Source organism: Saccopteryx leptura, chromosome 5, assembly GCF_036850995.1.
Source record: "Saccopteryx leptura isolate mSacLep1 chromosome 5, mSacLep1_pri_phased_curated, whole genome shotgun sequence".
Lineage (NCBI taxonomy): Eukaryota > Metazoa > Chordata > Mammalia > Chiroptera > Emballonuridae > Saccopteryx > Saccopteryx leptura.
Genome location: NC_089507.1, coordinates 215,768,772 through 215,838,568, shown reverse-complemented (window position 1 = coordinate 215,838,568; position 69,797 = coordinate 215,768,772). Strand labels below are relative to the sequence as shown.

Below are 69,797 nucleotides of genomic sequence, written 5' to 3'. Positions count from 1 at the left end.
TCCCAGCACCCTTAGCCTGCTGCCCCCCACCCTGGCCTGGCCTCTCCGTCCTCCCCCCGCCCCCGCCCAGCCCTTCAAGCCCAGGGCCCAAGGGGTAGCTATGAGGATGCCGTTCATTTAAAGTGATCTCAGAAAGGAGACCGAGGCCCAGAGAGGACAAGGGTGTGCGGTTCCCTCTCCTCCAGCACACACTTCCCGCACCCTCACCCAGAAACAGATGCATGCATCCGTGTGCCCAGGTACCTGCCCCAGGATACTCTCTTGCCTGCACGGAATATGAAGAACGAGCCCACAGCAGCCCACGGGCCGTAAAGACAGCGGACAGAGTTAACAAGGCACGGCCGCTCCACACCAGTGTGACCTGATGCTAACAGCACGCCCTCTCTCCGCCTCACGCCCCCCTTTGCCACCCGCCGGTGTCAGAGCTGCTCAGGGGTCAGGGAGGACGGAACATTTGTCACGCCGTGGGACGCAAACTGTGTTAAACACATGGTCATCAAAATAGTTTTTAAAAGCACAACGGGGAGGTAGTACTCTACACGGCTCTTGGTTAACGCTCACGTAACAAGACCTCGTGGTGGCGGATCTCGTAAGTACCGTTATTTCAAATTAACGGTAAGTGTTAACATGTTGAGGTCCCCATAGCCCCTGACAGGCTAGGACAGCAGCTGTGTTTCAAACTGCTGATACCCCGTGTCCTGTGGTGGGTGGCTCGTGTCCTGTGTTCGTAATTAAAGGAACTGCTGAATTTAATCAATAGTCAGTAAAGATAAATTTCATCCACGGACCCCAACAAGATCCCAAGTTAAGAATCCTTGAATTAATACATACAATATGCTTAGCATAGGGCTTGGCACCTGGTGAGTGCTTGATAAATATTATGATTAATACAGGGGTCCCCAAACTACGGCCCCCGGGCCGCATACAGCCCCCTGAGGCCACTTATCCGCCCCCACCGCACTTCTGGAAGGGGCACCTCTTTCATTGGTGGTCAGTGAGAGGAGCACATTGACCATCTCATTAGCCAAAAGCAGGCGCATAGTTCCCATTGAAATACTGGTCAGTTTGTTGATTTAAATTTACTTGTTCTTTATTTTAAATATTGTATTTGTTCCCATTTTATTTTTTTACTTTAAAATAAAATATGTGCAGTGTGCATAGGGATTTGTTCATAGTTGTTTTGTTTTTTTTTGTTTCTGTTTTTTTTTTTTTTTATCATTTTTCTGAAGCTGGAAACAGGGAGAGACAGTCAGACAGACTCCCGCATGCGCCCGACCGGGATCCACCCGGCACGCCCACCAGGGGCGACGCTCTGCCCACCAAGGGGCGATGCTCTGCCCATCCTGGGCGTCGCCATGTTGCGACCAGAGCCACTCTAGCGCCTGAGGCAGAGGCCACAGAGCCATCCCCAGCGCCCGGGCCATCTTTGCTCCAATGGAGCCTTGGCTGCGGGAGGGGAAGAGAGAGACAGAGAGGAAAGCGCGGCGGAGGGGTGGAGAAGCAAATGGGCGCTTCTCCTATGTGCCCTGGCCGGGAATCGAACCCGGGTCCTCCGCACGCTAGGCCGACGCTCTACCACTGAGCCAACCGGCCAGGGCCATAGTTGTTTTTTTTATAGTCTGGCCCTCCAACAGTCTGAGGGACAGTGAAGTGGCCCCCTGTGTAAAAAGTTTGGGGACCCCTGGATTAATACATCTTATTAACAATAGAATCCACTTAGGTAAATTAAAACTATAACTACATGACCACAATATTTTTAAATGTAATATGTAAATAATAAAGGAAAACTTCTGGGAGAGAAAAAGTACCTAAAGACACCTGCCCAGTTTGAGCTGGACTGAGCGTGTCGCTCCAACCTTGAGTACAATCTGGAGATTTTTTAAAAGGGGGAGGGACCGTCCCAGATCTACTGATTTTGACTTAAGCTGAGGAAGAAAAGCAGCCCAGCCATTCAGGAGCTGGCCTGGACGGTGACCAGCGGCTAAGGCCTGGGTGTTGGTACGAAACCATCCGACACAGGTAAGAGCTGATGTCTTGTTGAACGCAAACTGTTTTACAGAACACCGACGTCGGACAGGGCACGCTGTGACTCACGAATGAAGACATAACAAACAAGACCACTCTGTAATGAGGTCTGAACTTAACGCCTGAGCATTTCCAGGCCACAGAACTCACCAAACATCCCGCCCTGCCCTGGCTCACACGGCGACGGCTGCTTCTTCACCACCTACCAGCTGAGCCAGGCGCTCCCCCTCCACAGAGAAGGATCATCGAGATCCCAACCGTGTGATTACTCCCCCTGCCCCGCAGCATCCACCCCAGAGGAAAACCCCGTTCCTGTGAACTCTGAGTCACCCAAGGCGAGCCCGAATCCTATAAAAAGCCCTTCCTAACACCCTCTTCCCGAGATAACCCGGGTTCCCTAGGCCGTGCATCCCACGGCATTGAGTGATATGGCCAACTCCCTTAACGACGGGTGTGCTCCTGGTGGTCACAGGCTGGGAGGCACGGGCAGAAAACAACTTATTTGTATACACTCGAAAAATGAGGTCTCGCCCTGGCCGGTTGACTCAGCAGTAGAGCGTCAGCCCAGCGTGTGGATGTCCTGAATTTGATTCCTGGTCAGGGCACACAGGAGAAGCCACCATCTGCTGTCCCACCCCTCCCCCTCTCCTTTCTCTCTGTCTCTCTCCCCCACTCCCACAGCCATGGCTCAAATAGTTTGAGCAAAGTTGGCCCCAGATGCTGAGGACGGCTCCATGGCCTCGCTGCGGGTGCTGAAATAGCTCTCTTGCCGAGCAACAGAGCAGCGGGCCCAGATGGGCAGAGCATCGCCCCAGCAGGGGCTTGCCAGATGGATCCTGGTTAGGATACATGCAGGAGTCTGTCTCTGCCTCCCTGCCTCTCACTTAATTACAAAAAAAAGCTTATAATTCCCAAACAACTAAAATCTGAAACAAAACGACAAATTAAATACTAACACACACTACAAGATATTATTATTATTATTACATTATTATTATTATACCCAGGTATTCTTTTTTTTTTTTTTTTTTTTTCATTTTTCTGAAGCTGGAAACAGGGAGAGACAATCAGACAGACTCCCGCATGCGCCCGACCAGGATCCACCCGGCACGCCCACCAGGGGTGACACTCTCCCCACCAGGGGGCGATGCTCTGCCCATCCTGGGTGTCGCCATGTTGCGACCAGAGCCACTCTAGCACCTGGGGCAGAGGCCACAGAGCCATCCCCAGCGCCCGGGCCATCTTTGCTCCAATGGAGCCTTGGCTGCGGGAGGGGAAGAGAGAGACAGAGAGGGAAAGCGCGGCGGAGGGGTGGAGAAGCAAATGGGCGCTTCTCCTGTGTGCCCTGGCCGGGAATCGAACCCGGGTCCTCTGCACGCTAGGCCGACGCTCTACCGCTGAGCCAACCGGCCAGGGCATACCCAAGTACTCTTACCGGTAATGTCCCTCCCTCACTTTCAATTCCCACAATCTCCTCGTGAAATAAATTTTTGTCCACTTAGGATTAAGTTTGATTCCATGGGACAGAGAACTCAAATAACAGGTCTGCAAAAAAAAAAAGAAGCAGCTGAGGTCGCAGTTAGCTTTTGCTACATAACAAACTACCGCACAACTTGATGGCTTCGACCCACCACTGATTTGCTCACGATTGTGGGCAGGGAGTCAGACCGGGCTCAGCGGAAAGGGCTTGTCTCTGGGCCGGTCACTGTCCACGGCCAGTTACGGTAAGGGCTCCCTCCCGCGCTCGGTCCGTCCGGCTTCCCGCCAGGCCAGTGGAGCGAGGTGGGCCACGCGCTCACATCCGTCACCTCCACTGGTGGGCCGACCTGCGCCGGCTCCGGTGGTGGTCTCAGGCTCCCGTGGTGGTCTCAGGCTCCCGTGGTGGTCTCAGGCTCCGGTGGTGGTCTCAGGCTCCGGTGGTGGTCTCAGGCTCCTGGGTGCAGCTGGCCCCACACGCCAGCCCTCCCGAGCTTTGGCCTTTCGCCACTGACGGAGGCCAGTCCAATTGCCCAACCTGGATTCCAGGGATGGAGAAGGAGATTCAGGCCTCGATGAGAGAAGCTGCAAAGTCACATTGCCAAGGGCTGAGCGAACAGGAACGGGAGGAATTCAAGGCCTTTGTTGCAAAATATCTACCTCGGGTTTTCCCTTGTGTGACCGAGGCTGCGGAGGAAACTGCAAGAGCTTCGGATGACCGAAGGTGGGACATGGTGGGGGGAAAGAAAAGGTTGTACTGGATTAACCCAAAGAATAAAATGAACATTCACGAGTCCATACGAATATAAATAAGTAAACAGACAATAAGCTAAATAGAAACGGTCCATCTCCTGTGCAGAAGAATCCCAAATAACTTATGTAGACACTCGACCCTTAAGGAGGGGAACCTGGAGTTCATCTGGGGGAAACAGGCCCTGCTACTAATTAGAGACAAGCTTCCTACTCCAAGAACTGCCCCCTCAGAGCTGGGATTTAGAGGACCCGGAGCTCTCCAGACTGTCCTGAACCTGCTGTGTGGCTTTAAGTAAAGCCCTTCCTCTTTGGTCCTCAGTTTCCCCATCTGAGTGGATCACACAGAGAGGCTCAGTCACTTGCTCAAGGTCACACAGCCGATAGGTCAGGGAGAACCAGGTGCGAGTCCAACGCTCTTTCTGTACAGAAGCACCCCACAGCCGCCTGCGCAGACCAGAGGGGTCACTGCTCCACCCCACAGTCTGCCCTCAACCCCCAACAACGCTCTGTCCTCCCAGTCATCACATCGACCAAGGGGAGCCGAGTGGCGGACTCCAGAAAGGTGCTAACCAAGCCCGTCAGGGGGTTTACGGGAAGTGGTTCCCGAGAAGGGAGGAGAGCAAACCCTCACTCAGCATGAGTATCCCTTGGGGGGGGGGGGTCTCTGGGGGCTCAGTGGCAGAGCCTGTGGCTGTCATCTCTAGGGTACTAGCCGGGGATGACACATCTCCAACCACCCTCTGCCTGGATGCCCTGCATTCAAGTTTCAAATTCCCAGGAGAGACTCTTGCCTGCCCGGCCTGCAGTCAGGTGCCTGTCACCAGCAGGAGATCAGCTGTGGTCAGAGGACAGCGTGCGTAAATCAGACAAGGCCAGCGGGGACACTGGTGATGCCCACCCAGCTCGTGCCTGACACATGTCGCCAACCTCCGGCCATTTGCACAAGCTGTTGCCATCCCTTTAGAGAAAAACGCGATGTCGTTCCCAGATCTGGGAGCAGAAATAAATGCACATTTTTTTTGCTTTCCAAACCCTGCCTGTGGTGTTACTGCTTACAAGCACAGTGGTGCTTGGGGGCAAGGGGTTTAGACGGGCGCAGGGTCAGAGAGTTGAGGGAAACGAATGAATTTTGTTTTCCCAGAAATGTACGCACGTACAAAAATGCTCCCGGCCTGCAAACACATGTCTCCGAGGAAACCAAACGTCCCTCACCCTGGGAGGCGCTGTCTTCCTGCCCTTTCCAGCTGGCATGGCCTAACTCACACACCCAGAAGGGTGATAATGATGATGATAAGGCCAGCTGACGTTTTCTGAGGCCCTGGGCTGGGCGTCTGGCCCGCGTCTCTCCTGCAATGGGAGGTATCATGAACAGCCCTCTGTTACAGGTAGGAGAACTGGGACTCGCAGAGCTCAAGTGATGTATCCGAGGTCATTCGATTAGCAGGAAATGCGACTAGAATTTTGAGCCCTAACATGGTCAAATTGTTAGGGTCCCCAAAACAGGGTACAAAAGCATTTCACAGATGGGGAAAATGAGGGCCGTAAAAAGGAAGAGGTTGGGGACATACATGCACCTGTGCACGGACGGGGCTTCTGTCTAGCTGCAGGTATCTTAGCGCACCCACCACCTGGAGGACAGCACCCGGGCTCCTGGTGCACAGATGTGGACCCCGCAGCTCAGCAGCGGGAAGTCCCTAGAGCACGTCCCACAGCTGGTGAGGGGCAGGGTGCCCCTGACCTAAGCCTGCGCTCTGTCCCTCTCCCCTGAGATCCCGGATGCGGGCTGGCCTGGCTCCTGCACCTCTGGGCCACGCTCTGCTGTGGGGGCGAGGGCTCTACCTCCTGGCCACCCGCGGAGCCAGGTGGGGAGCCTGCCCGGGCTTGCTCCCCAGGAGATGAGGGTATTCAGTGGGTGGCCGGAAACTGGCTCTCTGGGGGGATCAGTGCCCCCACAGAGGAGGGGTGAGCAGAGGGGCCGGTACTGCAGCCTCTGAGGAGAGGGAAGGCTGGGCCTGGCAGAGCCTCCGGGGCTGGGGCAGCTTCTGCCTGGCATCCCCTCCCTGCAGGAACCAGGGTTCAAGTCCCCTCTGCTCTCTCAGCTATAGTCTCCCCATCTGTATGTGAGGAGGTTGGACTCGGACTCCATGGTTGCTAAGGACCCCCTTAAGTCTGACATGGCAGGATTCGGAGATGCCTGTATCAGTCAGCTACTGCTGACTAAAGAATTATCATAAACTTGGTGGCTAAAAAACAACATCTTAGTTTCTATAAGTCAGATGTCTGGGCAGAGCATCGCTGCGTTCTCTTGCTCAGCTGTGGCCTGGGCTGTGTCCCTCTATGGAGGCTCACGGTCACTCGGGTGATCAGCAAACTTCAGCTCCTTGTGGCTGCCTGTTTGAGGTGCCATTTCCCTGCTGGTGGTTGGCTGGAGGTCACTTGCAACTCCCAGCAGCCACTCTGGTCTCTACTTCCCTCCCCCCCCCCCCCCATCCACACTTCCTCTGCAGGCTCCTCCTTCAGAGTGGACGGAGACGCTGAGGCTCCTCCCCTCCACTACCGGGCCACCTATCTGGCCAGGACCGGTGCAGTAGCCTCCCACGTGGCAGCCTGGAAGCGGGGGAAGGGGGGTGGGGAAGGGGCGCGGTATTAAAATACATACAGGTTTAACCCTCACTCAGCTCAGCTCAGACCCTCCCATGGGCTCTCAGAGTAAAAGCCAGTGTCCTCACCTTGCCCTACACTGTCCGACCATGTTCCGTACTGACCCCACCTCCGAGTCCCCGCCCCCTCACTCCATCTACTCCCAACCCACACACACAGATCTCGGTGCTGATCCTCTGAACACACAGGGCACAGCCCTCCTAGCCCCGCCTCGGTTCACCCTGTAGACAAAAGCCCCACGAGGCTCCCCTCGCCTCCTTCCAGCCTCTGCGGAAGGGTCACCCCGTCGGTGGAAGCTGTCCGAACTATCCCACTGGAGAATTCCCGCTTCTGGTTCAGTGAAACACACACGGACCACCAGGCCCGGCCCTTCCACTCCTAGACATTCACCCAGGAGGAATGGAAACACGTGCGCCTATGGGAATTGTACACGGATGTTCATTGTGGCTCTATGCGCAATAGCCAGAAAGCAGGAACAATGCGGACGCAAGTCAACAGGCTGATGAACAAACAGGAATGGGACATTCATGCCACACCGCACTACTCGGCAATAAAAGAGCGCGCGCGCGCGCACACACACACACACACACAACATGGCTGAATCATGAATGCATTGTGCTGAGAGAAAGAAGCCAGATTCTGTCGGCACCAACCTTAGAAAAAGGCAAATCCAACCGAAGGCAAAGGAAAGCCAGCCAGCAGTTTCTAGACCGGAAGTGGGTGGGAGGCGCCGACTGGCTGCATGGGGACTGGAGGGAGCTGGACAGGTTGATACAACAGTGTATAACGTGTCCGAGGTGGTGGAGGCACAGACGCAGACAGCTGTTCGGGCTCACTGAACGATACATCCAAAATGGGCCGACTTGACTGTTTTCCATTAGACCTCAATAAAAAGGGGGAAGAAACACCTATAGTCCCCCGGCCTTACTTCCTTGCTCTCTCTCTACTGTCCGGCAGATAGAGTCTGTCTCTCCACGGGAATATCAGTTCTGCAGGAGCAGGAGATCCTATTCGGTTTGTTATCTGCTTTATCGTCAGTGCCTAGAAGAGTTTTCAGCACAGAGCAGGTGATTAGAAGTCCAATGCGCTATCCATTGCGCTACGGAGCCACCTCAGAGCAGGTGATTAATAAATATTGGGTGGGTGGGTGGGGTGGATTGATGGATGGGTGGAAGGATGGGTGGGTGGAAGGATGGGTGGGTGGGTGGATGGATGGATGGATGGATGGATGGATGGATTCAGTCCCTGAAGATTCAGAGCTAGTGGATGGGATGGCTGTTTTGAAATGTCCAAACACCCACCTGGAGGTTGCAGGACAAACACCAGACCAGCAGGGCCTGTGAGACTGTGGGAAGTGTCACCCTCCGTCGGGGCTCTGTCATCACTCAGGCATTTAGACAACACTGATTCCTTGGGCTGTGTGTGTAATGCCCACCACCAACCCTGGCAGGAGGCCCAGCTAGAACCCGATGCCCATTGGCTGGGGTTTCCCCATGGGTACAGTGCCTGTGGAAACCACAATATTACCATAGAGGGTGGAGCCACCAAACCAAGCTGGGTGGAGCCCAGAACGTGGTCTGTGGTTGCCCCGGGTTGTCCCAGGGTGGGGGGAAGGGAGGGAGCTGCCTGGGCCCGCAAGCCTGGTGTCTGTCTGTCCGTCTGTTTCAGGTTTCTTGTTGCCTACTTTATTTTACTTTTTTCTTTTCTTTTCTTTTTTTGCTGCATAGATAATACACTCGCATGGTTCAAAATTCAAAAGGTACAAAAAGTAAGAAGTGGGACCCCGCCCGCCCCGGCTCCAGCCAGCCAGTTTCCCCAGGGGCAGACAGTGTGTGCAGCTCCCTGTGTGGTTCTCCAAGGAGACTTGATGCCAGTAAGAGCGGAGGGACACAGATTCCAGTTTCTGCCAGCACAGCACCCCACGCAGGCCACGCCAGCCTCGCTTCAGTCACCAGGTATCGCCCACTCCACAGAGGGCGCACGGGCAGGGCAGCTTTCTGACGGCTGCATGGAGTTCCAAGTGCTTGGCTGGGCCCGAGCTGACTTACCCACGTCTCTTTGGACTGACGTTTACATTTAGGGCTGTTTGCTATGACAAACAATGGTGTAATAAATAACATTTGAATGGGGGGTATTTTGCATTTAAACTGTTATTCTCCCACATTTAAACAGTGAAAGAATAACCTACTTAAAGTCATTTGAGACCTTGATTCTCATGAGAACTTGGAACTTTGGCCCCAGGGAGCCCACATTCCTGGAGGGTGGCAGTGGGCTGGGCCCTGGCCCCCGGCCCCTGGAGCCAGGCAGACCCTCTGCGCTTACCACTGCCCTACCGTGCCTTGCCAACAGGAATGCCTGGACCTGCCTGAATAAACGCCATGGGATCTCAAGGAGCCCAGAGGGGTGAGTGCTGGGGTCTCGGCCACCCCAAAACTCACCTCCCTCCCAGCCTCTACCCTCCTCCCTGGTGATGTGACCTGGGGCATGTGGCTTCACTTTTCTGAGACTCTGTTAGTACCCACTTCACAACGGCGCCCGCTTTCAGGAATGAACTCCTCTGGGGGCATTTTGCTCTCTGCTGGGCACACAGTAGGCACTAATTAAAAATTTTAAACGTGGGCCATGCTAAAGTTAGTCCTGCTCATGCCCAGGATTGAGGGACTCATCTTACCGGCAGACATGGAGGTAGGGGGACGCTGAGGACCGAACAGGCCCAGTTAGGAAGTAGCAAAGGTGGGCTCTGAAACCAGGAAGAATGGCTGTCGGTGCAATGGACCGCCACATCCTATCAGGGACCAGACATCCAGGGGGCCAGTGGCGAAGGGAGGGCATTGCTAGTGAGGCTCAACTGCGGTCGTGCCACCCTGCACACACACACTGGTGGGGCGGGGCGGGGCGGGGCCAGACCCGGGGACCCACAGTAACTGTTACATACGTCCCAGCTATATAACCTCCATGAGGCAGCTGTCTCTGAGCCTCAGTGTCCCCGCCGGTAAAGCAGCTACCGAGCGGGGTGAAATTAGACACGGACTGTGAGAAACGGCTTTGCAAGCGGTGAAGGCTGCAGGCATGCAGATGAAGGGATTTATACCTCCCGTGGACACTGAAGGAGAAGGGAGAGGTGGGGACGGAGGTCAGGGACCTCCAAGAGGCCACATTTGCCCTTAGAAACCTCCCAGGACTGCAGGGCCCAGCTGTCAGGCAGCCTCGATCCCAGCCCAGCGCCAGGCTGGCAGGCTCCAGACAGAGCCCCCTGGCTCCAGCCGGATGCCACAGTGAGGGCAGGGAGTTATCCTAAGGCCTGGGCTTGGCTATTTCCATCCTCAGGAGGGCCACGGACGGGGCCCCAGCTCCCTTCCTCCCCCACAGGTCTCATCCCACTGGCTATAGAGAGTTCCCTTCCAAAACCGGCACCTACCTAGAGACCACTGACGGCTCATAGCACAGCTGCGGAAACCAAGGAACAGAAGGGCAAACAATTCATCTAGGTCACCCAGGGGCTTGAAGCCAGACCTCCTCACGTCCAGGGGCCAGTTCCTTCCAGTGTGGCAGACGCTGCTCACTTGTTTCCACTCATTCCTTCATCCAACAGATGTTGTGGAACACTTAACTGTTCCCCAGGAAATGGGGACACAGCCTACAGCAGAAAGGAAGTCCCTGCCGCCAGGAGCAGCATTTCTGGTAAGAGATACAGATAGGACACAGATAATGGGGCCTCTGCTAATGGTAAGTTAGGGGGTGATATGTATTTTTCCAGCAAAAAATAAGTAAAATACACCAGCGTAGGGAGCTAGTGACCGCTGGATGCTGATGGTTTAGATGGGGAGGGCCGTGAGTGGGCGTGTCAGAGGAGATTGCTCTAAGGAAGTTACGTGTGGGCAGAGAGCTGAAAGAAGTGAGAATGAGTCATGTGGCTGTGCAGGGCAGGATAGATACTGGCAATGAAGACAGCACATGCAAAGGGCCTGAGGTAGGAATGTGTCTGGTACATTCCTGGAACTGTCAAGGAGGCGGCGTAGCTGACCAGTGTAGGTAAAAGGAAGGTAGGAGGAGTAACAGGAATCCGGGTTATGAGGGCCTCATAAAGCACTTAGCCCTCTGGGTTTTATTTCAGACAACCTGGCAAGATAGATCTTCACATTATTCAGGGACTCTTATAACATCACAGGGTCTGGCTCTTATGCTCCAGGTCTGGCCCCGCCTCTCTCTCTCTCTCTGTTCTTACAATCAACTCCTCTCACCACAGGGACTTTGCACGTGCTCTTCCTTCAATCTGGTATCTTTTCCTTCTCCTATCCCTTCTCCTCCTGGTTAACTCCTACCTATCCTTTACATCTTAGCTCAAATTTCCTACCTATCCTTTATATCTTAGCTCAAATATCTCAGGCTTTCAGACCTCCCTGGCCAGGTCAGTAACCCCTCCTTCCTGCCGCGATCCAATCTTAATGACTACAAAATTATTGGGATGATCAATTAATATCTGTCCGAAACCTACACTGAGCTTCCCAAGGACAAATGTTTTGGTTCATTTTGTTCACCACCGTATCTTGGCACGTGGTAGGCTCTAGTAAACATGTGTTGCATTAATGAACGATATCACAGGCACTTTATAAAGATCTCACTTCATTCAGTGTCATCCAGTATACAAAACGCAGAGCAGTGAGGCAGCCTGACTAAAGTCAGACAGCAAGTAAGTGGTAGCACCAGGAAATCCAGGCTTTTCCGACTCCCAGGCTAGGAATCTCCCCAAGACTTTTACTGGCACAGCTAGACTGCTGTCAGTTGGAAACTGGCTGCAGTGGTTCCTCTGTGCCTGTCCTCCTGCCCTTTTGCAGTATGACTAAGAGATGGAGACTATTTCTCCACGCCTTGAATGTGAACTGGCCGTGTCGTGTTGTCTGGGTCATTTGTCAACACCACCACCACCAGAGGCACTGGAACTTGTCCTCTCTTGCTAAACACGGAACTCAGAAATGAGCACATGAATGAGCCCCAGCCAGCCTCCTGGAGGCAAACTGAGCCACCTGAGCCAACAGCCTGCCAACTGCAAGACATGTGAGGGAGCCCCCCACTGACTGTAACTACATGAGTGAGCCTAAGGCAGACCAGAAGAACCGCCCCGCTGAGCCCCGACTGCCAATTCATAGAATAATAAGCCAGGGTGGTTTGTGAAGCAGCAAAGACTAACTGATACACATGCCTTGTGAATACACACTGTGCAGACAACACCTGTACTCATATGCGTATGCCCATAAATGGATACAGTGGCCTTCCATTGAAAATCTGTCAGGGGGGCCCTGGCCGGTTGGCTCAGTGGTAGAGCGTCGGCCTGGCGTGCGGGGGACCTGGGTTCGATTCCCGGCCAGGGCACATAGGAGAGCGCCCATTTGCTTCTCCACCTTCCCCCTCCTTCCTCTCTGTCTCTCTCTTCCCCTCCCGCAGCCAAGGCTCCATTGGAACAAAGATGGCCCGGGCGCTGGGGATGGCTCCTTGGCCTCTGCCTCAGGCGCTAGAGTGGCTCTGGTTGCTGCAAAGCGATGCCCCGGAGTGGCAGAGCCTTGCCCCTGGTGGGCGTGCCAGGTGGATCCTGGTCGGGTGCATGCGGGAGTCTGTCTGACTGTCTCTCCCCATTTCCAGCTTCAGAAAAATAAAAAAAATTAAAAAAAAAAAAAAAGAAAAGAAAATCTGTCAGGACCCACACAAACATTCACGTGCCCAGGTCACATACACACACGCCAGCCAGCACCCAACCCCATAGACATCTCTATTCCATTTCCCTGGCTCCTCATGTGTCAGTGTAAAGACTAACCTGGAACTGGGAGGGTCACCACTGCCCAAGCTCTAAGTCCCTGGCACTGGGCAGCACAGTGCAGAGTGTGGACAAGGACCCAGCAAACTTCTGCTGAATGAACGGATGAATAAAGCAAAGGGCAGAGGAGGGGCCATAGAAGGGCACCAGTGGGCAGACGGTGCTGAGGGCTGCCCGTGGGTAGAGGCTGCGGCCTGGCAGCAGGGGCCACAGCTTCCGCTTTTACCCCTCTTAGCGACCCACGTGGGCAGGGACACAGTGTGCTCACAAACACTTCTCTTACAAATTGTCCTGGTGCTGGAGGTTCCATTTTTAAAACTGGTTCCACTATTTTTTATTAAAAAGCGAAGGTTGTTTAAAAGTATAAATACTTGAAGGGTTACAGGAAACCATCTGGCACGAATACTTTATCTCCTATGTGCAATGGTGGCGAGAGTAAGGATGTTTGAGAATTACGGATGGGTTAACAGGAAAACTAAGGGAATGAGAAGCAAAGCAGGTAATAACTTCAGGGAAGAAAGAAGAGTTTCACAAGAAAGGAAATGTAACCGTAATACGTGATTTGGCTTGGCAGGGAACAATTCTTACGTCGTTATCATATCAATAACACTAGATATTCATTTCATGGAAATTGTGACCCAGTGTGGATTAAAAGCAGAGGAAGGTGAGACCAGTTAAATCCTCCCTGATCATAATAATTATAAAAAGAAACCATTTTCCACCACTCACTGGGTTAATGGGCATTATTCTAGACACTTGACATGCAGAATCCTCACAACCCAGCCGCTTAAATATTTATATTACTCACATTTCACCAGTGATGAGCCGAAGGCACAAGAAGGTTAAGTCACTTGCCCAAAGTCTATGTATGACCAGTCGGGGGGAGAGGCGGGGGAGGCTGGAGGACTCAAACCCCGGCAGGCGGGCAGGCGGGCTGCAGAAGCCATAGATGAACACCTCAGGCCAGAAAGTAGGTCAGTATTTGCCTAAAATTAATCATAAACAAACAAACAAACAAAAACAGCCGGAGAAAAACATGTTACTTAGAAATATAGAGAAAACTACCAGAAGGAACTATTAAAAGAATTGACTTGGTTGCTTGGAGGAAGTTGGGCTGGGGTGAGAGGGCTAGGCCAGGAGGAGGCTTTCGGTTGGAACTATTTAATTTACAGGTATACGGGGATAGCTTGCTATACCCACGAGGCGGGGACAGGAACCGACAGGGAAGGGACACGAGGGAACTTTCCACGTTGGTCGTGCGGCTCTGCATCCTGATTGGGGGGTTCGGGGTACAGTATACTCTTATCTGAACTCAGCAAAGGGGTACCTTGAAGATCTATGCATTTCACTGTATATAAATTTTACCTTCCCATCCTCCCCCCAAAAAGATAAAAGAACTGTAAACAAACACTACTGAACTACAGCTAATGACGCCGTTAAGAGGAAGGGTGCTAATGTTTGTTACTTACTTTGAAAAGCTTCAGGAAGACACGCTGTCTTAATAGATGGGTCGACGAGCCTCAAAAAGAATCTGTCTTAATAGATGGGTAGACTAGATGCCTGATCTAGCAAATCTAGCAACATCTTAAGATGTGTGCAAATGTGTTTACTGTGTAATTCTTTCAAATTTTCTTTACGTTTGAAATTTTCCTTAATAAAGAGTTGGAGAAGATATGTGACTATCTTATCTGAAAAATAATATTAAAAATTTAAAAACCTGAATGGGGTTTGAGCCTGGGTGGACCCGCACGACTCTAAGCCCTCCCCCTGTGCACGTCTATGTGGCAGGGACAGCTGTCACCGTGATCACACCCATATCCCCACCTTAGCCTGAATCCTAGAGTCAGGGACCTATAGCCTAATTCTTCGGTCCCTCCATGCTCCTCTGTCTGTCAGGCAGGGTGGGGGGTCTTCTTCCCCACCCCACCCCACCCGTCTTCTTGAAAGCCTCAGGAGCAGAACCAGAACCATCTCACCTGGAGCAGTAAGGTGGCCCTCTAGCTCCACCCCATCCTCTGCCAAGAGGGTAAACTGAGGTCTGGTGGCAGCTGGGGTCAGGTGCCTTTCCCAGGGGCCCATGACACCTTCACGACAAGTGAGCAGCCGGGCTGCCGGTCTCCCAAGCCTCCCAAGCCCACGTGTATATAATTAGCCGGTGGGAAATAGATCAGGGGGCAGATCTCATCTCTGTCTAATTAGGGGCTCGGCAGCTGGGGCCAGTCTGGCCTGGGGGGGAGCTGCGCTGGGGGCCAGGGTGGCAGCTGCGGGCCCTCCGAGGGGCTCAAAGGCAGTGGCTGCTGCTCACTGCCCCCCGCGCTCCAACTGGAGGTGGAACAATAGAGGGGCTATCTCCACAGATCCCTGAGGCTGGAGAGGCCGGGGAGGCTGGCAAGGCTGAGGGCCGGTTGGGGGCAGTGGTGGGAGCCCCAGCCGCTCCCCACACAGACCCCCACACGGGAGGGGGCAGGCTCCACAGATCCCTGAGGCTGGAGAGGCAGGGGAGGCTGGCAAGGCTGAGGGCCGGTCGGGGGCAGTGGTGGGAGCCCCAGCCGCTCCCCACACAGACCCCCACATGGGAGGGGGCAGGCTCCAAACTCCTGGCAGAGGGGAAGCCAGCCCTCCAGAACCGGGGAATGAATGTCTGCTGGAGAAGTCAAGGCTCAGACTGGCACCCTGCACATTTTTAAGAATCCCTTCCTGCTGTCTTCCTCACAGACCTTCCCAATGCCCTTCTCGGCGACCCCAGGCCCAGCTCCTGGGAACAGCTCTGGTCTTCAGGCAGACGTCCCTAAACAATACCAGCCCCGTGTTGTATTACTATGTGCGTACTGCTAGCTGTTGGCCCCACCAAGGCTAGAGCAGGGCCCCTATCTGTCTCACCCACTGCTGAGCACCCAGTAGGTGCTCAATAAAACTGACCAGGCCTGACCAGGTGGTGGCGCAGTGGATAGTGTCGGACTGGGATGTGGAGGACCCAGGTTTGAGACCCCAAGGTCGCCAGCTTGAGCGTGGGCTCATCTGGTTTGAGCAAAGCTCACCAGCTTGGACCCAAGATCGCTGGCTTGAGCAAGGGGTTCTTCAGTCTGCTGTGGCCCCACAGTCAAGGCACATATGAGAAAGCAATCAATGAACAACTAAGGTCTCGCAACGAAAAACTGATGATTGATGCTTCTCATCTCTCTCCATTCTTGTCTGTCTGTTCCTATCTATCCCTCTCTCTGCTCTCTCTCTCTAAAAAAAAAAAAAAAAAAAAAGTGACCAGCAGGACAAGCTGCCAGGATGGCAAAGATGTAAGGCAAGGGTCAAAAGGGTCAGGGAGCCACAGCCTGGCATGTCCGCAGGCCAGAACGCAGACCTGCGCTGGGACAGCCCACAAGCCACCGCCCTTCCTGCTCGAAGACAAGGGATGACCTTCTCAGGTATTCCTCGAAAGGTCATCTTGAGGATTCGGTGACCGGACACGTGTGAAGGGTCTGCGCCCAGCACTTATGCCTCCTCCGGGAACAAGGGGTCTCCGAGCCTCAATTTCTTCACATGTAACTGCAGCCAACATACCCACCCTCTTGTGTTTTGGGGTGCTGCTGGCAGGTCGCAGCAAGGGGCAATGCACAGCGCAAAATTCTGGCCAGGTTGCCCGGAGGGCCAGTCTTTGACCCCCTCGAAGGATCCCACCTCTGCGGAACCTGCCCAGATTATCCACCTGCCCCCATCACCCCTTTAACAAAGGGACCAGGAAGCCCAGCTCGTATATTACCAACCCCGTGGGGCACGAATGGGCAGGTCGCCACCCTCCCTGTGCCCATCTCTTCACCTGTGTCATGGGGGGAAGGGGTGGACTCCATTCTCATGGGCTCTCACAGAATCCTCCTCTATAACCCAATTTCCCTCTTGTCTCCTTTAATTGCCGGGCCTAGCCCAATCCCCCTGCGGCTGGTTGTAGACTGTCAAGACAGACAGACAGACAGACAGACAGCTGGGCTGACCTGGATGTTTGTCAACAGCCCAACGGAAATCTCCTCTTTATGCTTTAAATAAAAGCTACATCAAACCTGTCACCAGGGCCCCCATAGAGCTTCCTGTTTCTGAGCGCTGCGGCCAGGGCAGCCCGCATGGAAGGAAGCACCACCCAACCCCTCCCCGCTCCCACCCAAGGGCGGGCAGAGGCCACCCAGCCTCTCATCCTTTGTGTCCCGGGCTGGCCCGTCCACTGACTGCTCCACCAGCCGAGGTGCAGGCTCCTAACAGGTAACTGACCTGGAGGGAGACAGGAAGGCGCCGAGACCTCGAAGCCCAGTGCTCTGGGGCTCTGTCCGCCTTCCCCCCGCTCCCAGCCTGTGCGGTCTAGCCCTTCCACGGAGGCCCAGAGGGGGAGGTGGGCTTGATCAGGGGCACCCAGAGCTGGAAGCCAGTGCACTCATTTTGTGCTGTCCACCCCAAGTCCCTCTTCCTCCAAGACTGCCACTTCCAACCCCCACGTCTGTGGCCCGTGTGACCACAAGCTCAGGTTTCGCCCTCACTGGGCTCCCCCTGGGGAACTGGGAAGTCAGAGCACTAACGGTCAGGGTCGGTGTCGGGGTCGGGAGGGTCCCGACCCTGTCAGCCTCTCCCCTGCAGGGCACTTCCCCTTCCTGGTCCGTCCCAGCTCACTCAGTGGCCAGACCCAGCTTCTTCTTTCATGAAGGAAGCGCCACAGCTTTCCTGAGGATCCCTGAAGCCAGGCCAGCCACTGACCTCCTGCCCCCCCAGACCCTGGGGTAAACAACTCCTAGGTTTAGGAGGCCCCACCCCAAGACTTCTCCCACCCCTTCCCCTTGTGGACACAGAAGAGTCTGATGACCCAGTCCGTGAAAAACAAGCATGTGCATTTTATTAACCAAAAGGGAAGGAAGCCCGAGCAGTGCAGACTCCTTCCAGTCCCTCCTACAATCTACCCACCCAGGCCAGGCTGCAAGGCCTGGGAACAGGGGCTAGACCCCTCTTCCCTGACCCCACCCCAGGGTGAGTTCCCAGGGAGCCAGGGCCCATTGGGTAAGGAAGAGGGAGTCAGCAAAGGACAGATGCCAGGGAAGAACGAAAGAGCCACTGCGTAGACCAACAGGGTAGAGATCCCCGGCCCCTCACTCTCTGTGGGAGGGCTAAGTGCCCCAAAACCGGGCAGAGGAACCAAGCAGAGGTACACTCATGTCAAAACCCCTACATGTAACAAATCCAGAGTGGTCCTACTCTCCCCGCGCTCAGTCCTTGCCGGATGGATGCTGGCCCAGCCTTTGAGCCTTTACCTCTGTGCCAAGTTCACAAAAGGCAGCAGTCTCTGGTCTGCCGCAAACCAGGGAAAGGGTGCAGGAGAGATCAAGGGGCCAACCGCCTCTCTAAGATCAGCCCTGCGCAGAATGCAGAGTCCAGTGGAGGCCTATCCCTCCGCCGCTGGCGTCTCCCGCGCTTTCCGCAGCCCGTACAGCCATTTGATGACACGGGCATTGCGTTCAACCACTGACACGCCATAGGGGACGCGCTCCCGGGCCCGCTCCTCAACGGTGGCAGAGCTGCGGTGGGAGCAACCCCCCTCGGAGCTGCCTGGACCAGCACTGGGCCCAGCCAGAGACACTATGTCTGAGCTGGCCCGCGCCAGGTGGGCCACACCCAACCCACGTGCCTCCTCCGGGTCCAAGCCACAGAAGTTAAAAAATCGCTCCAGGTCGGCGGCTGCCCGCGAGAAGCGCTCACTCAGGTCCGACTTTGAGCGTTGCAAACCTGAGGGTCGGGCTGGGCTGGAGGTGGAGGTGGCAGTGCTTGGTGATGGACAGGGCTGGGCAGGTGAGGCCGGCAGGGGACGGACATCCACTCGGCGGACCGCAGTCGTACTGGGCGGTGGGCGTGGGGGGGTGGCTGGGGGGTCCTGGTGGGCTCCCTCTGCCTGTCCAGGGGTACGGCTAGCCTCGGCAGGGGACACAGGGCTATCACACAAGTCGATGAGGTTGCTAAGGATGTCCATGTCCAGCTGGGGCCGGCGGCCAGGGCCAGGCAGGGCTCGGCGGCTAGAAGGGAGCACAGTGTGGCGAGTCCCTGGGCTGAAGAGCGGCTGCTTGGACAGCAGGGGCTGCACAGGCTCCTGGCGGGTGTTGGCCACATGCAGGCTCTTGACGTACTTGGCCTTGTCAGCCTCCAGGCGCTCCACAGCACTAGGTTTCCGGGCTCCGCTGTCCGCAGGCCGCCGGAGCAGGTAGCTGGGGACCTTGGTCCGCAGGCGGAAAGGTAGGGCGGGGGTGTCCCGGGCTCCGGGAGACAGCATGTCCACGGGCATGGCTGTTACATACCCCAAGGCTTTCTGTACGAAGAGACTGGCGAAATGAGACAGCGATCCAGGCAGAAAGTTGGCAGCTGGACGCCGGCAACGACTGCAGGGGAGGAAAGAGAAGGGGCTGAGCACACTCAGACAAAGGCTCAGCAAACACTGGGAGAAGCAGCAGACGCCTTCCCCATTAAAAGTGAAGGCCACGCCCCTGACTCGCAGGGAGCCAATCAGAAGGCAGGACCAGCGCCAGCTGAAGGGCTTGTGACTCCGCCCACACCCCTCCCCACTCGGGAGGACCGGACTCAGCCGGGGCAGAGAGAAAAAAGGTGCCACAGAGAAAAACCGTGCACAGCCTGAGCAGAAAAGACAGCGCAAGGCACACTTTAAAGAAAGCAAAGCAGGCTCCTAGCCGTGTGCCGGGCACCAGCCGGCTCAACCTCCGTGGGTCTTCTTAACAGCTCCATTTTTTCAAATGGGGAAACTGAAGCCCAGGGAGGCAACCAATATGATGAAGCTAAGTCAGAGAGTCGGATGGTGGCTCTACTCCTTGACTCCAAGCAAGGAGGTGCTGGCATAGGAGTCTTGGGGTTGGGTAATCAAGAGAAAGGGCTCCAACCCAATCTGGGCTGGCCGCAGGAAGGCTGGTACCACCTCCACCCCTCACCCACCCAAGCAGGAAGCTGCCCTGTGCTACCCACCAGCCTAGACATGCCAGGCTCCAGGCACAGCAGCAGAGCTCATGGGGGAGGAGTGTAGAAAATCGCCACCCCCGCCACAGTGGAGCACAGACAGTATCAGCTTCCAGTATGGGACTCCAATGCCAGGCTCTTGAACGCCTGTCACAGGGAAACGTCAGCCCTAAGCTATGCCACTCCGCTCGGAGAGTGCCTGAAGATCATGGAGCCCTGCTTGGGGGCATCCAGCAGACTCTTGATGTGCCAGCAGCAGAGCATGAGTGCCCACAGGCAGGAATGCCCACACCTGGGTGCACAAGTACCCATATAATCACCTAGGCATCAGAGCCTGGTGTCCCAGGGATCAGGCCATCCCTGTCCCTTTTGCAAAGGAAGGCCTGGGACCACAAAGTGTCCCTGCAGTCTCCCTAGAGATGGGCCACAAGAAAACCTGCAGACCAGGTCCTGAACCTTCTCATCTGTTAACTGGGGGAGGAAGGCTCTGTCTAGGTGATATAACCAAAAGGACTTGTAGTTCCGGCCATCTAGAGCTGTGCTTTCTAATTCACCAGACACTAGCCACAACCTTAGCTTTAAATTTAAATTAAATAAAAGCTTACAGCTAGGTTCCTGAACCACCCTAGCCACATTTCAAGTGCTCTGCAGCCAGAGGTGCCTAGTGGTCACAAAAACGGACCACACAGATTGGAGCATTTCCATTCTTAGCAGAAAGCTAAGTCTAGATCGGGGTGAGATGCAGGGATCTCTGCTGTATGCTGGACGTTGACACCATCCTCTCTGGCAATCCTCCACCAAGCCAGCGAGCTGGGTCACTGTCACCTCACTTTACAGACGCAGAAACTGAGACTCAGAGAAGGTACCAACCTAGGTCCTAGAGCAGATCAATAACACCCAATTCATATATGAAGCTGACTTCACTTATCTACTACGTCTATGGTAGTGTTCCTCTTTGTTGTCCCATTCCTCTAAAATATCAGCTCCGTGAAGGTGAGAGCAGGGGGAGATCATCTGTGTTGCTCACTGTATCTAAGTTTCAAGAGATTGCTCTTGACACATAACAGGTGTTCAATACAGTTTTATTGACTTGAAATGCCTACTGGGGCCAGATGTGAATGGGCAGACCAGGGAAAAACTATAGAAGGGCACACCCAATCTGCTGCAGGACATGGGTCCCGGGTGGTAAGTGTGGGATATTCTAGGAAGCTGGAAATCCAGAAGTGCAGGAAAATTCTAGATTCTTAAATGTTAGCAGATTAAATAATAATAATAAAACATTGCATGTACAGGGTGAACAAAACATGTTTTGCAAACATACCTGCTACCCCTCCCGTTTGGCCCCAGCCCTCCGGAGACATCTGGGCAATGGCAAGTGGAGAACAGAACATTGGGGGCTGCTGGCCCCGAGCCAGAGCTAAGCCCCAAGTAGAAGGGGTCCAGCAGGTGAGGAAGGAAGGCGGTCCCACTCAGGGCCAACCCCCAGGAGACCTCAGGAGGGAAGGGGCTGACAGGAAAGGCAGCCTTGCTGAGCCCAGTCGTTGAAGTAGCTAGACTCTGCCCCACCCCCGGGCTGCCGCCTCCCAAACCAGTCGGACCTGTCAGCGGTGGTGGTTCCCCAGCACTATCCCACTATCGGGGAAACAGGGAAGACGGGGGTCAGATGGGAAGAGGCAGGGCACAAACCCGCACGCCCTCTGCTCAGGCCCCTACCCTCTCTGGTCTGACCCCCCCCCCCAGGTGTGAAGAGCCTTGCCCACCTGCCTGGGGCTTGGCCACCCACCTGATGTTCTTTGTGCAAGCTGCTTCAGCTCTTACAGACTCGGTTTCCTCATCTGTGAAATGTTAAAAACAGACTTCCCTGAGCCTCCAGGTCGCCTCAAGGATGCACAGGCAGAACAGGCTGAGGACATTCTTCGGCATGGGGCAAAAAGGTGGCTCACCATGAATGGGGCTCCTTGTTTGTCTTAGGACTTCCGCCCAACTCTGCAGACCCCTCCCCTCCCCCCTGCAGGGATTTCTAAGCACTTTGAAGAGTCTGTGGGTGCCAGCCCAGGGCCACGGACCAGGGAGGCAGAGGATAGAGGCTAGTCCATGAGCTGATCTAAATAAGCCCCATTTCACAGGTGGGCAAACAGAAATGCCAGGGCTCCAATGAGTGAAGCCAGGGTCCCAGTCCCCAGGTGGGACTCGACCTCTCCAAGTCTCTGAACCTCCTCTCACCCCGGAACTCCTCACCCATGGATTTCAAACGCTACCCACAAATGGCCCCAAGTGCCCCGGGCCGGCCCTTCTCGTTGGCATCTCCGGGGCATGCATCCTCACCTTGTCCCCTCCCTATCGGCTGCCTGAAGGCAGCCCCCGCAGGAGGAGAGAGGGAGTAGGGGCAGCTCGGCTCCCGGCCTGGCTTCTGCCCTTCCTGACTTCGAGGCCAATCTTGGGAACTCCCAGCGCCGGAGGGGACCGCGAGCCCAGCCCAGCTGCAGCGCGCTGTGACTCTGGCCACTGGTCGCCCCTCTCCAAGCCCAGTCTGGCCTGGCTTTCAAATGAGGGAACTGCCGCACGGTTTCTGTGGTTTCCATCCAGGCCGGACACTGAGCCCCTGCCCCCCTCCCCGCCTTCCCCAGCGAGGAGTAATGGGTGCCCGGGCCGCCCCCTGCCCCAATCCGGCGCCCCCAGCTCCGCCCGCACTTACCGGGCTGTGCCCACGCCGCTACTCCGTGCCCCCCCACTCCTCCCCCCACACCCACACCTGACCCACCTGGGGCTCAAGTAACAAGCTTTTGCGCAACTTCCGGCGGCCGGCGGCAAGCGGGTGAACCCGCCGACCCAGGTGTTACCCGAAAAGAGAGAAGGGAAGCCAGGCAGCAGCCAGAAGCCGAGCCCAGATGCGCTGGCAGCGGGCTCCGCGCCAGGACCGGGACCTAGCCGCCCAGGGCCCACGCCAGGAAGCTCTTCCGTGCGCCGGGCACGCCCATTCCACAGCCGCACTGCCCCCAGCCGCACCGCCCAGGTATGGAGTCCCGTGGCCCACGCCCACAAGCGTGTCCACCATGGCAATGAAAATCTGAGGCCTCCCTACAGCCTCAGTGACCGCCAGTTTACGGTCGCTGTGCTGGGCATGAGAAAGTGTTTTTCCTGGCATATCAATGACCCATTTTAATCTTCCCAACAACTCCTATGAGATGAGCTCTATTATTTTCCCCAACAAGGGAATCTTGAGGCTGGGACAAGCTGAATCAGTCGCCCAAAGTTACCCTGAGGAGTCCAACCCGGGTCCCTTGCCTCCAGACCAAGCCTTAACGCCACCCCTTTCTATTAATAGCTGTGTGTCCCTGAGCAGCTCGCTGGCCCTCTCTGGCCCTCCACTCTGCATCAGACCTTCCAGACTGGGTCAGAGTGAGCTCTGAGGGCCTGAGAGCGCCTAGAGAAGCTGTGAGCAAGCTGCAGACATTAGTAACAACAGCAGTGAGTAATAACAACAACTAAAAAGTCTGAGTACCAGGTACTGTACTTATTTAAATCTCTGGACAACAGCCCCGCCCACCACCCAAGGAACCATTTTGATTCCCATTTTTGGAGGAGACAGTAGCCCTGCTGGAAGGAAGGAATCCTGGGAGGGAGGTGACTATCTCCCCTGCCACCCTAAGCCCTGTTATGTCACCTCAGGTGGCACATTTGATTAGGCTGTGATAGAATTGGGGCGGAGGGCACGGGAAGACAGGAAGTGACTCAAGCAAAGGCTCTCCAGCCCCGGAGAGTGAGTCAACCCTGAGGCCCCCTCCAGGCCCCGGAGCCTGAGTTTAGAGGGCTGAGGGAGGCAACAGGGCCATCATTCCCCACAGTGGCCTGCTGGGTCCCCTCCTGGCCCTCCGCCGAGGCAGCAACGGGGTGGCGGAGGGTTCAGTTCGGCACTGATAGTAGGAAAGGCAAAGCAACAATAACAGTTTTCATAATAAAACAGGTAAGACTTCTTCTGAGTGTTTTCTCTGGACTTGGCAGGCTTCTAAGCTCTTTGTATATGTTAACTAATTTAATCCTCGCAGCCTCCCTGTGGGATAGGTACTACTAGTGTTTTACACTTGAGAAAACTGAGGCACAGAGAGGTGGGGCCACTTGCCTGAAGTCACAAAGCTGGTAACTGGCAGAGCCAGGAATGTGAACCCAGGTATGGGTCTTGGTGGGAAGAGGGAGAACAGATCTCCAGTATTGGGCTTTGGCCACTCCTTAAGGGATCCTAAGGAATCTACAGACTCCCTCTCTGGACCCCAGAGGGAGAAGCTACCTTACAAAGCACTCCCAGGCTATATGATCTGGGTCTCAGTTTCCTCAGCTATAAAACAGGGATAACAATAGCCATGTTTTCCCAACAGAAACCAGATCTCATCATTCCTCTCCTTAAAACCCCCTCTGTCTCCCCATCACCTTAGAATGAAATCCAAGCTGGGCCCTCAGGCCCCCCCAGATCCAGTCCCCGCCCTCCTCTCCCACCTCTTCGCCTAGCTCTTCTGCATTGACCACAAAGACCTCCCTGCTGTTCCTGAACACACCAAGGTCTTGACTGCCTCGGGGCCTTTGCACCATCTGTGCTGCACCCAGACCCTCTTCCCTCATCTCCTTCAGGTTGCACTTCAAATGTCACCTCCTCAGAGAGAGTTCCCTGAGCACTCTGAGGCTCCCGCCAACTCTCTCCCCTGGTCTGTTCCCTTCCACGTGTTCATTACACCCTGTTATTCTGGACGTTCACTTGTCTGTCATGTGTATCTCCCCCACTGGGCTGAGAACTCTACCACACTCTTCCAAACAGTCTTTCTCTAGGGACCAAACACAGGAGGGGACACCACTGACCAACTGGCAGGACTGGAAGCAGGCGACCTCAGAGGCCAAGGCCCCTCAGCACCAAGCCTCCTCCCAACCCCAGAGCCTGCCCCAGGCCTTCACCCACCTGCCCACTCCTCCTCCAGCCTCAAGTCACCGCTCTGGCCACTTCTAGCTGAGCCCTGTCCTGTCCCTAAACGTCTGCACACACTGAGTCTGCTGCCTGCAGTCTTCCCACTCTGTGTCCTTCCTCTGTAGCCACCTCTGCAGCATGGACTCCGGAACCAGCCTGCCAGGGTTCGAATCCCAGCTCCCCCAGTGATCAGCTATTCAACTTCTCCACATCTCTGTTCCCTCAGCTGTAAGACAGGACTCCCAACACTGCCTCCCTCCAAGCATGAGACCTGTGCCTGACAAACGCCACCAAAGTGTGAGCTGTGATAACTAGTCCACCAGCCAGATGCTCCAGTGCCCAGCTCCTGGGTGAGGGCTTCATCAGCCCAGAATGTTAACCCACTTCTGTCAGAGGTTATAAATCTAAGAGTGTAGTCACCCGAATCAACATTTCTCCAAAGAAGGTATACAAACAGACAGTGAGCGTGTACAAGGATGCTCAACATCACTAAGCATTAGGAAAATGTAAAGCAGAACCACAGTGAGATACCATGTGACGTCCATTAAGATGGACATTATTAAAAGAAAATAAAACCACCAGAAATAGCAAGTATTATTAAGGCTGTAGAGAAATTAGAACCCTCGTGCACTGTGGGGAATATAAATGGTACAGCTACTGTGAAAAGAGTATGTCAGTTAGGCAAACATTTTTAAACAGAATTACTATAGGCAATTCTACCTCTGGGTATTTACCCAAAATAATTAAAAGCCGGGAAGTGAACAGATATTTGTACACCCATATTCATAGTAGCATTATTCACAGTAGCCAAAAGGTAGAAGCCACCCAAGTGACTGTTAGTGGATTAAACAAAATGTGATATCTACATACAACGGAACATTACTCAGCCGTAAGATGGAAGGAAGTTCTGACGCGTGCTACACCACAGGTGAGCCTGGAAGACATTATCCTAAGTGAAATAAGCAGACACAAAAAGACAAATACTGTGTGATTCCAACTGTATGAATACCCAGAGTAGACAAATCCATCGCGACAGACAGAATGGTGGTTGCCAGGGGCCAGACAGGAGGAGAACGGGGAGTTCGTGTTTCACGAGGATAGAATTTCCATCTGGGAAGATGAAAACGTTCAAGGGACGGGTGGTGGCGACGGTCACACGACAAAGAGGAGGCCCTTAATGCCACTGCACTGTACACTTAAAAATGGTTAAAATGGTCCATTTTATCTGAACACATTTTACAAAAAAAAAAAAAGAGAAAGAGCGAGTACAGAGTCTGGAGCCAGACGTCACAAGGTTTGAATTCCAGCCCTAGGTGACCTTGGGCTCAGTTTCACTTTGGGAGGTAGAAATAATAACTGGGAACTACCTTCTATCATAGTACAGAGGGAGTTGAGTGGGCTCCTACTTATACTGTACTTGCACACAGTGAGTGTTCAAGAGGCGTGAGTGGTTTCCACTCTTTGCTAAGGGGACAGAAGGTCTGGTTTCTGATGTCTAGAATTTCCACGACACCCTGCACCCCCCACCTCTTCCTTCCACCTGCTTCTCTCCTTCTCTTCCGTGGAACCGCAGCCCAGACTTCGGAGGAGACAGGGAGGCCCTCACCTGCCCCGGAGGAGGATCAGGAAGGCTCCAAGCATCAGGGTGGGAGCTGGCCAGGGGGGCAGCCCCAGCTCAGTTTCAGCCCAGCTGTCAGGGTCAGACACCCAGCTAGCTGGGCATCCTCCACTCCAGGGCCACGCCAGGCCCCATGCTATTTCTGGAGTCTCCCAGACGCTCATGCCCTGACCTGCCTGGCGTCCGCCTTGCCCAGGGCGGCCTTGCACAAACCTCAGGAAGGCAGAGGTGAGCAGGCTGTAGGAAGGACATGGGGGCAGTCCCCTAAGGCAGCAATCTTCTATTTGACCCACCTCTCCAACTCAACCCTCTGGGCCTCCGTCTGCCCCTGAGCTGAAAAATCGGGATAAAAGGGCTTGCCGTGGAGACAGTGTGAGAGACACCACACGCAGCACCTTAGGGAAGGGCCTGGCGCACAGGATAGGGAAGGTCGGGTTGGGGCAGACCCACAGCCAAGCCCGCTTCCTGAACTGCCCTCTCTCCAGACCTGAGCTCACCAGCATGACTTCTTATCTTGGACCAGAGATGTGTAGAAACTTGCCCAAAGTCACACAGCAAGTCAGTGACAGATCACAGACAGGGCAGTAGTCTTTTGATTAAACATATGATCTAATATATATAAACATGAGGTAAAGATGATACAGATATACAATTTTTCAACCAAGTGATATAAGCACATGGCTCAATCCAAGAGCTCTAAAGGAAATAAAGCGAAAATAAACTCCCTTCCATTTCTGTTCCCAGCCACCCATTCCCCTCCCAGCAGCCACCACTGTAACTACAGTTGTGTCCTTCCAGGGAGATTTTAGGCAGAGACAAGCAATCAAGAACATATATTCTTTCTTTTTTATTTGTGCACAAAGGGCAACACGCCGGGTATACTGTTTTCATCTTGCTCATTTTAATGACATGTTGTTCTTACTAATATTATGTTGTTAACATATTGATTATGGTATTAACATACTTAATACATGGTTGACAAACATATGTTGTGCCACCTCGGTACAGAAAGAACCCATCAGCCCCTACGGATGCCACTTAGTCCTTGCCCAGTCTCTCCCTGTCACGCTGCAGCATGACTGCACTGAGGTCACTCTGCCTAAGTAGGACAGCTGGAGAGAGGGACGCACTTGTAATTGTGACAGAGAGGGGCGTGGGGGGAGCCTGCACTCCACAGAGGCCATCTGAGTTGGCTTCGGCCAGCGGAACACACCACAAATGGTCACTAAGTGTCAGCTACAGATACTCTGGCTGCAGAGGGTTTTGGCAGCCCTCGAGGTTGCGTTGGAGGCGAGTCCCTCTCTTACCTCATCTAAACCCCACTCCCTTGCATCACATTCCAGTTGGGGAAGATAATAAATTCACTAGAGTGTGAAATATATATATATATAGGACAGCAGTAAGTGCTACTAAAAAAAATAAAAAAATGGACGAGGGCTGGGCATAGGAAGTCAATAAATAGTGGTTGACAGAAAGAATGAAAGACTTGTTTTGTTTTTTTCTGAGTTCCCAGAGCTCCTCTCCCAGGGAGCCACGAGGAGAGTTTGGAGGAGAGAGGATAACGCCCCTTGAAGAAATTCAAGACTCCCAGATTCTGAGCGTCTAGGGTGCTAAGACTGAAGCCCGAGAGACTGGGAGCCAACCCCAGCGGTGCCAAGTCTAACTCTGTGGCTTTGGGCAAGGGGCTTATCTTCTTAGAACCTCAGTTTCCCCACCTGCAGAAGGATACCAACAGTAGCAACGGGAAGGGAGGGGTGTCACCAGGAGGCAGGACAGAGTCCAGATCAGCAGAGTCTAGATCAGGAAAGAGTCCAAGCCCCACCTCCAACTCCAAAATCGCCGGTGGCTCTGGTGACTACTGGTTCCCCTTGAGGGGCTACCTCTAGCCTTTCCCCGAATCTGGGCCAGATTCCCCAGAGTCCAACAGTGACTCCAGGGTCAGAGCACCATCTGGCATCTAGCCCAGACACCGTCAGTCCCGTCCGATCCGCCCCCTTCCCCGCCCCCATAGCGGCCCTCTGACAGGAACAGGACTGTAACTCAGGACCCCGTGGGCAGAAGGACCAAGTCCACCCCCTAACATGCTGGAGAAGACAGCGACAGATGCCCAGAAGAGGCACCCGGAGACGGTGTGGGGAAGGGACAGGAAAGGAGGTGATCTAAGGCAGGTATCCATGGGCCGTGACCCTGCTGCTGAGAGGCTAAAAAGGTCACCACAAGTTGTCCCTCTCGAGGCCAATCTAGAGCTACCTTGGCTCCAGACGGCGTGGGGGAGCAGAAAGGCATGAACTGGATCCTCAGCCCGACCTCTCGGGGTTAAGACACGCTGCTCTGAGCCTCACTGTTCTCATCTGTGAAATGGGGGACCACCGACCTCCGCAGGTCTCAGGCGGGGAGGACACGCAGCACAGGCTCGCGGTGAACGGAGCTCCCCCCCCCCCACCCGTGCTCGCGGCCCCAGGCCACCCGCGCCCTCACCTGGAGCCCACCCTAGGCGAGTCCCGGCTCTGCCAGTTCGGGGGTCGCGGAGAGGCGGACAACAGCTCGGACCCGGGGCGCGAGTGGCCACGCCCCACGCCGCCTCTGCACCCGAGTGGAGGGCGACCCGACTGTCCCAAGGCCCCCGCCGGAACGGAGGTCCGGGTGCGCGGAGGAACGGGAAGTGAGCGTGCCTCCCCCCCCAACCCCCAGAACCACCCCCGTCACGGAAATGGTTTGCCCCGGACATCCTGATTGGTTCCTCGCTTCCGTTCGAAAGCCGCGCTGCCCGGGTTGCCAGGCGACCGTTTAACGTGGGTTCCGCCCCTTCGCCTCTTCGCCCTGGGGCCTCGGTTCTCCCCGCGGCGGCCTGTGCCCCCACGCCGACCTAGTTTAGCTCGGCCTGGACTTTCTCTCCCGGTCCCCAGCCGGACGAGCCACCATGTAGGGTTCCGGCCCCGACTTTGTAGCTAATTCGCTCTATGAGCCGGGGCGAGCCCCTCTTCCTCTCCGTTCCTATGACAGCACAACAAGGAGGGGGTTCCTCTTACAAATGTGCAGACCCAGCAGTCTCCATGTGGACTAAGGAAATGACCACAGATATGAGCAGAGACTAATATAGCCTACCCAGCATTATTTCTCGTAGCAAAATAAGGAAAATAACCTCCATGCTCAGCGAAAAGGGGTTGGTTCAATAAATCCATTCTGTGGAAGAGCTAAGTTGATTGAATCGAGCCTTTCACGTGCCAGGGTGGCTTTACATGTCATAACTCTTGTCAGGGTTCATGGTGTTAGCCCTTTGAGATGGGTACCTTAAATTATCCCCATGTACGGGTCGGGGATATTATGCAGTCATTTAAAATGATATACTTAAAAGATATTTAAAGTATGGGGGTAATGCTAAGGAAGTGTTAGATTTAAATAGATACATAGATGTTTCAGTCCTGGCCGGTTAGCTCAGTGAGTTAAAGCATCTCCCTGAAACACCAAAAATGCAGGTACAATCCCCAGTCTGGGCACATACCAGAAGTGACCAATGAAGGCACAACCAAGCAGAACATTTCTAAAATTAATCAATTTTTTAAAGAACCATGTTTCAAAGCACTATAAACAACATAAATATGTATTTCATACATAATCGTAGTATAATAACAGCATTTATTTTTTCCTTTGTACTTTTGTAAATTTTCCAAATTTCTAAAATTTAAATGTGTCAAAAAAAAATATTTGTAAAGAGGATTAGAATAAGTTGACTTGGCCCTGGCTGGTGGCTCAGTGGTAGAGCATTCACCCGGCATGTGGATGTCCCAGGGTTCAATTCTAGGTCAGGGTACACAGGAAAAGTTGCCATCTGCTTCTCCACCCCTCCCCCTTATCTCTCTCTCTCTCTCTCTCTCTCTCTCTCTCTTCCCTTCCCACAGCCATGGCTCGATTGGTTCAAGCACATCAGCCCCAGGCGCTAAGGATGATTCCATGGAGCCTCCGCCTCAGGCATTAAAAATAGTTGGGTTGAGAGCATGACCCCATACGGATAAAAGATGACCCCAAATGGGGGTCGCCAGGTGAATCCTGGTGGTGGTGCATGTGGGAGTCTGTCTCTCTATCTCCCCTCCTCTCACTTGGAGAAGGAGAAGGAGAGAGAGGGGAGAGGGAGAGGGAGAAGGAGAGGAGGAGGGAGAGGGAGAGGGAGAGGGAGAGGGAGAGGGAGAGGGAGAGGGAGAGGGAGAGGGAGAGGGAGAGGGAGAGGGAGAGGGAGAGGGAGAAGAAAGAGAAGAGAGAGAAGAAGGAGAAGAAGGAGAAGAAGGAGAAGAAAAAGAAGAAGGAAGAATCAGTTGACTCAAAAGGTTCGTGGAGATGAGGAAATTCATAGCTGTGAGTCAGTGTTTGAGTCTAAGGCATTGCTCAACTTAGAACCAGCCTCTGTTTTCTGTTCCAGCGAGTGTATTTCAAATTCTTGGACTGGATTGCCAATGACTGAGCACTTACTATGTACACATCTTGGGGAAGTAGGGGAAGGGACTAATCAATATACCACTAGCTAGCAATGATTCAGCATTCTGGCATGGGCACCTACCAATCAGAACAGACACTGTTGGAAACCGGGCATCTGCCATATTTGTGAGGACCAGCTAAACATCAAACCTGGCACCAACCGTGCCCCCTGCTAGACTGTACCTGAGGCCTTCCACACATTTGACTTTATTACTGAGAAGATATTTATTCTATTCTATTCTAGTCTTCCTGTTTTATAGGTGAGAAAACAAAGGTTTGTCTGGGCCCAGCAGGAATCCTCACGACAATTTTGTTATATCTCCGTATAAATGTGCAAGATGTTTGATGGTAGCAGAGAGGAAAGACCAGGAGGGCCGGAGATCCCAGAAGGCAGAGAAAGCCGAAGGCGGGCAGGTCCAGACACAGTAACTTCCCGGCGCTTACTTAATTTAGGGAGACTTATTTCAGAAAAACGAAACCACAAAATTACAAATATAAAATTAGGTCATAAAGTGATTATTTGGTTAGAAAGATCAAAGAAACCAAGACAAATGACAAGTTCCACAAACAGTACAAAACCACCAGAAAAAATAACATTACATTTAAGAATGACCTCTACAATACCTTTCACAGACAAGTAAGACCACTCATGTGTATCCAGATATTACCTCTGACTGACACTTTCATGTAACCGTGCCACCTGAGTCAGCTCAGTGTGCTCAGCAGGGGTATTCCTGGAAACCATTCCTATACCAGGTCAGCTGGAGATAATTGAGTCACAACAGTGACTGGAAACAACATAAATAAAACCACTGAACCCAAATGAAATGTCAAGGTCCTCTTGGCCAGATCCCCAACATACTGACACTCACTCCAACATCCCCATACACAAGGGGAAGTTAGAGTAGAAGATGGAGGTTTGAACAGAGTGTCCCAGCAGAGCCCAAGCTCTACCTGGATCCGGGCATCCCCGATTTGACTTCCCCGCACAGTGGGACACTCCTGCTTATCAGCAGGGCTGGCAGCTTCTTTGAGACTACTCATGAGGCGGCTATGAGGATTCTACTTATCAGTGCCGACAGTAACTGCCACCAGAGGAAAGACACAAGAACGATACACCAGTTAGTTGCAAGAATCACACAGGCAGTTTATTACTCACAAATCCTTTTGGCGTGCCTGGGTACAGCTTAAGGGGGCCCCGCGGGCACGCTCCTCTTGGCTGTTTTTGGTCAGAGTGGTGTAGAGACAGTCCACATCAATCTTGGAGACAGGGCGACTAATGCAGCAGGGGGCCCTCAGCTTTAGTACCTTTCCTGGCTTATGCCTTCTAACTGGTGTCAATCTACAGGAGTATCACCTCAAGCCACCTTTTGGGGAGTTCCTCACAGGGAGCCCTTTTTATGTTAATCTACTGAAATGTCACATCAAGCCACTTTTAAGGTGTTTCTAGGGAAGCTTCTTGTTTATGTTAACTTACAGAGTGATGACATCAAGCCACTTCTTATCTATATATAACTTCGCGCACACACTAACTGGGCCCTGCCCGAAAGGCGGAGTCTGTTTGTCATATCTGTACAGTACACACTAGATTAATTCCTATCCAGACGGCATAACTTTATTTAATTTCCTTAATTGCTTTTAATATTGTATCTTAATTACTTTTATATATCTTCCTCATTTTTCTATGTTTCTACATATTTAATTACTATAACCTTATATTACTGCAACACCCCTTGATTTGGAAGATTTTACAAAATGACCCCGTGAACACATTGCTCGGGTGCCTCCAGGACTTCAGCTTTTTCCCGTTTTAAGGTCAGGAATGACGACAACGGTGGTGTGGTCAGATTCTTCTCAAAGGTCCACACCTGTATAATCAGGGGCTGGGAGATATTTGAGATGTGGGAGATATTTGAGATGCTTCGGGAAAGGGCCTACTGGCCCTGGCATCCTCAAAGCTCTGCGTGCCCTGGAACTTCAAACAAAACAAGCACAAAAACGCTGAGCCTCCCAGATGGACAGAGGGTCGAAGGAACCTCCCCTGGACTCCACAGCAGGCCCCACAAAGAGAGGTCATTTTGGGCATAGATTCTATAGAACTCTGAACACCTTCACCTGCTAACAGCACACTGGTGGTGCCCCCTGTCTTCAAGGATTTGTTAAGTACCTGGAGCCAAGTCAGGGACACTGGAGGCATCCCGGTCCTTCCCCTCCCTAACCACGTAGGGGGGAGGGGAGGGTGAGCCCATAAAAATAAGGTGGACAAGCTGTCATTGGTGTGCCCAGACCGGAGGGAGAGGCAGGATCCTGACGACCTTACCCTGACCCGGCAATTAAGCAACCACGACATCTTGCCCAGTAGACAGGCCTGGGGCTGTTTCCAGGCCTCCGTCAGCATCTTGACCTTGGCGGTGTTTTCTTCACCCAACCCGAAACCCAGATGGAATCAGCCTCACGTGTCCGTTCCCTGTCTTCTGGGCGCCCCACAGACGCATGCTTCTTGTTGTATTTCATTTAAAGGGTGTTCTCTCTCCGTACGTGCTTGCTTGCATCTGAACTTTCCCGGTAGGACCACCAGAAACTAAGAAAGCTCCCAGTGGGGGTGGGGGGTGGATGGGTGGGGCTACTGGGCTGACTGGGAGACAGGCACAAAAGAAAAGCTTTTCACAAAATACTTTTTATACCTTTTGGATTCTGTGCCTTATAAATTATTTTTTTTTAATTAGTAACACTGTTAAGGCTATTCCATGAGGGAACAAAATGAGGCAGTGAATGAAAAGACAGCTCAGCCCAAACATGTCCCTCCAGACACAGAGCAGGTGAGAAGGTCACCTGGGATGTCCTTTTAGGATGGCGACAGAGTCACAGTTCTCTACCTTTTGAGAAATTTTATGCTGTCCATCAACAGGCTTGTACTCTGACCTAGCAACTGTACTTTCAGAAATTGACCCTAACTATATAATAAAGGAGATTCATAAAGATTTAACAAGCTTTACTATAGCATTGCTATTAATAACAAAACAAAACAAAACAACTACTACCTAATGTCCTGGCTAAAAGGCAATGGGAATGGTACCGGATGGAGTACTATACGGCCATGAAAAATGATGGCTTTGAAGAATATTAAATGACAGGGGAAGATATTTTTTAATGTGTCTTTCCATTCAGTGATTTGTTCCAGAAATGTTTTTGAGACTACCACACAGATACAAGGCCATCTTTCTGAGCTTCAGTTTCCTCACCTGTAAAACGGGATTTAATCGTGCTTACCTCCCAGGCTTGTCAGGGGCACAGCACCCTAACTGACCCTCAGCACCCTATAACTATTGCTTCTGCTGCTCTGCTTATAAGGTTGTCTGATAGTATAAACTCATGAGGCAGCATGTCCCCAGGTAGCACCCCTTTGCCCCAACCCTCCAAGGACTCCCCAACAAGTTCTGAATACCACAGCCTTTGGGAGCGGACCCCCATCAGCTTTATCTCCTACCCACCTTTTCCCTCAGCCCAACTTGCTCCAGCCACTGGCCTTCATGTTGCTTCTCAAAAACATCAACCACCCACAGGCCTCAGGACCTTTGCATATGCTGTTCTTCCCAGGCCACTCTTCCCCAGACATAGCTGCCCCCTCATCTCCTTCAGGTCCCTGCTCAAATGTCAATCCTCCCCAGGAAGCCCTCCGCCTCCCCTCATCATTCACACGTCTCTTCACAGGGCTCCAGCCTCCTGACGCTTGCTGTGTCCCTGTGCTTGTCTTTGTCTGTCTCCTCCAGTGACGGTGATCTCCCAGAACGCAGGGCCCACGCTTCTCTTGTCGACTTTTCCTACATTCGCCATAGTAAAGGCTCTGAGATGTACTGGGTCAGAAACATTTCTTTCTCTTTGCTGACTCCACTAGGCCTCAAATGATGCAACCCTGGAGTCCTGTGCCCTCACAACACATATGCAGCAGCCCCCAGAAAGAGAGAAAACGCTGTCTTCCTCTGTGCGGAGCAAGAGACAGTTCCACGACGTGACCGCCGTCTGTCCCACAAACTGGACCCGGGCCAGCACAGAGACTGCTCTCTGCAACCCGCCCCCTCCCCCCGCCCCCCGCCCCCAGACTGATCATGACTGATGTTCATTCTGACATCAGTTGGCAGTCCTCCCCGGCCTCGTGCTAGGTGCTGCTTCCTGGAACAGGTTGTTGTCCTGATGTGGTCAAGCACATCAAGTCATCTCTATACCTGGGAGCGGTCAGGTGCGAGTCCCCGTGACGGGTTCCCCGCCCTCCTGTATGCAGGAATCCATTTCATCTTGCCGCTCAAGACATGTCCTGTGCGTAAGCTGCCCTTCATAGACTCTGTTCATCAGCAGACCGGAGTAGCCAGCCCCTTCCGTCAGCTGGCCCCTGCCCTCGGCGTAGGGAGGGAGACTTTCAGTCTCGGGGCTTTCCTCTGGGTCTGTGCTTGTGGACGACCCTCACAGCTTCCACACCCTGACTCCCTGCCCCTTTCGGCCACCCCAGCACCATCCAGCTGCTTGGAGCTGCCCCGTCCACACCACCGCCCGCTGCCCCCTCAGTGCCCGCTGCCTGCAGCGCGCTTCCTGCTCTTCCTTCTACTGGCCGCGCCACCATGTCCTGTGGAAGTCACCTCCCCAGAGCCTTTCCTGGCTCCTCCCCAGCTGAGCTGGGGGACCCTTTTCTCTGCCTCCCCTTTCTCCTGGGTTTCTCCCGTCCTATTGAACTGTGCTGCACGTGTCCCTTTATGGGTCCCCTCTCCCCGCACAGGCGACAGTGAGCATGTCAGGCGTAGGACGTGGGACGTCCATCTCCTGTCCCACGGTAGCCGGCCCAGTGCACGCGGCAGGCACTCAACTGACATTGGACAGCGGAACGGAGAAAGAGCCCGAAGATCCCCTCCCACACAGCCGCCATCCTCCCGGCTCTCTCCTCCCAAGGGGCTTTGGGAAGGGGTGACGTGCAGCAGCAGAGTGGCAGCCCTGATGGACATGCATTCAAATGCTGGTTCCACACCCTGCTTCCTGGGTGACCCCGGGAAAGTGGCCCACCTCTCTGGGCTCCAGCGCCTCCACCCGGCTTCCCAGGGGCGTCAGGAGGATGAAGACAAACGGGCGCGGAGTGTTCTGCACAGGGCTTATCGCCTCGTAAGGGATCGACAAACACGATGACTGTCACTGCTGCTATCATAATCACTGTTAGTATATAGCTCAGGGCGAATGTCCCACCTGGTTCCCCTGCAAAGCTCCTGCCTTGAATCCTGGGCTGCCCATCAGCGGAAAGCCGCACCTGTGAATCGGGTCGGCCCGAGCCCCTCTCTGTATATTGTTGGGGGGCCTTGAGGGCAGATACTGTCTTTTTTACCCCAACCTCCTGCCCCTTGCTGCAGGGGCAAGAGTGAAGCCATACCACCCCACACAGAGAGAGACCTGGGGACCACCCCCAGCACCCTACAGAGAGAGACCTGGGACCCCCCCCCCAGCACCCTACAGAGAGAGACCTGGGGACCCCAGCACCCTACAGAGAGAGACCTGGGACCCCCCCCAGCACCCTGCACAGAGAGAGACCTGGGACCCCCCCAGCACTCTGCAGAGAGAGAGACCTAGGACCCTCCCCCAGCACCCTGCACAGAGAGAGACCTGGGACCCCCCCCCCCGCATCCCTGCACAGAGAGAGACCTGGGACCCCCCAGCACCCCTGCACAGAGAAAGACCTGGGGACCCCCAGCACCCTGCACAGAGAGAGACCTGGGCCCCCCCGCCAGCACCCTGCACAGAGAGAGACCTGGGACCCCCCCAGCACCATGCACAGAGAGAGACCTGGGACCCCCCCAGCACCCTGCACAGAGAGAGACCTGGGACCCCCCCAGCACCCTGCACAGAGAGAGACCTGGGACCCCCCCCAGCACCCTGCACAGAGAGAGACCTGGGGACCCCCACACACATTCCCGCTCCAGCCCCTGGGCAGGTCTCTGACCCTGCAGGCTGCAGGAGGCATCCAGAGCTCCCAGCCCTCCCTCTGGATGCTCCCAGGGTGTCCCTCTGAGAAAGGGCTTGGGAAGTCTATAAAGCGGGGTCCTCAGGATGGGGCTGTGCTCCCCAAACTGCTGCTGGGGCTGAGCACTCCCCTGCCTGTGCACTCTCTGAGCCTCTGCTTTCTGTCTGGACAGAAAGTCGGGAGACAGCAGCTACCCCTGCGGACAGAGGGAGGACTTGGGCCCGCCTGTCCCCGCGCGCCTCCCTCCTCCACTTCCTCCTGGCTCGTTTCAGAATGCATGGACCGATCTGACAAATATTGTCTGAGCCCCCGGTTTGTGCCAGTGACTAGGAAGAGAGATGGGCACACGGGGAGCTCCCGTCTGGGGAGGGAGGAAAACAGCAGCCAGGTACGTCACTCGGGAAGTGAGAGATGTGCTAGATCAAGTAGAGTGAAGAAGACACGGCCGGTAGGAAAGGGGCTGCTCTCCACAGCCCGGTCCGGAGCCTGTGCTCTGAGCTGAGACATGGAGGGCAAGAAAGGGGCGCCGCCAGCAAGCCCGAGGCCGGCTGGGAGGGGACGCCGTGGGCAGAGGTCCAGGTGCAAGAATGAGCTCGCTGTATCGGAGCCAAAAGGCCAGTGGCTGCAAGAGAGAGACAGGAAGAGACAGACATTAAATAGCCGAGAGTCTGTAGGCCACAAGGAGGAGTTTAGATTTTAAAGATTAAAAAGCAGCAGTTTGGCCTGATCAGGCAGTGGTGCAGTGGATAGAACATCAGCCTGGGACGCTGAGGACCCAGGTTCAAAACCCCAAGATCACCAGCTTGAGCACAGGGTCGCTGGCTTGAGCCCAAAGGTCGCTGGCTTGAACCCAAAGTCTCTGGCTTGATGCAAGGGGTCACTTGGTCTGCTGGGAGCTATGGATGCCTCCTGCAGCCTGCAAGGTCAGAGACCTGCCCCAGGGGTTGGGGGGGGGTCCCAGGTCTCTCTCTCTGTGCAGGGTGCTGGGGGGGGGGTCCCAGGTCTCTGTGCAGGGTGCTGGGGGGGTCCCAGGTCTCTGTCTGTGCAGGGTGCTGGGGGGGTCCCAGGACTCTCTCTGCGCATGGTGCTAGGAGGGGGTCCCAGGTCTCTCTCTCTGGCCTCCTGGATCAAGGCACATATGAGAAAGCAATCAATGAACAACTAAGGTGCCGCAACACAGAATTGATGCTTCTCATCTCTCTCCCTTCCTGTCTGTCTGTCCCTATCTGTCCCTCTCTCTGTCTCTCTCGCTGGGGGGGGGGGGGGAGGCAGCAGTTCTGGAATCAGCCTCTGAGGGTTCCAGCGCCACCGCCTGCCAGCCACCTGACGTGGGGAAGTCCCTGAAACTCCGGACTTTCGGTTCTCCCATCTCTGCCGGTGCCAGGGAACATCGGAGCGCCGAGACGGTGGCTTCCACACAGTGAGGCGAACCTCAAACCCAGGGTTCCCCGGAGCGGGAGAAAGAAGAGATAACTTCTAAATTAGGTGCACCAAAGACGCCTCTTCGGGCAGTGCCGTCCACTAGAACTTCCTGCGCGCGTGACTTCCTGTGTGCGCGCACGGCCTGTATTCGTCCGCTACAGTGGCTGCGAGCCACGTGTGGCGACTGAGGCCTTGAGATGTCACTAGTGCAGCTGAAGAACTGACTTTTCAGTTTTACCGAATTTTAGTTAACTTAAAGAAAAAGAGCCACCCGAGCCTAACAGCGATGGCCTCTGGTTGACCGTATAGCCCCAGGCTCCAAGTCATTTCCTCTCGGATTCCCTTTCCCGATCTCAGGTCACCCCAAAGACAAGGGCTTCCTCTGGCGTTACTCTTGTTAGTTACCTGCTTCCACCCCACCCCGGACTTGCTCATTTCAACAAAGAGAGGAGGGGGCCTCAGACTCAAGGCTAACCGGGAATTTTTGTTCCTTTTAAAAAAAAAAGGTTGCCTCTGGAGGTAAATTTAAGTACAATAAAATCCACCAGCTTCACAGTGCACACTTCGATGACTTTTGTGTGTGGTCCGTAATCACAACCACAATGAAGAACCAGTTCCCGCGGCCCCGAAAACCTGCCTCATGCCCTTTTACCATCAGTCCCTCCCCTCCCCTCGCTCTGGGCTCCGCTGATCTGTTCTTTTCTCTCGGTAGTTCTGCCTTTTCTAAAATTATCAATATAACCATGTTTGGTTTCTTTCTCTTCAGGCTAGATTAGAATTTAATAACATTGTTTTGTTGCCGTTCCCATTATTTCCCCCCCCCCCCCATGTTTTGCTAATTCTGGCAGATGATAAGGGAGTTCTACTTAGAGACACAATGTGACATTCTTCTTTTACATTAAATCTGTTTAAGGGGCGTACAGTTCACTTACAAACCCCTAAGTCACTTAACAGAACAGGTGGATGGTGGATACGACAACAATTCTGGACGTGGGTCGCAAGTCACTGGAAAAGCCCCTCGATCCCACCCCGTGCCTGTGACGCATGTGGAAACCAAGCCCAGGAAGGGGAGGTGCCTGGCCTGGATCGATCGAGCAGGTGGCAGAAGGAATCCCGTGCTGCCCAGAGCAGATGGCCGAGACTCAGGGGAGAGGCTCGGGTCTCCCTCGGGGCTGGGGGGGGGCTCTCCCCTCCCCTACTCCACAGCCTGCACTGGCTGGGCGGTCCAAGGTCAGAGGCTGGGCCTGACAGATGGGATTTTGCAGAGGAAAAGGGTTTGGGGAGCGAGGGGCCTTTGTCCTCCTAGCATCCCAACCCCAGATGGCAGGGCCAAGCCGGAGGGGGTGGGGAAAGTAGGGCCCCTCCCGAACTGGAAGGTCACAGCCCCGGAGACAGAATCTTTGTGGAAACTTAACAGCCAAGACCCTCCGTCCAAGGGGCTTGGTTGCTGGCCTTTCCAGCTTTCAACTTGACCCCTCCACGCCACATGCACACCAGATGCAAATGAACCTCACGGCCTCTGGGAGCTCAACCTCCTTTTCTCTCTGGCTGGGGCCCCTCCCACAGGTCCAGACACCCATGGGACTGAAGCCCCAGACTCACATCCCAGCCCCACATCCTCAGACCCCTTGCACTAGGACAGGGACATAAAGTGGCCTCGCCTGACCCATCTCTGCCTGGACAGATGCTGCGTCAGACCTTGGGTCACTCCTGCCCTCTCCCCCTTACCCATCCCCCCACCCCCACCCCCAGCTCAGGCAGAACTTTCAAATACACAAATCAGTATTACCAAGCTATCGCAGACGAAACAGTGTGATCCTGACATAAAACACACCTCACCAATGGGACGGAATCAAAAGCCTGGAAATAAACCCACACAGATGTGGTCAACTATGAGTTAACAAGGGAGCCTAAGACACTCCACGGGGAAGAAACAGCCTCTTCAACTAACAGTGTCGGTGCAAGAGGGTACACAGATACCAAATGACAATGTGTCTATCTAAAATTTACATAATGTCATTGACCAATGTCACCTCTGTATATTTAATTAATAAAGTAAATGGTGTTGGGGCCCTGGCTTGGCCGACTGGTCCTGTGGTAGAGCATCGGCCCAGCACGTGGAAGTCCCAGGTTCGATTCCCAGTCAGGGCACATAGGAGAAGCACCCATCTGCTTCTCCACCCCTTCTTCCTCTTACTTCTCTCTCTCTCTCTCTGTCTCTCTCTCTGTCTCACCCCTCCTGCAGCCATGGCTTGATTGGAGTGAGTTGGTCCCAGGTGCTGAGAATGGCTCCAACCATGGCCTCCGATTCAGGCACTAAGAAGAGCTTGGTTGCTCAGCAACGGAACAATGCCCCAGATGGGCAGAACATCGCCCCCTAGTGGGCTTTCCGGGTGGATCCCGGTCGGGCACATGCGAAAGTCTGTCTCTGCCTCTTCTCCTCTCACTGAATAAAAACTAACTAACTAACTAAATAACTAACTAACTAAATAAATAAATAAATAGTGTTGGGAACGCTGGATGACCACATGTAGAAGAATGAAGTCGAACTCCTCGTCTACACTACTCCCACAAACTAACCAGAAGTGGATTAAAGACCTACACAAACCTGACACTATACGACTCCTGGAAGAAAACGAGAACCTTGACCTTAGTCTTGGCATTGATTTTTTTTTTTTAGATACCACACCAAAAGCAAGGGCAACGGCCAACCAAATGAAAGGCCACCCAAGGAATGGGAGAAAATATTTGCAACTCATATAGCTGATAAGGGATTGATATTAAAATAAAAACTTATACAACTCAACAGCAAAACAGCAAACAATCTTTCAACAGAAAGAGACACATACCACTGACCAACAGAAACATGCAGAAATGGAAAGAGGGGTAAGAAATCCCTGATATCTATAATTCACGTTAACATACCTCAGAAAGAAGTAGAAAAAGCAAATATGAAAAATGCTCATGTTAAACCGGGGTGTTGGGTATAGACTTCATAACGTCGGTCTCTATTTTTCTGTGTATCAATATTATTCTAATTCCATCTAAGCCTGTTCATTTAGAGAGAAACATGAAGAAACATTCATTGTGGAGGACCCTGGGAGCGGCCAAAATTGTGACCATGAAATGAGAATGGAGGAAGATGGACAAGGTAGGGAGAGCCAGCCCTGGTCCTGAGAGGCCCCTGGGCCCTGTGTGTCCCTTCCCTGTCTGAGGCCCTCCCCTGGGACACCCCAGTTGTCCTCCTCAGTGCTGGCATCTGGCGCTCAGAGCAGCTGCAAGGCCTGGCCTCTGACCACCCCCGTCCCCGGTACACCTGCTCTCAGGTTGGGGCCAGGCGGGAGACAGCTTACCTGTGTCCGAGCCCTGAGCAGGCAGCCTGGCCACCCTGCTGGTCTGGAGTGCAGAGGGGGCAGAAGGACAGTGACCCTTTACATCAGCCCACACCCGGGCCCGGGCATCAGCCCCCTCGCTGTCCCTGCATTGGACAGGCGTGGAAACCGAGCCCCAGGCAGGCCCTGGGTCCCTTATTTCCACGGCCAATGCTCTTCCTAAGCACCAAGGACATACCCACCCGCAGAAGGAAGAGGTGAAGAGAGGACCCAGGGCACAGAAAGGGTCAGAAGCAGGCCCCTGGCCTCCAGGAGGCAGGGTCATAGGCAGGGGGTCGGGACAAGACCCCAGGAGGCTGAGATCCCTGAAGGGAGAGAATCTGCATGGTGAGCCTCCCACCAGCAGGACAGAGCTCTCCCCTCCTTAGTCATGCCCCCCTCGGAGCGGCCTCCGTCACCCCCGCTGGAGGAGAGGTGCTCCCCGCACCCACTGCTCAAGCAGGAACCTCCAAGTCCCTGGAGCTCCTCCTCCCTCCTCCCAGATCCACTCAGCTACCCCTCCTCAAGCCCTCCCCTTCCATTCAGTCAGTCAACAAATATTTCCTGAGCTCAGTCTGTGTGCCGGGCTCAGACTCTGCACCTGGGCTTCAGCCACAAGGTAAACAGACACAGCCCCCATCCTTGTGGAGCTGACACTGGGGGAGACACTGAACAAGATACATAAGTGAACACCTAACACACCGTCAAAAGCGCATTGAGGAAAACTGGGGGGCGGAGGCATTAGAAGTCAGAGAGTGACAGCAATTACAGCAATGAGGCTATTTTTAAAAGGAGGTCCCTGCTGAGGAATGAGATAGAAAAGAGAGCCGACTAGAGAGACCAGGCAAAACCATGGGGCTACCTGGGGAGAGATAGCCTTAGGGTAGAGGGAATGGCAAGTGCAAAGGCCCTGGGGCAGGGAATGCGTTTGCCTCTGAGAGCACAGCAGGCAGCAAGGGAGGCAGTGTGGCTGGAGTGGAGAATGAGAGGGTGGAGGGAGGGAAATGCGGTCAGGGGTAAAGGGGGTTCCCAGGAGGAGGAACTGAGAAGGGGTGGGAGGGTTCTAAGCAGAAGTCAGGCAGTCTCTGACTTATGGTAACAGCTTTCCTTTGGCTGAGAATAGGGTGAAGGGGAGACAGGGCGAATCGTAGAGTGACCAGGGAAGAAACTACTGAAATAGTCCAGGCAAGACGTGAAGGAGGCTGGAGAGCGGTGGTGGCAGGGGAGGGGCACAGAGGGCCCCAGTTCTGGATCTGCTAAGGGATTAGCTGTCAGATGTAAAAGTAAAGAGGCGTCAGGAGGGGAGACAGCAGACCGTGCTCCTTGCTGTGGCCTCAGTGCACAGGACAGAGTTGATCTCAATCGACAGTTACTGAAAGACAAAGAGCAAAATAAGGAAGGAAGAAAGAGAATCCCAGTCTCAGTTTCCCCCCTCAGACCAGAGTGGGGGTCCCCCACCCCACCGTTGCCTACTTTTTCAACCTTGTCAGAAGGCGACCTCTGGTGGCGAATTATTGAAACTGCAAACCTCCACATTGAGAACCATAAAGAGCAGAGAATGGACCCTGGAAGATCGTCAGCTGGATAAAATCAGAGACAGCATCCCACCCCCCAACCATCTCACAGATGAAGATCCTGAGGCCCACAGGGCATTGAGGTCTGCACCCCATCCCAGTGGCCGCCCCTTCCGGCCACCCAGCTATTGTTTTCCAGAACGGAATAGATTTTTCAGGGAAATATTCACACCCTCTGAATGGGAGGATGGAAGTCCATCCACTGTCTTCCTACATCCCTAGGAAGCATCCTCTGCCTGGGTCTGCATACACACTAGGTCTAGGCACTCCCCAAATACCCATTAGCCCTTGTCACCCCTACTTGGCTGAATAGGAAATCTTGAACCCCTGTGGGCTTGAATCTACACCATCCTTCACTCCTGGAATCCCGCCCCTCACACACACCTGAAATCTGCTGCCTTCCCCGCCCAAACTCATTCCTCCAGCTTGGTAAGGGACCTGCTCCCCCATTGGCACCCCATTCAGGATTCCCCCCTCCCACCTTCAGCTCCTGGCGTGCCTTGAGCTGTCATTGTTCTTTCCACAGGACAGAACCAAGGGGAGGAAGGAAGATCCCAAGTATGTTCTAAGCAGAGCAGAGGGGATGGTCACCTCCCTGGAGCTGCATGTTAAGACCTCTATTGATGCAACACAAGAGGACATTTGATGTTTCTTCTATTTCTTTTTCTTCATGTTTCTTTACTTAAAGTAATTTTAATTTTACGTTATACAACTAACAGGGTAACAGGCTCCCAGAACATTAAAATGTGTCAGTTAGGGCTCGCGCCCTCTTTGCTCACTCCCCAACCCTCTTCCCATTCCTATTCCTCCGGAACAAAGGTAGCCACTGCTGTCGACGCGAAATTCACCCTTGCAGATTCTTTTCCTTTGGATGTATATATAGTACACACACGTACACACACACACACACACACACACACACACGTGCGCGTGCGTGCACACACGCACCTAAAGTATATGTAGCATTTACTTATAAGGGTTATTTTTCTACACAAGCGGAATCATATGGTATGTATTTATCCCATGACCATTTTTCTTCACTCTGTTTTGGACTCTTGAGTTCAACTCATGGATATGAGAGGTCTTCGCTTTGACGGGGAAAGCTGCACCAGGCTGCCAACGGTTACGGGAAGGAAACCAGCTAACTGGTCTGGAGGCACCCTCGGAAGCCCCTCTCTCTAACCTAACCCTCTTCTCCAGCATCTCCTTTTCTCTTGCTCTCTCCTTCCTCTATCTGTCACTTTTTCTCACCCCGGCACTGAGGCCCCACACAACTAACCCGCCTTATGAGATGGTCCGAAGCCCCCAGATGACCTTGAGAAGGTTCTGAGTTTGGGGCTTCCTGCGCCTCCTGGTGGTTCCTCTGAGTAACTGCAGCCTTCTAAACCTTGCCCGCAGGAACTCGCTCAGGAAGGAACACACTACCTGCCCGTGAGCCCGCCTGTGCCTGCAAGGGGGCACCGCTGCGGATGAGCTCATCTCTGTCCTGTCAACTCTCCTGGTGGGATGTGCGTGTGCCCTTAGGACCGACCAGAAGAATCCAGCAGTTTGTAAGCACCCAGGGAAGCGCTCTGTGGGGAAACGCGTGGTCCTGATGCAGAGCCGTGGGAGGTCCCTCTCAAGGACGCTGGAGTTCGCTGCTAGGACCCGAATCTACAGGTCACCCGCACATGGGCAAAACGGCAGCCTGTTGGCTGCAGCATTGTTCTTGATGGCAAATTATATGCGCCCCGCCACAGGGCTGGCTAAGTTCACCGGGTGCGTTTGGGGGATGGACCGTGTCTAAGCCCAACCTTTCCCAGACCTGGGTTGCTGTCCCCCCTCAGGCTGTCTCCCCGGTCCACTCGGTCCACCCCAACTCCAGGTCCCCTCCACGCTCCTCTTTCTTTTTTTCTTTTTACTAAACATATCTTCTATCATGCTAAATAACTTCCTTATTTACTATGTTTATTACCCATCCCCTTGCGCGAGAATGTCAGCTCCCCAAAGACAAAGGCTTTGAGGATTTTGTTCAATTTTATATCCCAAGCACATATCACGGGTGCCCGACACACTGTAGCAGGAAGCAACCCGAGGGAGGATAGACACTCAGATAACTTAATAAATGAAGGAAGGAGAATTTATTCAAGCCAGGGGAGCACGTGGGGCTAGTAGCTCCAAAACACGGGCTCCCCGAAGTTGACTTTCTTACAGGTTACAGTATCTAAGCAATGGGCATGTGATTTCTTTGTTTAAGGTTTCCCAGGACTCAAAGAGAGGGGAGGAAAAGCTTCCGTGGGGTCAGCAAGGGGGAAGGAGTTTCCAGATCACTGGCCATAGTTACATACAGATCCTGCTATTCTTGTTTTGTATTGTAACTATGGGGTGTAGTTAATTTATCACTGGCTGACTCGGTTACCCCTGCTGGCTCCTTTCCCCTGTATTCTTTTCATTTCTTCCTTCTCAGGGAAGAGGGGGGCTGCCCCTCCTTCCTCAACACAGCTAACGCTTACTGTGGGTTGGGTCAATGCAGGAAGATCTCACTGTACAGGATATAAAAAGGCCTCTAAGCAATATTAAGACAAAAAGGCAAGCTTCAGACCAATGTGGACAGCGCACCCCACTGTGAAAAGAATGGTGGTGGGATACTTTCCCGTAAACCTAAAACTGCTATGTTAAAAAAATTAAAAAAAAAAGGTCTATTAATGAAACAACAAGATGACAAGAAAGAGGAGAACATTTTGGCTGAGTTTCATTCATTCATGTACGCAACAAACATGAATCAGGTGCACGCTACGTACTGACTGCTTCTATCAGATAAAGATATCAGGAAAGGCTTCCTTGAAGGAGAAGGCATTTGAGATTGGCTCAGAAATATGGGCAGGGTTGTGCCAGAAAGAGATGGGGCGGGAAGGACGTTGTATCGGAAGGATCGGTGTGGAAAGCTTGGCGGCACAGATGTCCTAGATGATATACTTCAAGGTGGTAAGCAGTTCTGGTTGTAAGCTGCAAAGCTTACAGTCAAGAAAGACAAGGGAGAAAGTTGTCAAGGCTGTCTGTCTGGTCCCGGCGGAGGAAGGACGTATATAAGTGAATCTTAGACATTTTTTTTTCCTCGATTGGGTCAGCAACAGAGGAGGCTTTGAAGGCTGATAATGAAGAGACATTTTTAAATTTAAAATAACACGAGGCCCCGGAGAGCTTGCCAGAGTGAGGCCACTTCAAGCAGGGATGTGGGTCACACCGAAGGGAGTACTTTCTGTTGGAGTCGGAAGGGGAGCGTCCCTGGGAGGGAGGGGCTGCCTCACTGCTGGAATCCCCCTTGGTGAAGGCTAAGCATTTAGGGCTCCCCAAGAACAAACTCTGTGCACCTGTGACCCCAAGTATTCTCCACCTGAGCCTCTGCCTGCTGAGAAAGGAGTCCAGGGTTCTCGCACCTCTCATCCCAAGCATCTACCGGGAGAAGGATTGCTTGGTCAGTAAATGCATGTCTGGAGAACGCTGCAACAAGCAAGCCAGACTTACTGGTAGCAGTCAACATCCAGAGAGCGTTTGCCCAGTGCCAGGCCCCGTGTGGTGCATTTTACACCAGGGTGGGGTGTGGGCTGCCAGTTTGAGCCTGGTTTGACTCCTGACCACTTACTGGCTATATAGCACTTTGAGCAAGTCACTTCAATGCTTTGAGCCTCGGTTTCCCCGTCTGTAAAGTAGCACTTACCTGCAGCCTAGGATTTTTGAGAGTCCATCAGATGGGAACTCTTAGCGTTTGTCAGAGTAGTCTTTGTCCAGTGGGCATCAGAGACCAGCTCGGCCCGGGCTCTTGACACCTCTGGGCGCCTGTTTCCTCATCTACAAAATGGGGAGAGTGATAGTATCTCACCCCAAAGGGCTGTGGTGAAGACTCCACGCCTGTTACACTGTGCCTGGCAGAGTCGCACAGACTCACCGTCTGTCACAGCTGCCCCGATTTAAGGTGATCTGTGTGTCTGTGATTGGCTGAGAACCTGGTTCGCCCCCGGAAAGGGTGGAGACCATCCGGCCAGATGTCTATTTAACTAATAAACTCTCTACATCTGGCCCATGGGGATGGTGTAGTTGTGACCCGAGGGTCATGAATGGGCTTCACAGGAGCATGAACCTCCTGATTATTTTACACAAATCATGTGTTTATGTGCATTGTGTGTGTGAGTGTGTGTGTGTGTGTGAAAAGTCATGAGCTTTCAGATTTTAAGGGGAGTCCTCAACATGTTAAAAACCACTCAAGCGCCTGACCTGTGGTGGCGCAGTGGATAAAGCGTCGACCTGGAAATGCTGAGATCGCCGGTTCAAAACCCTGGGCTTGCCTGGTCAAGGCACATATGGGAGTTGATGCTTCCTGCTCCTCCCCCCCTTCTCTCTCTGTCTCTCCTCTCTCTCTCTCTCTCTCTCTCTCTCTCTCTCTCTCTCTCTCTCCCTCTCCTCTCTAAAATGAATAAATAAATAAATTTTAAAAATTTCACTTTGTAAAAAAACAAAACAAAACACTCAAGCAACGTAGCTGGTTTTAGCGCCAAGGGCTCCGCAGATTCCAGGCACACAGTAGGCTCTTGGAGGCTGGGGAGCCCCGCCCACTTCGGGGCGGAGCCGGGCTCATACTAACAGAGCCACCTCCCGCCCCTGCGTGCAGAGCCGCTGGAGGACTAAACCAGCAGGTAAGCCGGCAGCGCGGGCCGGCTCCGGCCGGTTAGGCCACAGCTGCAGGTATCAGGCGCCGTCGCTGGTAGGGAGCACCTGGCACGAGGTGGAGGAGGGGCACTTGTCTGGGGACAGAGGTGGCTCTTGGCCTTTCCCCTAGTTTCCAGCTGCTGGGTTGGAGGACTAGGAGGGAAGAAGGGCCTCCTTCTCCGCTGACCTGTTGGTCGGGGTGGAGTTGGGACACCCTGAACCAGCTGGGTGGACTCCAGACCTCTCCTCCCCAGGCCCCTACTGACCTCTGCCCGGCGGCATCTCCCCGCTGTTGGGTTCTCTAGACACCTGCTCCTGCCAGGTGGGGTCTGGAGCCTCTCCAGCCTGACATGGGGGGTGGGGGATGGGAGTGGGGGGCTGGGATGGGAACTGAGGGGAGGTGAAAGTAGCCAAGGTCGGCCCCGTGGGAGGCCTGAGCCCTTCCCGGCTCCAGGAAGGAGGAGGAGGACAGGAACTCACCGTCCCAGCTGGCCAGCCTGGCCTCCTGTTATCTCCTTGTTTTCTTGCTGACACCCGGGTCCAACAAGCCTGGGCATCCTCAGAACCCATTTGGTGAAACTTCAGCCCAGAGAGGGTGAGCAGTTAGCCTGAGGACACACAGCAGTGAGCACAAGCCTGGATGATTAGAGATGGGGGGGGGGGGGCTGGACAGGGTGTGGGCAAGCACCACCTCCTCGCTGGGCCTCAGTCCCAACATCTGTGGGATGGGGACATGGAGTTGGAGGAAGCCCCAGGGGACTCAGACAAGGAGAGGTGCAGAAGGCCTCTTGATGCGCGTGGCTGTGAGCTGTGAGCGGCTGGGAGCTGCACCAGGCCGGGCACCCGCACGCCCAGCCGCCCCGGCCTCCATCTCCTCCTGTTGCCGGGCTGTGGCCCTCTGTCTGTCTTTCTGCCCATTTCTGCTCTAGCGTTGGTTCTTCCTGTCTCTGTGTCTCCATCTCTCCCTCTAGGTTTTTGGTTTTGATCCTCACAGTTTCCCTGTTCTGTTGCCTCAAAGTCTTCCTGCTACCGCCCCCCTCCACCCTTATCAGGGCGGGGCAGGCCGGGGGTGGGGGGGGCTGCAGGACTCGCCAAGGACTCTGGACCAAGTTCTCCAGCAGCCTGAAATCTGGGACAAACGGACTCAGGCCCCTTGTCCAGACCTTGTCAGACCCTGTCTGCCCAGGGCCACCTTGGCCAGCCCAGCTTACATGGTGACGGCGGGCGCGGTTGGTGGCCCTGGCGTTAGCACACCAGATGGCCACCTGGACAGCAGGAGAAAGGACAGGTCCGGTCCCTGCTGTCATAGAGATGACACTCCATGTGGAAGAGACCCGTCACCCAACAGGTGACACAGGTACACTCCAGTAAGAGAGTGGATGCACCATCAACCTGTGAAGGACTAAAGCAGAGGGCGGGAGGGAATTGGAGTGGAGGCTGCTGCTTGGGCTCTGATGGTCAAGGTCAGACAGGACCGTCCCTGAGAGCGCACTGGCCCTGGGCGAGAACCCCTCCCCCGCCCCCGCCCCCGCCCCCGCCCCGGGACTCTTGGCTTTTGATGTAAGAATGCAAAGGAAAAAGATAATGCCTGAGCCTCCCCTGGCTTCTGTCTGCCGCCTTTTATGGGAGTGCTTTTGGTGTCCCATTCAGAGCCTTGGGCTTCTGGTCTCCCACAATTGCAGGAGGGGCCCCAGGAAGCAGGTATGTCTGAAAGCCTCTCTTAGATTCTCTGGGAACTGTCTCCCCCCCCCCCCCCCCACACACACACATTTCTCCCTTTTTCCGCCCAAGTGCTTGGGAGGCCTGGGGTTAGTGCAGAGGGGTCCTGCTCAGCTTGGCCTCTGCAGCCTCTTCCTAATGCCCTCACCCCAGGACTGGTTAAGAAGGCTGAGTCCACAGCCAGACGTGCCCAGGCTCACACGTCAGCTCCCAAACGGCCAGCTGGGAGCTAAATGTCCAGGTCCTCTGCTAAATGTCTTCCTGCTACCTAGATAGTCTTTGGGTTTTTTTTTTAATAGAATTACATTTCCTTTTATTTGTATTTGCTAATTCTTTTTTTTATTAATTTTTTTTTGGATTTTTAAAATTAATTTTAATGGGGTGACATTGATAAATCAGGGTACATATGTTCAGAGAAACTCAGTTAAATTGCTTTCTCTCTCTGCACCTCCGTTTGCTCATCTATAAAATGGCGCTAATCCTAATGCCTACCTCCCTGAGGGCTGAGAGGGTTCGATGGATAATGTGTGTAAAGTGCCTAGCACAGGGCCTGGCAAAACAGGGAGCCCACAGAGGGTGGCTATTGTTGTAGTTGCCATTATTGTTATTGTTACTTGTCTTAACTTTGTTAACCTGCATTACCATACCAGCTTCCCAACAATGTGAACAGGTTTCACTCCTGCTTCTACCTGGGCCCCTCACCGTTCTCCTCACAACAGCCAGCATGATTCTGTGAAACAGTGAATTAGAGCCGGTCCCACCTCTGCCTAGCCAGCAGTGAGGATTCTGGCTGAGAGAAAACGCCCAAACTGTCTCCTAGGAGCCCCTCTGTGACCTGCCGTCCCCACTTATACTGCTTTCTGCAGCCACACTGCCCTCCCGGCTCTTCTTCCAACACCAAGATCTATTTCTGGGACATGGTGGGTGAGGCTCCACCCCAGGGCTTTTGCACTTGCTGTTCCCTCCCCCTGGACCCTTCTCCCCTCACCTGGCTCAGTCCTGCCTTTCCTTCACGCTCCCTGCTCCCTCCGACAACCTCATTATGATCGCAGCCAGCCCCCATGATCGCCCACCCCACCCCCCGCCCCCATGATCGCTCCCCCCACCCCCCCACCCCCCGCCCCCATGATCGCTCCCCCCACCCCCCACCCCCCGCCCCCATGATCGCTCCCCCCACCCCCCACCCCCCGCCCCCATGATCGCCCACCCCACCCCCAGCCCCCATGATCGCTCCCCCCACCCCCCACCCCCCGCCCCCATGATCGCTCCCCCCACCCCCCCACCCCCCGCCACCCTCACTTTCCTCCACAGCCTTTATCAGCGGCCAACCGGCTCGATATTTCTGTTACTTTACTTAGTGACTGCTTCTCCCACATCCCCAAGAGCAGAGATTGCCATCCAGCACCGAGCAAGTGCCCAACAAAGACTGGTTACACGAATGAACAAGAACTGTAAGGCCACTCTAGAAAAAATAGACAATAGAGATACGCATTAAAAAAAAAAAAAAGATCCCAATATACTCGAGTATTAGTCATTCTGAGCCGGCCACTCCTTAGTTCTCGGAAAACAACCAGGCCTCTTCACATGGTGTTCCCTCCGCCCTGGACACCCCCCACAACCACTGTCATTGATGGCTGTGTCCCCCAGTCCAGGAGCACGTGGCACTTGGGTTGGCTGGCCGTCAGTGGGCCAGGGCAGGGGAGCCATAAAGAGACGGGTCATGCTGGGCCATTCCACTGTCATGACTGTTTTCCAGATAAGGACACAGAGACTCAAAGAGCCCAATCACCTCCTTCAAATTATACGGCTGTGCTGGGGCCCCGATCAGCACCCAGAGAACTGGGCTCTGTAGGGGCGTGGGAACTCGGGCCTTTAGTGCGTGGGTCCCACGGCACGTGAGTGAAACCCAGGCTGCCCTTACCTGCTCTTATCTGCCCTGCCCTTCCCATCAAACCCGCTGTTCCAGCCAGACTTGCCCGGACTCCTTCTGCCAGGTCCTCTGCTAAATTTGTCTTCCTGCTACCTAGATAGTCTTTGGGTTTTTTTTTTTTGGTTTTTTTTTTTTTTTTTCTGAAGTTGGAAACGGGGAGAGACAGTCAGACAGACTCCCGCATGCGCCCGACCGGGATCCACCCGGCATGCCCACCAGGGGCGAAGCTCTGCCCACCAGGGGGCGACGCTCTGCCGCAACCAGAGCCACTCTAGCGCCTGGGGCAGAGGCCAAGGAGCCATCCCCAGCGCCCGGGCCATCTTTGCTCCAATGGAGCCTCGGCTGCGGGAGGGGAAGAGAGAGACAGAGAGGAAGGAGGGGGTGGGGGGTGGAGAAGCAAATGGGCGCTTCTCCTATGTGTCCTGGCCGGGAATTGAACCCGGGTCCCCCACACGCCAGGCCGACGCTCTACCGCTGAGCCAACCGGCCAGGGCTGGGGGTTTTTTTTTAATAGAATTACATTTCCTTTTATTTGTATTTGCTAATTCTTTTTTTATTAATTGTTTTTTTGATTTTTAAAATTAATTTTAATGGGGTGACATTGATAAATCAGGGTACATATGTTCAGAGAAAACATCTCCAGGTTATTTTGACATTTGATTATGCTGCATTCCCATCACCCAAAGTCCAGTTGTCTTCCATCACCTTCTAACTGGTTTTCTTTGTGCCCCTCCCCTCCCCTAGCCCCTTCCCTCTCCTCCCCCCCCTACCCCATAACCACCACACTCTTGTCCATGTCTCTGAGTCTCATTTTTATATCCCACCTATGTACGGAATCATATAATTCTTAGTTTTTTCTGATTTACTTATTTTGCTCCGTATAATGTTATCAAGGTCCATCCATATTGTTATAAATGATCTGATGTCATCATTTCTTATCGCTGAGTAGTATTCTATAGTATATATGTACCAAAGCTTTTTAATCCACTCGTCCTCTGACGGACACTTGGGCTGTTTCCAGATCTTCACTATTGTGAACAATGCTGCCATAAACATGGGGGTGCATTTCTCCTTTGGAACAATTCTATGGTGTTCTTGGGGTATATTCCTAAAAATGGGATAGCTGGGTCAAAAGGCAGTTCGATTTTTAATTTCTTAAGGAATCTCCATACTGTTTTCCACAGTGGCAGTACCAGTCTGCATTCCCACCAGCAGTGCAGGAGGATTCCCTTTTCTCCACATCCTCACCAGCACTTATTCTGTGTTGTTTTGTTGATGAGCGCCATTTTGACTGGTGTGAGGTGATATCTCATTGTGGTTTTAATTTGCATTTCTCTAATGATTAGTGATGTTGAACATTTTTTCATATGCCTATTGGCCATCTGTATGTCCTCTTTGGAGAAGTGTCTATTCATTTCTTTTCCCATTTTTTGATTGGATTGTCTTCCTGGTGTTGAGTTTTACAAGTTCATTATAAATTTTGGTTATTAACCCCTTATCAGATGTATTGTCGAATATGTTCTCCCATTGTGTAGTTTGTCTTTTTATTCTGTTCTATTATCTTTAGCTGTGCAAAAGCTTTTTAGTTTGATATAGTCTCATTTGTTTATCCTGTCTTTTATTTCACTTGCCCATGGAGATAAATCGGCAAATATATTGCTGCGAGAGATGTCAGAGAGCTTACTGCCTATGTTTTCTTCTAAGATGCTTATGGTTTTACGGCTTACATTTAAGTCTTTTATCCATTTTGAGTTTATTTTTGTGAATGGTGTAAGTTGGTGGTCTAGTTTCATTTTTTTTTTTGCAGGTAGCTGTCCAATTTACCCAACACCTTTTGTTGAAGAGGCTATCTTTACTCCATTGTATGCTCTTACCTCCTTTGTCAAATATTAGTTGTCCATAAAGTCTTTGGGTATTTTTATTACAGTCACGTAACACTTAATGACAGGGACTTTCCTTCGGTGATTTTGTCCTTGTGCAAACACAGAGTGCACTTACACAAACCTGGGTGGCATATCGTCCACTGCAGACCTAGGCGGGACAGGAGAGCCCCCTGTTCCTAGGCTACAAGCCAGCACGGTTGTGGTACCGTACGGAAGCTCACAGGATGAAGTGGGGCACGAGAGAAAAGACCAGATCCTACAGGTGTGGCCAACAGGAGACGGGAGAGGCTGCTGACAGCGCCACGCGGCGTACCGCTTCATAGACCACTTTATTTTTTAAATAAGTAGAAAGAGTACACTTTAAAACAGGGGTCTCAAACTCGTGGCCCGCGGGCCGCATGCGGCCCGCCGAACAATTTTGTGCAGCCTGCAGACTAATCCACGAAGTTCAAAATATTTTGGATAAAATTAAGTAAGCCTAGGGGCCTACTTGTATTCTTCATTTCTCTAGCATCCTAGCTAGATATTAGCTTAGTTAACAGCAGTTGTGATGTGAACTACAGTTTCTGGTCGTTTTGTGACACTGAGTAAACTGCATGTACGATTGTGTTGTACTGATTTTTTTTTGTTTTCAACTGCAGTGAGAAAAGTGTTGCGTAACAGTTGCCTTTTGTAGACCTAGTGCAGCCCGCCGAACGGCTGTGATCTTGCTCTGCGGCCCACATGCTGAGTTGAGTTTGAGACCCCTGCTTTAAAATAATGTAAAAAGATAGTAACTACATAAACTAGTAACCTAGTCGGTTGTTAATCATTATCAATTATTATGTACCGTGCACACTCGTGTGTGCTCCAGTCTGGCTGGACCGCAGTGGCCGTGTAGGACCGCCACAAATACATGAAGAATGCTTCGCCCAATGACGTCACTGGGCTGTAGGAATTTTTCGGCTCTGTGAGAAGCTAATGGGATCACCACCGTCTATGCCAGGGGTCCCCAAACTACGGCCCGCGGGCCGCATGCGGCCCCCTGAGGCCATTTATCCGGCCCCCGCCGCACTTCTGGAAGGGGCACCTCTTTCATTGGTGGTCAGTGAGAGGAGCATAGTTCCCATTGAAATACTGGTCAGTTTGTTGATTTAAATTTACTTGTTCTTTATTTTAAATATTGTATTTATTTCAGTTTTGTCTTTTTACTTTAAAATAAGATATGTGCAGTGTGCATAGGGATTTGTTCATAGTTTTTTTTATAGTCGGCCCTCCAACGGTCTGAGGCACAGTGAACTGGACCCCTGTGAAAAAAGTTTGGGGACCCCTGGTCTATGCCATCGGCAGTGACAAAATGTTGTTAGGTGGTGCGTGACCGTATCTTTTTAATTTAAAAACATTTTAAACATTCGACCCACCCTGGCCAGTTGGCTCAGTGGTAAAGCATCAGCCCAGTGTGTGAATGTCCCGGGTTTGATTCCCGGTCAGGGCACACGGGAGAAGCGCCCATCTGCTTCTCCACCCCTCCCCTTCTTGCTTCTCTCTCTTCCTCTCTCTCTCTGTCTTTTCCTGCAGCCATGGCTTGATTAGAGCAAGTTGGCCCTGGGCACTGAGGATGGTTCCATGGCTTCCACCTCAGGCGCTAAAAAAATGGCTCCAGTCAGAAGGGAGCAAGGGCCCCCAGATGGGCAAAGCATCGCCCCCTAGAGGGGCTGGTAGGGTGGATCCCAGTCCGGGGCATGCGGGAGTCTGTCTGACTGCCTCCCTGCTTCTCACTAAAAAAAAAGTCAATCCAGCTGGAATTGACTGGGGGGTGGGGGGAGGGTAAGAGGTAAGAAGGAGACTCAGCTGACTTTGTTTTTGCTAAATGAGAACTCAGTAGCAAAGCTTATTCCCAAACTGGTTCTATGCAGGTTTGTAAATGTGTAACCGCCTCCACGCCGAGCTCGCTCATTAGCTTAATTGCTATTCAGATGATAGAGGTAACCGGCACCTGTCTTTAATTATTTACTTTTATTCCTATTTATTAGGCAAATCATTGATCACCTCCTCTGTATCCGCCGCCTTCTCCCGTCCAGGCCTGGAACAGACCTTTGCCCCCACGTTTACTGTGCGAAACTTTTGGCGTCTCTTTAAAAAAGGTCTTGCAACAACTAATTTTGTTTGATCTTGGTTTTCTATCAAATCCTGGGTAGTAGGACAGGAGGACCTGAGTTTCTTTTTCTTTTTAAGATTTTATTTATTGATTTTATTTATTTTTTTTTTTTTGAGAGAGAGAGAGACAGCGAGAGAGAAAGGCAAGGGGGAGAAGCAAGAAGTATCAACTCATAGTTGCCTCTTGTATGGGCCTTGACCGGGCAAGCCCAGGGATTTGAACCGGCAACTTCAGCGTTCCAGGTCAATGCTTAATCCGCTGCGCCACCACAGGTCAGAGGACCTGTGTTTCTGAGTCGGGGCATTTATAGTAAAGGAGACCACATACACATTAGTTTTCAGTTACTATCATTGGTCAATATATATCCTCGAGAATATATCTCTGTAGACTAAGGCAGTGTTTTTGCTCTATCTAAAATGAGTGTCTTAAACCAAAGAGCTCATTTGCAACTTAAGCAACATGAAATAAACAACACAGTTCAGTGGCAGGCGGAGCAGGGCTGGCATGGCGGCCCCATGCCACAAAGTTCAGAGGGGGCCTGGTCTCTGTCCAGCCCCCACAGCCTCCCCCCCCCCCCCACAGTGTAGAAACGGCTGTCGGAGTTCTGGCCACCACATCCGCGGTGGAACTCAGATTCTGATGAAGAAGTTGTTCAAGGTGGTGTCGGAGTATCCACTGAAAAGAAAGTACAGCTAACACTTTTAGGAACAGAAACGGACCCTGGGTCCTGGCCAGTTGGCTCAGTGGTAGAGCGTCAGTCTGGCGTGTAGATGTCCTGGGTTCGATTCACAGTCAGGGCACAGAGGAGAAGTGGCCCATCTGCTCTTCCACCCCTCCCCCCTTCTCTTGCTCTCTCTCTTCTCCTGCAGCCATGGCTCTGTTGTTTTGAGAGCATCGTCCCTGGTGGAGCCTCCGCCTCAAGTGTGAAGCGCTAAAAATAGCTTGGTTGCGAGCCTGGCCCCAGATGGGCAGAGCATCACCAGCCCCGGATAGGGGTTGCCAGGTGGATCTCGGTCGGGGCGCCTGCAGGAGTCTGTTTCTCCATTTCTCCTCCTGTCACTTGGAAAAGAAAAAAAAAAAAAGCAATGGATTCTGTTAGGCGCGATCAGCCAGTGAGTTCGTGTTCGATAACCTACACGTCCGAGGAACGTGTGTCTGTCTCTGCAGCAAGCTGTTATGTCCGCCTCCTGGGGACCACTCTGGCAGCGAGCCCCAGGAAAGCCTGTGGAAGCCCGGGGCTCACTGGGGAAGTCATGTGACTGTGGACTGTTGGGAGCTTCAGGTTTATAACTCCTGGCTGCCGAACCACAGCCGAGGAGGCCCAGATGTTATCTCCGGTTTGACTGAAGCTCTCTGTCTCTGTGGTCAACAGGCTCCAGGCTTTGTTCCTAAGGTGATTTGATGCTGATCAGAGAGCCTCATTGTCCTGAGGGTCCAAATGATTAAGGGAGAAGGAGGCCGGGGAGCCGGGTGCTGGGTGAGGCCAGTCTCAATCAGAAGGAGAGGAAGGAATAAAGGTCAGAGGAAAGAAAGGTAGTTCCCACACAGTGACAACAAGGTGACATGTGTTAGTGGGAGAACCGTGTTTGGGACCTCGCGTCTCCCCGCCTGGTCCCAGCCGCCCCTGCCCTCCGCTCGCTCACCTCTTGCTTTGGCCTCTGGTTGAACCTGACATCTGCCACCCCCACGCCTCTTCCTGGTACTTGTCTCTGGCGATGGCCCCTGTGGCTTTTCTGCTTTCGTCACTCAGAGCTCTGGGCACAAAGTAGGTGCTTGTTGATTGAGCATGAGGAAGGGATGACAAGATCTTGCCGTTGGGAAATCACTCGTGTGACATCCGGAAGTGCGTCCAGGATAACTGTGTTTTCTAACGCGGCCCATCTGTTCGCTGAGATAGGGATCAAAAGGGCCCGTGTTTGCCGGGCGCTTCCTTCCCCGATGCCGGGCACCAGCCATCCCGCCCGGCAGGAGGTCGCGGTCAGCGTGGCTCTGACTGCCGCGCTGGGAGCCTCCCCACGCCTCCGCCTCCGCGGGAGAGGTATGAGGGCGCTGGAGGGGTAGGTCCTTTGCTCAGCGTGGAAGGGTAGAAGCTGGGCTTTGAACCTACACATCCGGCTCCAGCTTGAACTGCAGGGAAGAGCGGGAAGGTGGCAGGAGGTAGTGCCTGGAGTCCGGGGCTGGGTGAGGGAGAGACACAGGACGGGGTTCCAGCCCCCACCACGCCCCAGCCGGCGAGGGATCCCGGGCAAGCCACGCTCAACGACAAGGGACCCTAGCGCCGGAGGGGTCAGGCGGGGTCCAGGCAGGACCCCCCAAGTGAACGGGGGGGCCAAGAGTGATGGTTGCCATGGGCGCGCAGGCCTGCTGTGGTCTTCTATGATAAATACTCTTAAGAAACCAGCAGTCTTCCTTCCCCCATGGGCTAGCTCCGTCTTCTAGTTCCAGTCTGTTGCAAGCTCGTGCAAAATATTTTACACTTTTACAGTAAAAGTGAATTACTGGAGAACTGAAACATTTCGAAACACACACACCGATTTTTATCATCAGATCTGAGGTAACATCCCGAGAAACCAGAAATCGTGAGTTTAGGGTGCCACTTCCCAAGGGGGCGGGTTTTGGTCACTGTTGATAACACACAGCGAACCAAGTGACACAGGTGCTGCCGGGCGGAGGCCACGGGGTCCCCAGGTCAGGAACCCTGAGCCGGGTCCCCTGCAGAGAGCACTTCTGCCTTCCCGGTGCCAGGCTCCTAAGCGGCCCAACGCCCCCTGGGAGCGCCTGCATGCGTCCACACCAGCAAACCCACGCGGAGGGAGCCTGGGGCCCAGCCCCGGGCAGCCGGAGAAGGTTCCCGGGCAGCCGGAGAAGGTTCCCGGGGTCGGGGTTCCGCAGAAAGCTGGGTGGGCTGTCAATGAGGAAGGGGGTGGCGTGCCAGGCTCGGGGCACAGCCCAGGCAAAGGGGGGACAGCCAGGCGGGCAGCACCACCCAGAGCGGCGTTTCTCCAGCAGGACCCCTCAGTGCCCTGAAGCCAGGCTGTCCTCACAAAGTGGGGGGGGGGGGGTGCGGAGAGCAGGTCATTCTGCATTCTGTGGCAGCTTCCGGGAGAGAAAGAAGGGATGGCTCTGGGAAGGGGGGGACGGAGGGAGGAGAAAGGGAGCGGGCACTGGAGAGTCAAGTGTGGGCGTGGGACCCCTGCTGTGCTGTCACGGCCTGCCCGGGTGCGGCACGGCCACAAGAGACATTCCTGCATGTTCTAACTGAGACAAGGAGTCAGACGACTGGGCGTGGGGACAGCCTTGAACTAAGGGGTCAGGGGTCGCCACAGGGTCAGGGGACGTATCCAACTTGTCTCTGGTGGTCTCCGGTGAGTCCCGGTGAGAAAGTCCTTTCCTACTGGGAGGTCAGTGGTAAAGGAATTTGTTTGTGTTGTCTGCTGATAAAAGAGCCAACTTGTCCAGGAAGAGGGGAGTGAGAGGAAATTCTGGGCTCCCAAGCCCATCTCCTGCTGGACGCTGAAGCTGACCTCGCTCCCCCGGTGTTCTTCTCCGCAGGCCCTGCCGCTGCGGGCTGACCCGGGGAGGGGGCCGCCTCCGGCCCGGGGCGGGCGGCGCCATGGCCCTCCTGACGCACCTGCTGGTCTGCACCTTCGGCATGGGCTCCTGGGTGGCCGTCAACGGGCTCTGGGTGGAGCTGCCCCTGCTGGTGGCGGACCTGCCCGAGGGCTGGTACCTGCCCTCCTACCTCACCATCATCATCCAGCTGGCCAACGTCGGGCCCCTGCTCTTCGCCCTGCTCCACCGCCTCCGGCCCGGCTCCGTTTCCGAGGTGCCCGTCATCTTCGCCGTGCTGGGCGTGGGCACCGTCGCCTGCACCCTCTTGGCCTTCCTCTGGAACGTCACCTCCCGGGTGCAGGGCGCCCACCGCAGCGTCCCTTTCCTGGTCCTCACCTTCTTCCTGGCGCTGGTGGACTGCACCTCCTCCGTCACCTTCCTGCCCTTCATGAGCCGGCTGTCTGCCCGCTACCTCACCACCTTCTTTGTGGGTGAGGGGCTCAGCGGCCTCCTGCCTGCCCTGGTGGCTCTGGCCCAGGGCTCAGGCCTCACCACCTGTGTCAATGTCACCGAGACACCTTCCGCCACCTCGAGCCCCTATACCACCAGCAGGACCGCCACCCTACAGGTACCTGGCATCGCCCAGAGCCGGCACAGTGCTCTCTCTGTGCCTGGCCCCAGCGAGATCGTGTGGAGGGCTCCTAGTTCCAAAACGTTGGGTGGGCCCGTGTCCGTGACCTGGCTGCACATTAGGTAATCTGGGAGAACTACCGAAACACACAGTGGGCCCCCCCCCCCCACACACACACACACTCAGCCAGACCAACCCAGTAAGGTTCCTGAGCGTGGGGCGTTCCTGAAATCCTTGAGGTCAGATGTGTTTTAGAATCTGGAGTTTCCACTCTTAGAACATGCCTGCCCCACCTGTGACAGCAGTCCAGCCCGCACAGTGGACATCACGTGTCCACAGTCTGGGAGGCACCCAGTGGGCAGGTGAGAGCTGTACCCGGCCTCACGCCCCTTTGAGTGTTGCTGCCCACTGAAGCACAAACTCGGAGCTTTTTTGGATTTCAGAATTTCAAAATACGGATGGGAGGGGGGACTGGTATTCATTTAGAATTTCCCAGGGGACGCTCACCTCTACGTCCAGCCAGGGCTGAGACCCACAGACTTTAGACACTGCTTCAACACCTCGCAGCGGTAAAAAAAAAAAAAAAATCTGTTGACGTAAGCAACATCCAAAACCAGTAGAGAGGTTTCCTGAGAGTTCATCTGGGCCAACACGGATGACAACGGTCAGGAAGCAAGATCTCAGATCCTTTGGAGGGCTGAGGGTTCCTGCTGTTCCTTTTGTGCATTTGAAATTAAGGAGGGAATAGAAGGGAGAGCCCCTGAAGACGAGAGGAAGGCAGGCAGGGGCTGGGTCCCAGGACAGCAGAGATGAGAAGTTAAGAGTCTGGGCTCCCTCAATTACGCCTTCCAGGGGTGCTACTTCTGGCATGTGAAGGGTGTGTTAACCTGGATGTGCAGAGGCAGTGGGCAGGGCTTGCTTAAGGCAAGGAGCAGTCTTTTACTAAAGAAGTGTTATCCCTGGGGCGGGACTACCCACCATGACCTGCCCAGTTAGGAATTTATGATCGGATCACACCCTGTGAGGTGACTTTCTGTAGAACCCCCTCCCTTTTGTTTTTCGGCCACCAGTCCCTCTTTTGTCCTAACTCAGTCCTCAGGATGCAATGATGACCAGCCTTTTGGCTGGCTAGTGTAGTCCCACAGTACTAGGGAAGGCTCAGTCCCAGGAAGTCTCAGCATCCACACGGCGTGGTTAAAATGGTGGACCATCAGCGATGGGACAATACCATAGACACGGCATGTGACTGAGGCTGAATTCCCCTCCCCCCCCAAAAAAAAAAAAAGGTAGGACAGGTTGATGAAAGTCAGTTGGATCTTACAGACTTCCCTGCACAAAAAAACCCTTGGATCATTTCTACCCTGTGAACTCTCACCATCCAAGTTTTGCCTTCTGTCTCCCTTCTCCGCATTTGGCATCTAGTGTAACATTTACGTCAGCCATGAAAAGGGTATTGGAAAGTTATGCATTTTCAGTGATCAGCAAGCAGCTAGACTATGTAGAGAAACCCGACGGACAAGTAGAACTATTGTTATGACTCGTGTCGTTAGCAGACAGGGAAGACCATCAAACAGCTGGTCTCTCAGTGAAACGTCAGTGTGCATAGGTAGGTACCCAGGCCCCTTGTCGACGTGTGGGGATCGCCGGCCACCTCTGATGTCAGTGGCTTCTCCTGTCCCTAGACGTGATGTCCCCAGACAAAAGGTAGATATCCATTCACAGTCAGGCGCCTGATAAGGTCCCTTCCAACAAGGTTGGAGAGTGTCTTTTAATCGATGTCCTTTGCAAACAACAAACTCTCCAGCTGGCGGCGGAGGATCTTTCCCGTCTCTGTCTCCTGGGAGCTCGCTGTGAAAGGATGCAGTTCCCTAATTTGGCATTTTCTTGAAGTGACTCCATCCAGCCTCAGCAATAGTGTGAGAATGGACCCTTTGAAGACTGTCAGGCTCCCCCCGTTCCTTTCTCTAATTGGAAGTCCAGCTTCAAGGCGCTGTGATGCATGAGAAAGGGGCTTTGCCAGGGAGCCGTGTGGACCAGGCAGCACTCCTGGGACTCCCATCGCCCTGACTATTTGTTTCACTTATAAGCATCATTTAGCCACACCTTATACCCTTGAAGTCTTTTCAGCATTTATTTTACAAGTTAACATAAAGACAAAACCTTTGAGCTGTTCCAGGGGCCCTTCTGGAGCACCGCCAAGTCGCTCCCCCATACATTAAGACTTTAACCCTTCAAACCGCAATTTCTAACAACCACCAAGAAGTAAGCCTTTAACATTCTTTCACTTGGCAAATTTACGGAAGACGTTTTATTCCCTCTAGAAACACAGTCCGTAGACCCTCAGAGTCAAGGCTGTACTGATTTTCTGTAAACCCAGGTAAAATATAAATATCATATTTAATGTCAGTAACTCAAAAGATACACGTGCTCCTGAAACCAACAGACTTAAACATTTACTGACTACCCACCATGACTGGCCCAGTTAAGAACTTATGATCAGCCCTGGCCAGGTGGCTTGGTGGGCTAGAGCATCAACCTGAAGCGCAGAGGTTGCCGGTTAGATCCCCCAGTCAGAGCACATACAGGAACAGAGTGATGTTCCTGTTCTCTCCCTCTCTCCCTTCCTCTCTAAATCAATAAAAAGCATTTTTTTAAAAAGAGTATGATCAGATCACCCTAGGAGGCAACATTTCACAGAACCCTTTTTTGGTAGGCAGGTCAACCTTTCTTCCGCTGGTTATTGGGGTGACTTACACCTGTCTGGTATTATCCAAACCACACGGTACAAACTAAAACAACATCCACCACCACCCAGCAATACAGCAGCGGCTGCACGCCAGCGACCCAGGCCGCCCGGAGCCGGCAAGCCTTTTTTTAAGTGTTTGAATTAGCCAATGACATGCTCATTTCTTTTGCAATTGCGCATGTATCCATCTAGACTTAGGGTAGCTCTTGAAAAGAGATCCGGCCACCGTGGGGCCGCATCACCACAGGGTGGCGGCTCCCAGCCTGCTCCGCCTCTGAGCATGGAGATGGAGCCAGGGACCAAGGGAAGTCACACACGTGGGGGGAGAGAGAGCTGGGTCAGAAAGAACCATGTGAACGGGTTTCAGCACCTGCTCCCCGTGACCCTCAGGCAGGACACACTGTTCCGACGCCTCTGTTCCCTCTAAAACCGGGGATAATGGTGCCCACGGCACGGGGCCATTCGGAGGGGCACACGAGCGGGCGCATGCAAGGTGCTGGTGCCCCGTGAGCGGTCAGTGTGAGCACTTATACCTGGTAGTTATGGGTCTGTCATTCTTCACGTACTTAGTACTAATAATGCATCATATTTATGGTGTGTTGTTGTTATTATTCTGATTAACGTTGTGACCGGCGTCCTAACGTCACCCAGGCATCTGATGAGCCTTGTCTTGTCTTTCCCCAGGGAAATGACAGCGCTCTCGGGCGCGGCCCCAGCAGGACGGCGCCCTCCGTGGGCCACCAGGAGAGCCGCTCCCTCCCTGCCAACTTCTCGCCCCTGGTCTTCTTCCTGCTCCTTTCCTTCATGATGGCCTGCTGCCTCGCTGCCTTCTTTCTCCTCCAGCGTCACCGCAGGCGCTGGAAGACCTCCGCAGAGGACCTCCTCGCCTCCCAGGTCACCCTCCACTCCATCCGGCAGCTGAAAGAGGACTCGGGCCCCCCAGACCCCCCGTGCCCGGTGGGCAGCAGTAAGGACCAGGGGCATCTGGAGGAGAAGACAGCTCCCCACGCCCCGGCCCAGCTGTGTTTCATCTACGTCCTGGTGGCCTTCGTGAACGCGCTCACCAATGGCGTGCTGCCGTCCGTGCAGACCTACTCCTGCCTGTCCTACGGGCCTGTGGCCTACCACCTGTCCGCCACCCTCAGCTCCATGGCCAACCCCCTGGCCTGCTTCCTCGCCATGTTGCTGCCTAACAGGTCTGCCTGCGGCTGGCGCTGGGGAGCTGGGGTTGGGGATGCACTTGACCTCAAAAGCCAGCACCCCAAACCCCACCATCAGGCTCTACGTGCAGTGGTAAAGAATATATGGTGTCTGGGGCTGGACTGCCTGGGTTCAAATCCCAGCTCGGCTACTCACTAGCTGTGTGATATTGGGCAAGTCACTCCACCTCTCTGGGCCTCGAGGATATCTATTAATATCTGAAAAATGAGGGTAATCCCTGTTCTGCCTTCTAGGGTGTCGGACAGCAGGAGACGAGCTAATTAATTCTGTACAGCTGTCAAAGCAGTCTGAGTCCAGAGTCAACCCTCACTGCCGCTGTCCCACGAGAAGCAGCAGCCAGGCAGGAACTGGGGTTCCCACTTACAAATGGGGACCCTGAGGCTCAGAGGAAGGTCTGGCCCTGCTCTCCTTCCCAGGGCCTGGGCCCGCCCTCCTGCCTGCAGCCCAAGCTGGTGCCTTTACGGCTGGGCTGCCGTTCTGAGCGGTCGCTGTGCGGAGTGATGAGCTGCAGACTGAGCTGGACTGGGCCTGGGATTTCAGATTTTAATAAGCAACTTAAGTGGTTCCGATGCAGGGGCTTTAGACTCCCAGGGGAGAAAAGTTCACCTTTGGGGTCTTGAAACTAGTCCGCCAGCCTCCTGTCCACGCATCTGTCCTGTGTGCCCTCCCTGACCTCTCAGACAGGCACACACCCACCTGCCACACTCACCTCCCCCAGCCCTGCCCACCCCCACTAGCTACTCCCACCTCCCCCAGCCCTGCCCACCCCCACTGGCCACACTCACCTCCCCCAGCCCTGCCCACCCCCACTGGCCACTCCCACCTCCCCCAGCCCTGCCCACCCCCACTGGCCACACTCACCTCCCCCAGCCCTGCCCACCCCCACTGGCCACTCCCACCTCCCCCAGCCCTGCCCACCCCCACTGGCTACTCCCACCTCCCCCAGCCCTGCCCACCCCCACTGGCTACTCCCACCTCCCCCAGCCCTGCCCACCCCCACTGGCTACTCCCACCTCCCCCAGCCCTGCCCACCCCCACTGGCCACTCCCACCTCCCCCAGCCCTGCCCACCCCCACTGGCCACTCCCACCTCCCCCAGCCCTGCCCACCCCCACTGGCCACTCCCACCTCCCCCAGCCCTGCCCACCCCCACTGGCCACTCCTACCTCCCCCAGCCCTGCCCACCCCCACTGGCCACTCCCACCTCCCCCAGCCCTGCCCACCCCCACTGGCCACTCCTACCTCCCCCAGCCCTGCCCACCCCCACTGGCCACTCCCACCTCCCCCAGCCCTGCCCACCCCCACTGGCTACTCCCACCTCCCCCAGCCCTGCCCACCCCCACTGGCCACTCCCACCTCCCCCAGCCCTGCCCACCCCCACTGGCTACTCCCACCTCCCCCAGCCCTGCCCACCCCCACTGGCCACTCCCACCTCCCCCAGCCCTGCCCACCCCCACTGGCCACTCCCACCTCCCCCAGCCCTGCCCACCCCCACTGGCCACTCCCACCTCCCCCAGCCCTGCCCACCCCCACTGGCCACTCCCACCTCCCCCAGCCCTGCCCACCCCCACTGGCCACTCCTACCTCCCCCAGCCCTGCCCACCCCCACTGGCCACTCCCACCTCCCCCAGCCCTGCCCACCCCCACTGGCCACTCCCACCTCCCCCAGCCCTGCCCACCCCCACTGGCCACTCCCACCTCCCCCAGCCCCAGAGGAGGGAGAATGAACACAGGACAGTCAGCAGAAAATGTCAACTGGCCAGAAAGCTGGATTTTCTCCCTCGGGGCCTTGTGAACTATAGACGAGGCCGGAGCTTTCCAGGGAGGCAGGACCAGAGGCCACAGACCTGTGGAATCTGAGACATGCAGGCTGTCAGCAATGCAGAATCTGAGAGTCCAGGATTCCAAGCTCCCTGGAGCAGAAGGAGCCCTCAGAGGCAGGGGCAGGCCCTCTGCTCCACCCTGGGACACAGACAGCCTTGGTGTTCTGCAGGTAGGACAGGAGGTCCCCAGGGGCAGAGATTTCGAACAAAGGAAGGACCTTGTCCTCAGTTGTCAGACCTGGATTCTAAATGGAAGGCCCCCAGGAGCGTGCATCCAAGCTGGGCCCCAGGGCCCCAGACCATGCAAACCTCAGGGTGTAGACAGGGCCTGCTGAGGCCCCCTGGAGGGGTCGCCCGAGGTCAAACCCCACACCCAGCCGTGCTCCCATCTCCTTGGTCCAGCTTCCTGTCTGAGGTGGGGTGTGCAGCAGGTAGAATGCCGGGTAGGGCCCTCTGCCAGGCCCCAACCTGCACACTCTGCTCCCACGGCCCCCGCATTCCTGCAAGACTCATTCTGCAGGTTAGAAACCTGAGGCTCAGGGGCCAGTCTCACAGATAAAACGGTGGAACTGGGATTTGAACCCGGGCCGTGGAGCACCGGAGTCCTTCCATTCTTCCCGTTGGGAGGCTGGGCCCTGCCATCAATGCTCAGAGTACCCGAGGCCAGCCTCCCCCGCCCCCGGGGGAACCTTACTGCCCCGCTTCAACCTGGTGGCCTGGAAGCTTCCGCACAGGCCTAACCTCTGTCGGTGGAGAGGCTGACCGACCCACGTGGCTCTCAGGGAGGGGGAGGCGGGAGTCAGGCTTCTCACCAGCTCCCCTCCCCTCCCCCGCTCTGCCCTCTAGGTCTCTGCTGTTCCTGGGGCTCCTCGCTGTGCTGGGGACCGGCTTTGGGGCCTACAACATGGCCATGGCGGTGTTGAGCCCCTGCCCTCTCCTGCAGGGCCACTGGGCTGGAGAAGTCTGCATCGTGAGTATCTGCTCCCGCCGGTGCCCCCTGACCTGGGCAAGGCCTGGGGAGGCCCCTGGCGCGGGGTTGGGGTGCTTCTCCTTTGGGAGCGGAGCCTTAGGAAGGTGAGGGGACTAGCGCAAGGTGCTGGTACAGCCTGTCCCCGGAAGGCCACACTCTTCCCACCTTGTCTGCGTCAGCAGCGGCCTTCTCCCAGAGACCCTGGACTTGATCATGGGCGATAGAACTCTCCTTTGCCCCGGAGAGGTCAACTCATGGGGTTCCCTTAGCCATCTTAGGTCATCCTACACCTTCTGCCCCATAGGGTCGCCCCCAAACCCCTGTACTCTGCATCTCCCCTCCCCCCTATCCTCCGCAGGTGACCTCATGGGTGCTTTTCACTGGCTGCCTGAGCTACGTCAAGGTGATGCTGGGCGTGACCCTGCGCGACCGGAGCCGCAGCGCCCTCTTGTGGTGCGGGGCGGCGGTGCAGCTGGGCTCGCTGCTCGGAGCTCTGCTCATGTTCCCGCTGGTCAACGTGTGGCGCATCTTTGCGTCCGCGGACTTCTGCAGCCTGCAGTGCCCCGCTTAGGCCCACCGAAAACTGGGGCCCGGAGAGACAGGGCGAGAAACCGAGGTCACCGGGCACGTGTTGGGGGGTCTTGGAGGTAGAGCCTGAGGACTTGAACCATCAACACAAACTCCCCTCCATAAGGTGGGTAATGCCGCAGGCCTCCCACGGGACGTGGAAATGCGAAGCGCACAGCCCCGGCCCAGCTCTGAGTGGCAGTGCTTGCCACGCCGCTCTCCGAACTTCCTTCCCACGCGCTGGAGGGAGACCTGACCGGGAGCACCCAGCAGGAGGCAGGCGCAGGGGTGTCAGAGGGAAACAGCTGAGACAGCGAGCCGGCTCTTCCAAGCTGTGTGACCTGGAAGAAGTCACTTGGTTTCTCTGTGCCTGTGTTTCCTCGTCCATAAAACGGCGGTTATACTAAGTAGCACCTACCTCATCGACTGGACACAGGGACAAAAGGGATTCATACCCAGCCTGTGGCAAAGACCTCCTAACCTGATTGACGCCCAACGATAACGACAAGAGCGACAGTCGACACAACGTAACGCGGCCAGAGGGCTTGAGAGATGAGCCGGGCTCCATGGCCTCTGCCCCACTATCCTCACCGAGGAGCTTCTAGGAGACAGATGGCTCCTGGTGGAACCTTGGGCATGTTGGGTCCCCGATTCCCAGGATGGGGGGACACTGTTCCCACGCACACTCCTTCCCATCACCCCTCATGATTCGTGAAGGTTTGCTCCTTGGAGAGTTAAGTGGCCTCCTGGGAGGAGAGAGAGATGGGGGAGCCACACCAAGCCTCTGAAAGTGAGTCCCCCAACCGCCACCCCACCGGCGGAGGACCCTGGGAAGCGTTTCTCCCGCTGGGCGGGAGGAGGGATATGGAGAGAAGTGTGTCCATTACGTGGCTGTTTTCTGGTTTTAATTACTGTTCCTTTTTTAAAAAATAAAATAAAATAAAGACATTCTCTGGCTTTACACTAAAATCAATCTTCCAAGAAAAAAAAAAAAAATCCATCATGAACCCTCCGTAAAATGTATCAATATAATTAATAGTTTTCATTTGGCTCCAAGGTCAAGACTGAGCTCAGAAATGAACAGAATCAAGTGCTCAGAGAATGTCTGGACCTGGAATTTCTGTTCCTCAGTGGTTTGTTGTGTCTGCTTGCTACTACCCCTTCTTTTTAATTTATTTTGAGTAGATAATATAGTCACATGTTTCAAAAATCAGAAAATATAAACTGGTGGGTCCTGGCTGGGTAGTTCAGTCGGTTAGAGCATCATCCTGATACGCCAAGGTTGCAGGTTCGATCCCCGGTCAGGGCACATACAGGAATCAACTAGTGAGTGCATAAATAAGTGAAACAACAAGTTGGTGTTTTCTCTCTCTCTCCATTCCTCTTTCTCTCAAAAAAAAAAAAAAAATCAAAAAAATTTTTTAAAGAAAATATAAAATGGTGTTCTACAAAATAATTCCATGCCTCTTCTGTCCCCCATCTCCCCAGTTCCTCTTAACACACACAAGTACTTTTTTTAGTCCCTTCCTTACTCTTCCAGTGATTGTACCAATGTAAGAAAATAGAAACATAGGCTTTTTGCAGAAAAGAAATATGAACTACCGTGGACCTTGCATGCTGACTTCACGATGAAAGGGAAGAGAGCAGCGTCGTGTTCCACCATGCTGGGTGCCAGAGTCATTCAACCGGAGACGCCGGAAGGTGTTGAAGACAAACTTAAAAACAAAAGCTCCTACCAACCCATAAGGCCTCCCCGCAGAAGTAGAGAAAGAAAGAAAAACAGTTTTATCTGGTTAAACATTAAACCAGACTGCGGTGGACCTCACAGGCGATCCTCGAAGGAGAAACAAAGACAGAGAGAAGCCCCACCCCTTATATATATACAAGCGGATGCAACCGAGGGCGCACACCTGTGTTCTCAAAGGTTAGCTAGTCCTCGTGGAGGAGGGCCGGACAGCGCCACCTGTCACACAGTTCATCCTGGATTCACCTGGTCATGGGGGCGGCTGTGTGACCTAATTGTCCCCCCCCCCATCCTCAGGGAGAAGAAACTCGTTTTGCGACCAGCACTGAAGTAGGCGCCCACCCACCCTCCCACAGAGACTGGGTGTCAGGATGCTGGTTTTCCTGATATTTATATCTCACAGAGATGGCTCCCAAGTCCTTGAGAAAAGACATTCCTGGGTGGGAACACTGGCAAGGGAGCTTAATTGCGCTTTTTTAAAAAGACTGCGCGCGTGCATCTGCAAGGAGCAGAGACGGCGTCGACGGGCTTTCTCAAGTCGATGCGCTAAGAAAAGGGAGAGGGCTGTCTCCCTGCGTGACACAGAGCGAATTTCTTTCCACCTGCGTTCGCCTTTACGAGAGCCCGTGAGCGGTTCCCAGGCCTCCGCCCTCAGGAAGAACGCTGGGCTGGGCTGGCGTTGGTCCTGGGCAGGAGGGAGGTCTCTGCGGACGCGGGGAGACGCTCCAGGACTCACCCCATGCGCGCGCGCGCGGGGAGCAGACGCACGGACACGGAGCGCACGCACAGTGCGGGGCTGACCGCGCGCATGCATCCCGCCAACGGCGGGGTGAGAGGGCCAGTGACCTGGTCTTTGGACGGGGCACCTTCTCGTGATGTCCCTCTCTGCGGTTCTGCATCCGCTAACCATTTCGGGCAGTCTTGATGACAGTTACACCTGCGCGTGAGTGAGCATGCGTGAGTCAGCCCTCCTCGGTCTCCTCCGCGCAACGGGGACAGTAAGCGCACCCGCTTCCGGCTTGGGAAGGCCTTTTAAACTTTTAACACGTTCTCATGCGTCAGACCTACGGCAGGAGCCTCCGTGTG

At 54.2% G+C, this 69,797-nt stretch overlaps 2 protein-coding genes across 14 annotated transcripts; one reads left to right on the top strand and one right to left on the bottom strand.

The window, feature by feature from the left end:
* Positions 1-17,571: 17,571 nt before the first annotated feature.
* Positions 17,572-47,005, bottom strand: FAM110A (family with sequence similarity 110 member A). 9 transcript variants are annotated; one of them, XM_066384167.1, is made up of 3 exons: positions 28,753-28,940; positions 21,489-21,540; positions 17,572-19,119 (listed from the first exon to the last, which is right to left on the bottom strand). In XM_066384167.1, the coding sequence occupies exon 3, from the start codon at positions 19,023-19,025 to the stop codon at positions 18,135-18,137; it is 891 nt and encodes a 296-aa protein (XP_066240264.1). In that variant the 5' UTR covers positions 19,026-19,119; positions 21,489-21,540; positions 28,753-28,940; the 3' UTR covers positions 17,572-18,134. The 9 variants fall into 9 exon arrangements, with proteins under 9 accessions (XP_066240264.1, XP_066240259.1, XP_066240266.1 ...); XM_066384162.1 differs by lacking the exon at positions 28,753-28,940 and adding an exon at positions 22,467-22,593; XM_066384169.1 differs by lacking the exon at positions 28,753-28,940 and adding an exon at positions 22,401-22,421.
* On the top strand, positions 44,634-67,918 carry SLC52A3 (solute carrier family 52 member 3). 5 transcript variants are annotated; one of them, XM_066384158.1, is made up of 5 exons: positions 44,634-44,656; positions 59,011-59,638; positions 63,072-63,583; positions 66,277-66,400; positions 66,759-67,918. In XM_066384158.1, exons 2-5 carry the CDS (start codon positions 59,072-59,074, stop codon positions 66,969-66,971), a joined length of 1,416 nt encoding a protein of 471 aa, XP_066240255.1. In that variant the 5' UTR covers positions 44,634-44,656; positions 59,011-59,071; the 3' UTR covers positions 66,972-67,918. The 5 variants fall into 5 exon arrangements, with proteins under 5 accessions (XP_066240255.1, XP_066240252.1, XP_066240254.1 ...); XM_066384155.1 differs by lacking the exon at positions 44,634-44,656 and adding an exon at positions 47,735-47,776; XM_066384157.1 differs by lacking the exon at positions 44,634-44,656 and adding an exon at positions 47,804-47,825.
* The last annotated feature ends 1,879 nt before the right edge of the window (positions 67,919-69,797 follow it).

What these genes read in the sequence shown, in the direction of transcription:
- SLC52A3 (XM_066384158.1), top strand. Translation starts at nt 59,072, where the DNA reads ATGGCCCTCCTGACGCACCTGCTGGTCTGCACCTTCGGCATGGGCTCC. An exon ending in GCAGGACCGCCACCCTACAG is followed by an intron (nt 59,639 to 63,071) that starts GTACCTGGCATC and finishes GTCTTTCCCCAG; the next exon opens with GGAAATGACAGCGCTCTCGG. An exon ending in GCCATGTTGCTGCCTAACAG is followed by an intron (nt 63,584 to 66,276) that starts GTCTGCCTGCGG and finishes TCTGCCCTCTAG; the next exon opens with GTCTCTGCTGTTCCTGGGGC.
- FAM110A (XM_066384161.1), bottom strand. Translation starts at nt 22,287, where the DNA reads ATGGAAACCACAGAAACCGTGCGGCAGTTCCCTCATTTGAAAGCCAGG. An exon ending in GCCGATAGGGAGGGGACAAG is followed by an intron (nt 19,120 to 22,030) that starts GTGAGGATGCAT and finishes CCTCCCCTGCAG; the next exon opens with TCGTTGCCGGCGTCCAGCTG.